At 40.2% G+C, this 72,089-nt stretch overlaps 1 protein-coding gene across 1 annotated transcript; it reads left to right on the forward strand.

Moving 5' to 3' along the window:
• Positions 1-906: 906 nt before the first annotated feature.
• Positions 907-34,617, forward strand: SDHAF4 (succinate dehydrogenase complex assembly factor 4). Its single transcript, XM_053710426.1, has 3 exons — positions 907-1,080; positions 8,165-8,317; positions 34,392-34,617. The coding sequence occupies exons 1-3, from the start codon at positions 1,002-1,004 to the stop codon at positions 34,499-34,501; spliced, it is 342 nt and encodes a 113-aa protein (XP_053566401.1). The 5' UTR covers positions 907-1,001; the 3' UTR covers positions 34,502-34,617.
• Positions 34,618-72,089: the final 37,472 nt, after the last annotated feature.

Raw genomic sequence — 72,089 nt, forward strand, 5'->3', positions numbered from 1 at the left:
AGAGTGCTTTTGGAGTGGCAGATTATGGAGAAATTAATTTTAAAAGGTGAGTCAATTACAGGTGGCCCTCGGTTTACAACGGTTCAATTTGCACCGTTTCAGAATAACAACCTTTTTTTTCCAGTCATGTGACTGCTATTGAAAAGCATTGAGAAGCAGTGCATTGATTAAAATAGCTAGTAGGTGGAGCTGTCAGCTTGTGTTGCAGCAAAGATATGCAAGCCAAGCAAGCTGAAATTAATCAGTTTTTTCCAGACCTGAGCTATCAAGCAGCTTGCAAAGGAACAAGATCTTCCTGTCTATAAAGCAGTCCAGATTGGAATGCATAGAAAGAACTGTTTGCATAAAAATGCAAGTAAAGTCTGTGTTGTGTGATTATTTTATTAGGTTTATAATGCTGTTTAGCAAATGTTTTTGTTCATTTAACTTAGTTTAATTATATATTCTGTGTTGTGTGATTATTTTATTAGGTTTATAATGCTGTTTAGCATTTAAAGTCTTCATTTCAAAGCTTTAAAAATAATGAATTAGGTGTTACTTATGCCAATTTTGAGAGGGGCCTGGAACCTTACTCCCTCACTTCCCATTGACTTACATTATAAACTGGGTTTCAATTTACAACGGTTTCGATTTACAACCATTCCTTCTGGAACCTAACCCCGGCGTAAACTGAGGGCTACCTGTATTGTGTTATCAATTGCGTACATAATGCAAACACAAAATGACGATACATTGACTAAGACTGTGTAGCCGCTCTGCATCCTAAACAAATCTTATAACGCTTATAATTTAAAGTGAGCAATAGATGGCGCTGCCCTCTCTGTGTTTTTTTTACAGATACTTTAATCAGCCAATGAAAGAAGAGTTCATCGTGACCAGCAGGATGCGGTAGGAGGTTGTCTGTTCAGAACAAGATTATCCTTAGCTGCACCAGGAAGCGGTTGTTTTTGCTGCTGTAGTTAAGGTCATTGGTTATAAAAGAGCGTATTTCCTGCAGGAGGATGAACAGCCTGAACCTTCTGGTTTCATGTGCAGGGAGCAGAGCCGCAGCAGGTTCTCTGATCTCCGAGCAGCTAAAAAGTGAGTCCCTTTCTATGTGCCTGATTATAGGCTGCTCCGTGACTGCATTGTATCGAGAGTGGTTCCCCCATGAGGAACTGTTTGTTTGCGAAAGGAACTTTTACAGATCATAACTAAAGTCTAATACGTACCGTGTTTATTATTAGCTGACAGTAAAATGTTATGTCCAGCAGAAATACACAAAATCGTAATCGGGGCGTTTTGCTTGTGGGGAACCGACTACAATGATGTGTAACTTGGTACCTCAATCCCATGCACACATTTAAAGCAAAGATTCTGTAAACAAAGCTCGCTGCTTACTGTGTGTGTGAACAGTAGAGGTGCTTTCAGAAGTTTCGTTGAGATTGTCGCTCCTTATAAGCTAGCACACGGATCATCACAATATAAAAATGATCACAGTACAAAACTTCATGTGTTATCACTGAAGTTCCTAAGTGCACATTTGTGATCCTGTTTCTATCACATTAAAAAGCGTAACATGTTAACTAAATGTTTAAATAACTCCCTCATAAGTAGATTTATTAAAATGTATCTATCTTCTGTAAAATAACAATATTTAATAGAAGCAGATCATTTTTAAAATGCTAAAGAAATTATATTTATGAAGCATACATCAGTAGACTTGAATCAAAACTCAAGTTACAATGTTAAGTTTCCTTTTGAAATTTATGAGTTAAAATGATGGTAAATACAAGCGTTTAAAAAACGCTAGGATTTATCCTCACTAAAAATAACATTGAGTTTCAGTGATTATTAAAAAAAAAAGGCTGCTAAACTCACCCTGTCGGTGCCACAGAGCTCACTAAAGTCAAAGACTCTGGCCCCCCACGGCACATCACTCTTCTACCAATGAGGTACAGTGTTCTGTATGCTAGCAGACTATTGGTTTAGAGATGGAAACGTCACCTCATTGGTAGAAGAGCGCTGTGCTGTGGGCCGGCTGCAGACTCTGCCTTTAGTGAGCTGCCGCTGCACAGACAGGGTGAGTTGTTTTTTTTTAAACACTTGGATTCACTGTCACTTTAATAGGAAAATTAAGCAGCCATAGCGTTTTGCCGTGGGCTGCCTGAGGAGCTCAGTGTGGCGAACGCTTCAGACAAATAAAGGAGCTTTCAGCATATTTTATACTTCATGACTGAAAGTCCCTGTTATTTGTTCCACTGGTAAATCCTAGCGTTTCACAAACACTAGGATTTGCTATCCCTTTAAATGGACATGAAAATTAAAGGGACAGTAAACACTTTGCAATTACAAGACTTTTCTGTTGTGCTGCTACAGAATAACACATCAGCCAAGTCTTAACGTTTTTAAACAAAGTAACATTGTTTTTACTGCAATTATTTATCAATAGGCAAATGCCACCCGCCATTTGTATTATTTGGAGGAGCCAATTGTGTAGGGATAAGTAGCAGAGTTAGCCTTGAGAAGTGAGCAGGGAGCAGGTTTAATTCTGAGAATTAGAAAGTACTCAATTTTCACTGCTAATTCACACAAAAGGGGGCAAAATAATTCATGAAAGTATATTGCAAAGTTGTTTCATTATGCATAACATTTTATTTACAAATCTCAAGGTGCGTACTGTCCCTTTAAATTTCATTATTCAGATAGAGCCTGTTATATTAAGTCTTTTTAATTGACTTCCATTATCAGATTTACTTGATTTGTATTTTTTGTTGCATATACTCATGAGGAGCTTTGTACTGCTAGTTTGTGATTTGTCTCTTGTCATTGGCTCATCAGGTGTGTTCCATTAGGTCTCAGTAGTGCATTGCTGCTCTGCACACAGAATATTTAAATGGACAGTAAACACCAGAATTGATGTTGTTTAAAAGGTAGATAATCCCTTTATTACCCATTCCCCAGTTTTGCATCTTCAACACAGTTCTAGAAATACACCTTTTTTGCCTTATACATGCCCTATTTAAATCATGAAATGTTTTTTTTTTTTTACTTGACTGTCCCTTTAATTATTGCACTGTTACTTGCGTATAACATATTCAAGCATTTCCAGTTCTGCACATTGTGCAACAGTGTTTAGTCCACTGAGTGTTCCTGGTAATCAAGGTAAAATCACTGCAGCCATTGTTCTAGTAGGGTAGACATTTCACACACTGGCTTGTGGCATCCTGTGACAATGTCATTTAAAGTCACTGAGCTCTGTAGTACGACCATATGTACTGGCTATGTTTGTGTATGGAGATTTCATAGCTATGTGCTGTATTGTATGTACCTGTTGGCAATGTGTGTGAAACACCTGAACTCAATAATTAGTAGTGTCCACAAACTCTCAGCCTACTGTCCCATTCCCCAGTTCTGCATAACCAACACAGTTATATTAATATACTTTTTACTTCTGTGATTACCTTGTATCTAAGCCTCTTCAGAATGACCTCTTATCTAAGTGAATTGTATTAGCTTGCTAGGGCTTAGAAATAGGCAGACATTTAGAGGTTTAGAAGTTATAAAGTATTTTAATATAACAATATTGGTTGTGCAAAGCTGGAAAATGGAATAAAGGCATTATCTATCTTTTTAAACAATAAATATTTTCAAGTAGACTGTCCCTTTAAGCCAGTTAGGTACAGTTATGTAGCAGGGTTTAAAGAGATAAACTACATGAAAAGGGGCAAAAATAATAATAGTTGGAAAGTTGGAAAATTCATTTTGCTATGCATAAATAAACATTTTATAGTGAAATCACAAGCTCTTTACTGTCTCTTAAATAATGTATGGTTTTTTTTTTTTTTTAATCAGTGTTCTCCACAGAAAATGTTGCCAGGCAGGGGACATTATGAAGTAGTTGGGTGGGGGCTGTGTAATACTTTGCAATGTTATAACATTTTCTATTTAAAAATATTAATCAAGCGATCCAAAGCACAGATTTGCAACAAACATTGAAATAATTTGATATTAGCTTATGTTTACTTAAAGGGTCATGAAACCCAAAAATTTTCTTTCATGATTCAGATAGAGAATACAATTTTAAATAACTTTCCAATTTACTTCTATTATTTATTTCTTTTACAAGATATGCCAAGTCCACGGGTTTCATCCTTACTTGTGGGATTTATCCTCCTGCTAACAGGAAGTGGCAAAGAGCACCATAGCGGAGCTGTTACATAGCTCCTCCCCCCAGTCATTCTCTTTGCCTATGCTAGTTATAGGAAGGGTAAAGTGATAGTGGTGATAAAATGATAGTTTTATTTTCTTCAATCAAATAAGAATATTAATCAGGAAATTGTTGTTCGTTCCTTGTGTCCTAATCCTTCTTCTAAGAAGGAACGTCTATTACATAACTTGGATGTGGTCCGTGCTTTGAAGTTTTACTTACAAGCGACCAAGGATTTCAGACAAACATCCTCTCTTTTTGTTGTTTATTCTGGAAAGCATAGGGGTCAAAAAGCTATGGCTACCTCTCTCTCTTTTTGGCTGAAAAGCATCATCCGCCTGGCATATGAGACTGCTGGACAGCAGCCTCCTGAAAAAATTACGTCTCATTCTACTAGAGCTGTGGCTTCCACATGGGCTTTCAAAAACGATGCTTCTGTTGAACAGATTTGTAAGGCTGCGACTTGGTCCTCCCTTCATACTTTTTCCAAATTTTCCAAATTTGATACTTTTTTTTCTTCTAGGCTATTTTTGGGAGAAAGGTTCTTCAAGCAGTGGTGCCTTCCGTTTAGGCTCCTGTCTTGTCCCTCCCTTTCATCCTAAAACTTTGGTATTTGTATCCCACAAGTAAGGATGAAACCCGTGGACTCGGCATATCTTGTAAAAGAAAAGGAAATTTATGCTTACCTGATAAATTGATTTCTTTTACGATATGCCGAGTCCACGGCCCGTCCTGTTATTTTAAGACAGGATTTATTTTATTTTTTCAAAACTTCAGTCACCTCTGCACCTTTTAGCTTTTCCTTTCTCTTCCTATACCTTCGGTCGAATGACTGGGGGGAGGAGCTATGTAACAGCTCTACTGTGGTGCTCTTTGCCACTTCCTGTTAGCAGGAGGATAAATCCCACAAGTAAGGATGAAACCCATGGACTCGGCATATCGTAAAAGAAATCAATTTATCAGGTAAGCATAAATTTCCTCTTTGCTTTCTTCTCTTGTTATCCTTTGCTGAAAGGTTTATCTAGGTAAGCTCAGGAGTAGAAAAGAACCCAGGTTCTCATTGATGATTGGTGACTGCATATATATACTGATTGACATTGACTCACCCATGTGTTCAGTTAGAAACCAGTAGTGCATTGCTGCTCCTTCAACAAATGATACCAAGAGAATGAAACAAATTAGATAATAGAAGTAAATTAGAAAGTTGTTTAAAATTGTGTTCTCTATCTGAATCATGAAAGAAAATGTTTGGGTTTCATGTCCCTTTTAATATTGTCTTCAGTTTTAGCTGACTGGTCATTCAAATTAGCCATTTGGTGCCCCCATTAAGGGCTAGATTACAAGTGGAGGGCTATTTATCGCTCCAGCTTGCAAGCTAACTCTGCTAGAAGTAAGGTTTTTTTAAGCTTGTCAGGCAACACACGTATTACAAGTCAAAAGTAAAATGTTTTCGCTTGCGCGCTAAGCCGGCACACGCAAAAAGCAGAAATTAGAATATTGCACCCGCATTAACGTATTCCTCCATATACTTCAATGGAGAGCGAAAAGGGTAAAAAACACGCCACAAACCTGATCGCATTTTGTCAAGTGCGATAACCCGATAAGAAAATATGAATATTTTATATTTCGATGTTCTTCACATAGCAGAATATGTTCTATTGATTCATAAATACTTATTTCTTTATATATCTGATGGTATTTTGGTACTATCTATCATCTATCTCTCATTGGAATGTGAAATATTTACAGTAAATACACAGTTAAACACTTTATTAAATATGAATATTGCATAAATATAATTTTAAATGTTTTCATCTACATGACTGCTAAAGGCTCCAATACTTTTCTATATATGCCTATATATGTATACATATGTGTTTATATGTGTATATATGTCTGTAAATACAGTTGTACACACATATATACATACAGTGTTCTCCCCAGGACCTTTTTATCGGGTGTACCACCCGGCTGACTTTACTGACCATCCGGCTAAAATTTTAGCTGTTATTAAGTTAAATTAGCCTGTATTAAAAATGTAAAATTTTTATTGCACAGATTATCATTAAATACATATATTTTAAATGACAATAAATTAGTGCTTTGGATAGTTGGAAATGATATATTAGAAAATATTACACTACCCCCATCGGGCTACTTTATAATGCAACTCAGCTGGCAACATTTTCTGTGGAGAACACTGACATAAATATGTATATGCTCCCTAAAGGCTCTACTGTTCAGGGATACATACAACCTACGCTAACCTTTCTTTATACCAGTTCCTCTCCTCCATTGCTATCCCCTGAACCCCCTTAGCATGTAAGCCTAAGAGTCCAGCTGTTTGTAGATCACCTTCTTAAGAGCTGCTACAACAGTGCGACTCTTGGCAGAGCCCTCTACCCATTTGATCCCTATATTTGTTTTATTGTACTCCATCTTTGTTTATAGCGCTGCGGAATCTGTTGGTACTCTACAAATAACCAATAATAAATAATAATAATAATAATAATGAATGTATCTCTGTGAAAGCCCCCCAACACCTGAGACCTCATATCTTTGAGCCCTTATGCAATTTAAAAAAATATATTTGTTATTAGACAGTTTTATTATGAGTGTATTATGAGTGTAACTGTAGTTTTAAATTTTTTTTGTTTTGTGACACTTTTTTGTCGAGTGTAACAGTTAACTAGAGCTTTGAAACTTTTAACCTATAATACGCGCCCTCCTACTGATGCTCGCGCAGCAGTTAGAGCGCCACTCGTAACCTATACCTTAATAGGCCTTGGGGAGAACACTGCATTTTAGTGGTGATTACAAAAAATGCACTATGAAACTTACTTCCCCCTTGAGGAATGTGCATATGTTGCACATGACAAGCCATTAAATAGTTAACTCATATTTAAGTGCAAGTGTACCTAGAAGAATTGATGCTATTTTGAAGGCAAAGGGTGTTCAAATATAGATTTAATTTAGATTTTTCTTCTGTTCACTCACTTTGCATTTTCTTAATTGATTTAAATAAAATATTAGCATTTCTATTTTTGAAAGCTTTCTTACTTTTACAGAATTTTTTTTCACACCTGCCTAAAACTTTTGCACAGTACTGTACATAATTACAGCGCGAGTTTATCTGGTGTCATGGAGCCAAATGATGAACACAAAATGATAAACACATCTCTAGCACACTGGTTTTCAAACCTGTACTTCCCTACCAAACAGGCCAGATTTTCAGTAAAAATTCCAATAAAAGTAGAGACAGCTGCACTCTCAAAGAAGATATAGGGGCCGAATTGTTAAGCTCCGAATGGAGCTTGATATTCCTGTTTCCTTGCGAGCCTTTAGGCTCACCGGAAACGGCAGTTATGAAGCAGCGGTCTAAAGACCGCTGCTCCATAACTCGTCCAAATGCTCTGAGGCTGCGAACATCAATCCGCCTGATCCTATATGATCGGGCTGGATGACACCCTCTGCTAGCTGCTGATTGGCCGCGAATCTGCAGGGGGCGGGATTGCACAAGCAGTTCACAAGCGTATGCTGTTGGCATTTATCGATATGCGGCGCGGACATGATACACTACATTGTATCATGTCTGCTCGCACTTTCATAAATCGGCCCAATAAACTCCTTTATTAGCAAAACATAGCAATGTTTCAGGGCACCTGCCCCTTTTTTTTTTTGTATCTTTCAAGTGAACTTGGGGAGGCATATTAGAAGTACATATAAGAGTGCTGGTATATAAGCTTGCCTATATATGCCAGATTTTCAGGTTTACCTTGGATGAGAGCAGGTAAAATAACAGTTTACTAATCAACTAATTATTTCACCTGTACTCTAGTTCAGATATCCTCAAAATCTGCCCTGTTAGGGAGGCCAAGGACAGGTTTGAAAACCAGTGCACTAGAATAATCTATATTTTGTAAGACTTTTCTATTAAAAAGCTTTTGTGTGTTTTGTTTTCTTTCCTTTTTGAAGGATGCGTTGGCATTTTCAGCTCAGTACGAACAGTTAGCAATGGTTCACAAGAGAATGCTGGTGCCTCAAAACAACCTCTTAAGAAGCCTAAGACACCCCAAGGACGGTTGGATGAAACAGAACAGGTGAATGAAGAGAAAGGACCCCTGGAACGTAAGGCGCAGATTCATATTTTTTTTAGCATAACTATAAAATGCACTTTATAAAATCTAAACGTCAATCTCTTTTTCTATATCTAATATGGCCACTGTGTTTTTAACATGTACAGAATATTAATAGCCATGAAATGATGCAAGAGACCACTGCTTAAATGAGGGGGAAAAGAGATAAACAAGGAAGCAACTAGGTCTGTCCCAATTCAAAAGAAATCCCACAGTATCCAGAACAGTTGGGGCTGTTCATATTATCAGTGTACTTTGATAAACTTCCCAATGCTTATCAACATTTCTTTTGCATACTGACTTGTTAATAAAAGTGCACTTATTCTGGAGCTTTGTTAGGCAAAGACCCCGGGGTGCAAGGTTTTATGTAACTATAAAAGAAATAAAAATGGTGCAACACTGGTGTATTATTCTTGAGGTTTGATATTAAATGAAGGTAAAACAAGACTAGGTACCTAGTAATCCGCGCTTGATGCACGCTAAGTGCGGGGTGTCACACACTTGGATAAGAATATTACAACGTTTGGATACGAACACTGCAATTATCGGACCCCTTCTGGCAGGCTCCACGCACCGGAACTGTGTGTCCCGATTTAGAAACAGAAGCCGTCAGTGTTAAGAAGAGGGGTGAGTGAGACTGCTCTTATTGTCCCCTGAAGGCGAGCACTGATTTCTATTACAGCAGGAGCAAACTCTGAGAGAACCCCGATCAGGTGGGCTGCTCACAATTTGTCTTATAAGGACATGATTACATTGCCTGAGTAACTTATTACTACTAGGAAGAATTGACACATTTTCATACAGTTTATCACTGTTACTATGTGGCCACAGTAAAATTTTTGGTGACTATTATATTGTCTACATTGTGTCAGACTTTTATATCTGAAACCAAGAACATTGTGTTATTGTCTCCGTTACCAGAGCAAAATACGGCATTTTTTTTTTACAAATTATTTTTTATGAAGTATTTTTATAAGGTGGTACATAGTAAATTCACTTTTTATTGCATTTATTTGCTAGCATCGTTTATTTTAACATTTATATTGTACTTCATTTGTATGGGTTTTTAGGGAGACGTCCCTCGTTCTTATATTATCTGATTAGCTATTCTTTTATGAGGAATTCATTATCCTTTAATATTTTTATAGGTATTTGACTAGATGTCCACAGAATAAATGTGTTTGTTACTTCCAGCTTTTTAGCGCCCTCTCTCATTTTCTTGTTTTATTGTTCATACTGTGTCCACTTTTAGGGAGGTGGTCTGGGAGTGGCAGGTTGTAACTTTTAGGCCTAGCGCTGTATTTATATCTGTCTGTTTGCATAATTAAATGAAGGTAGCAGAGGGGAACTACTGGGCAGCAGCCATGATATGCTGTGATACCGAGGACTCTGCTAAACTTGAATAATATCTCAGGAATAGCTTTTTATCTTCTTGACATCCATCCATTGCATATCTAAGGGCTTTGATTCTCTTAAAGTAATGTTAAATTCTAGCATTTCAAAAACGCTAGGATTTACTATCACTAAAAATAAATGGGGCTTTCAGTCATCGCTTTATAAAAAAAAGTGTGCTAAACTTACCCTTTCTCACTCTGAGATGACATTTCCAACTCTAAACTAATAGCCTTACTAGCATACAGAACAGTGCCATATGACTAGCACGACTATTGGTTTAGAGGTGGAAACGTCACCTCAGTGTGAGAGGGTAAGTTTAGCACTCTTTTTTTTTTTTATAAAGCGATGACTGAAAGCCCTATTTATTTTTTAGTGATGGTAAACCCTAAGATTTACCATCACTTTAAATTTGCAGCATATGATACCTTGCTGACAGCAATGAAACAATTACTTGTATACGGTCTGTTCTATTGCTTGTAGAACCTTAGACCAGTGTGTTAACTGCAAGTTTGTATTTTTATAATGAATTTAATTTTACAATATGATATAAAGGGGATACTTAATTAATACACGTTACATTATTCATAGAATGATGAATGTTCCTATGTATATAGAACCATTCACAAGCTTTACCTCGTTTATTTAAGTGTATTATTGCAATTGCGGTATTTGCAAGAGAAACCACAAAGTAATACTCTGAACACAATTAGAAAATGTCAGAGTATATTAATGGGTGGGGGGCAGAAACTTGATGAGCCAGCCTGTTAGCGTGGATATTAAACTTAGTATCTCACAGTTGTTATCGGTTTGGGCAATATCAAGAACTACCGGTTTGAGCAAGTGATCAGCCCTAGGGAAGAAGTATAAAGAAATTTAATTGTTCAATTGGGAGGCCCTAAGATATTAAACCTATGGTTAGATTTCTAAAACTATAATTACACATACAGTATATCTGTGATACCACTTGTTGTTATATGAACTATTACCATTGTTTCGGCTCAAACTAAAACATCTAGATAATATATCAAGCCATAATATATAAAGAAAAAGGAAGTAAAGCCTGAAATATTGCAACCAGTGAGGCATATATCTTATAGAGAAATAAGCTAGAGATCACCGTCATTAGATTCTTAAGAAACATTTTAAGGGTGCCATTATTATCTTTAAACTAGCAAGTCCTTGCAGTCATTTAAGTATTAACATAGAGTGTATAAGGGTATATAAAGTGTCTCTCTATTGTACATGTAAATATCTATTAAAGAGTCAATATAATTAGAACGGTAGTAGCATGAGAATAACTGGGGTATCTTAAGTTTTATAAAACTACTAATCTTTAAGCTAAGATCTCCTTTAACATCTAGTATGAAAAATAATTGAATATGCCCTGCTGTCTCGGCCGCTGACAGCATGGGCAGAAATGCAGGAGACTAACATAAATATAGAGATACTCAGATAACTGAATAATATTTATAAACTGAAAATAATCCCAAAGTTGTTAAACTCAATAAGACTGTATACACTTGTATACCACAAAAGTATGTAAGTAAGGCACCCAATTAAGCCGATTAATTACCACCACGTTATCTACATCAAGATATAAGGCTTTCTAGAGACAGAAGACGATTCAGTACTATGTAAAATGTTAACCTTTAAAGCATAAACTTAGATATACAGTGTACTGTGAGAAAAAAAAAAACGCCAATCTTTAGCGTTAACCATATTAAGCATATATATCATGATATGTTTTGAGTCCAGATTGCAGTGTCCGTGGCTTAACAAACTAGCCAACTCCATATCTTCTATTCCATTGTACTGGAACCATAAGATGTTGCGTTGGGGATGGAGTACCTTGGGACCACAATGCAGGATCGTAATCCCCTAACAGTTCCATGAGTGAGCTGGTAATCATAAGTGTATGGGGATAAAGGTTAATGTTCTCGAAGAACTGTACTGCGTCACTTACAGAATAGGCGAACTGCCCCCATAAAACTTTCTCACCCCTAAGATTATCATACCAGGTGTGAGCCCATTCCTTCTGCAGCAGTAAAGTACCTTTCTTAGCAGGGTCACCCCGTGTCTCTTTTTTTCCTGGGAGAATACTGTAAGCAGTATGGCGCCTCCTCGTTGCCAAGGGTTGGATCGTCCGTTTGTGGAAAGGAAAAAATATGTTTGCACCCGCTCTGGGTAATAGGTGTATCCGCATGGCCGCCTTTGTATACAGTATGCTCAATGCTTCTGGAACAAAAACTTGTATGCATATTGTCCATGTGCGTGTGGGCATCGTTGCATAATGTCTTGTCTGCAAGGGCCTTACTTAATATCTGCGTTAGGCTGCAAAAGTGTTCATGAAGAAGCCAAGTCATCTCGGACTTCCACACATCCAAGGCCTCCTTCATGATCATACCTCCGTCCAAATCACTTCACTAGTAATAACCGCTCAATCTTCTGAGCTTTCCTGAAGCACATCCAAGTGCAATAGGGATCTGTTTCCACTATATGTGGGGTATTTATATATAAAAATCTTCCTTTAGTCACGTTAGAGCCGGGAGCTCTTCACAAACACTTCCTATGTCTTTAGCAGCTGGCTCCGCCCCCCCCCCCCCCCCATTTAATTATTTGTTGTGCATAATGGCACAGTTGAAGGTAAAGATGGAATTTCAGATTTATACTTGGAATCATTAAATTATATACATTTTGTTGTTTGGTATATCCATTAAATGAAGAATGTGATTATTAAATACCATGTAGGGAAATTAATTTAGGATTACCTTTTAATGGGAATACATTTGGTATGTTTTTAAAAAAAAAAAATACTATATATATATATATATATATATATTTACCTATTTTCCAGAAGATTATGATTATTAACCTGCTGTGTTAATTCTGAAGAAGATTTGTTCATCTAACTCCCATGTAGCATAGGTATCCTGGCTTAATCTCTATTCATATCCAAATCTGATTGAAAAGCCAAATTTATAGTATTGTATATTTATAGTATTGTATATTCTATACCACCTTTATTATATTTTGCATATAATTTGTACAATTTGATTCTAGGTTTCTTACCATTCCATATATTATTATTATTATTATTATTATTATTATTATTATTATTATTAGTTATTTGTAGAGGGCCAACAGATTCCGCAGCACTATAAACATAGGCGGTATAAAAGGTAAGATTTATAGGGATTAAATGGGTAGAGGGCCCTGCCGAGAGTTTCACTTTTGTAGTTAGCTCTTATGAAGGGGATCTGCAAACAGCTGGGCTCTTAGGCTTGCATGCTAAGGGGGTTCAAGGGAATAGCAAAGGAGGAGAGGAACTGGGGTTAGGAAAGGTTAGTGTAGGTTGTATGCATCCCTGAACAGTAGAGTTTTTAGGGAGAGCTTGAAGTTTTCAAAACTAGGGGAGAATCTTGTGAAGCGAGGTAGAGAGTTCCACAAGATTGGAGCCAGTCTGGAGAAGTCCTGTAGATGAGAATGTGAGTAGGTAACGAGAGTAGGAGGTCATGAGCAGAGTGAAGGGGACGGGAGGGAGAGAATATGGAGACAAGCTCTGAGATATAGGGGGGAGCAGTGCAGTTCAGGTCCTTGAATGTCAGTGAGAATTTTGTGTTTAATCCTAGAGGCAAGAGGAATCCAGTGAAGGGATTGGCAGAGAGGTGCAGCAGATGAAGAGCGACGTGTAAGAAAGATGAGTCTGGCGGAGGCATTCATTATGGATTGTAAAGGAGCTAGGCAGCAGCTAGGGAGACCAGAGAGGATGGAACTGCTGTAGTCGAGGAAATCCTCTATTATATTTAACTATTTCAAATCTCTTTTTTTTTTACAGAAAGCAACTGCATCAGATAAATTACTCTGGAATTTGTTTCCAATGATCCATTTTACCTGCTGGAGTGTATTCAATTCTTTACAAATAGCTAATTTAACTTTATTTTGGCATTCTGATTTTGCCTATGGCAGGGCTTGACAAACCCAGGAGCCTGGGAGCCACTGTCTCCTAGAATTTTACTCCTGGCTCCTAACTTTTTGGGTTATTTTCCATATATATTTATATTCACATCCCACTATCTGGCTCCTTAAAATATGTCTGACTCCTAAATATTCTTATTGGCTCCTTATTTTTAAACAGATTTGTCAAGCACTGGACTATGGTATCCCACCTACACTGAAAGTTTCTATACTTAAAGGGACATGAAGTACAACATTTTTCAATTTACTTGTTTTATATAATTTGATGATTTCAATAATTTTACCTATATTTTACCTATAATTAAAGGGTTAATTGTGCAAATAAAAAGTATTGAAACTTCTTAACAAGATGATTCAGAGATAAAATAAAAAACAAACCGGTAGATACAAAGTTGTAGAGTGCTAGTCTATAGGAGAAATAACATTAATACCCCTGCCAAGACCTGCTAAAACAATACAAATTGGATGTGGCAGAGAGTAAATACGTGCAGTATCATCTATTCATATTTATTAAGTCACTCCTAAATCATATAAGAAAATGCTAATACAAGAAGATAAGAATTTTGTTATATGTTTTAGGAGTGACTTAATAAATTTGTATTGATGATAATGCACATATTAGCTATCTGCCACATCTGATTTGTATTGTTTTAGCAGGTCTTGGCAGGGGTATTATTGTTATTTCCCCTATAGACTAGCGCTCTGCAACTCTGTATCTACCTATATATAAATATACCTGGTGCTGTATACACTTTTTCTTTTTTTTATGATATATTCCAAGAAGAAAAGACAAATCTATGCATTGCATTAATGAGGTAATTGCATTCAACCCTGTCGAAGGCCTTCTCAGCATCTATTGAAAACATGAAGGCCTCCAACAGTCTAATCCAGACCGCTACTTTTAATTGAAGCATATTTTTGTATAATAAGTATTTTTTCTAAATTCTTTGAAACCTTATTTGGTCCTCCATAGTATCACATAAATATATTATGTAATGGTGTTACTATTTTAGGAAGTAAATCTTTATAGAATTCTGCTAGAAAGACTATCCAGTCCAGCTGCTTTGATTGGTTTAATATTTTTACATGTTCTTTTAAATGTGGGATTTTTAAGTTTTTGCCAAAAATGTAAGATTTTAATCTTATATATTCACATATTTCTTTTGATATTTATAATAGTTTGCTCTTAGAAAGTGCATCATTATTACAGGACATATAAGTATAGTCCTTTCCTGTCAGGAGTCAAACCAAACCAAAAAGTATTAATTCCTTGCAAACGTATTGAAAGAAATTATTTGATTCTTTATGTACTACATTAGATTTGGAGGATATGTGGCATATAAATACTTTATAATTTGTCATAGTATTCTTCTTTTTTTTTTTTTTTTTTTTTTTTTAATCCAGTAATGGATTTGGTGTAAAATTAAAGTCCCCTGCTATAATTATTTTCATATTTGAAATCTAGAATTCCCTGGAGTTTCATCCAAAAATTTAAATTATGCAAATTTTGCCTATTTATTACATAGTATGAACCTATACTCTTACTGAAACCTCCAAAATGTCACCACCTTCACTTTGTATATCTAAAACCTGTTGCTCTATTTTATAGTGTACATTTTTGTTTAAAAGAATTGCTACTCCTCTCAAAGATTTAGTGTAAGATACAAAACACTTCATTGACCCACCAAGTTTTTAATTTTTTTTTTTTTCTTAAGTATTTTTCTTGCAGACACCCTATGCCTGCATTTAGTTTGTGCAACGGATTAACTACTGATTTACATTTTATGGGAGTGTGTGACCCATCAACATTACAAGTTATTATATTAACCATGTTTAAAGTGCTAAATGATTAAAATTGTGTAACATGGGGGGGAAGAAAAACCTTAAAAAGTTTTCTCAAAGCCAACATAGAAATAATTTCTTCACATATTAAAGTAGACTTACAGATTTAATGATTTCCCCCCCGCGTATCAAACATGAAATGAGTATAAAAATTGGTTTAATCTTTATAGTATACACTTTATACTAATTTCCCTTCCCCCCTCTTCTAAAAAGAAGTCCATCTTTTACTGAAAATGTAATAATTAATGGACGTGGTTTTTGCAGGTTTTTTTTTTGGTTCCTTGCTTCTGATCCAATTATGTGGGTGCTTTTAACATAAAAATTTCTTGTATTGGACTGCAAAACCAATATTTAAGGGAGTGTTTTTTATGCAAAATGGATTAAATTTGAGAAGTTTATTGTTTTGGTTAATCCTACCACTCTTAAGTTACGTCTAGTGTGATTTTCTAGGTCCTCAACCTTATTAGTTAAAGGAACAGTCAAGTCAAAATTAAGTTTTCATGATATAGATAGAACATGCAATTATAGACAACTTTCCAATTTATTTTTTTCATCAAATTTGCTTTGTTCTTTTGGTATTCTTTGTTGAAAGCTAAGCCTACGTAAGCTCATAAACTGATTTCTAACCCATTGAAGGCTGCCTCTTCAAGAACGTAAGGGCAAAATAAATATATACTTAAAGGGACAGTCTAGTATAAATTAAACTTTCATTATTCAGATAGGACTTTTAATTTTAATCAACTTTCCAATTTACTTTTATCATCAAATTTGCTTTTTTCTCTTGGTATTCTTAGTTTAAACTAAACATAGGTAGACTCATATGCTAATTTCTAAGCCTTTGAGGGCTGCCTCTTATCACAGGCTTTTTAAATCTCTTTTCAACACAAAGAGACAAAGTACACATGGGCCATATAGATAACACTGTGTTCAGGCACAGAGGGTTATTTAAGATTTAGCACAAAACAATGCTAAATTTAAGACAATCCTATATAATAAAAGGCCAAGTGTGTTTGTCCGAAGCTGTCATGCGCAGTAGAGACTGCGTGCGAAGACAAACACACCTGGCCTTAGAGTCCCTACCTGAAAGGCCGGTGCGGGCGAAAGTGGGCGTGGCCGGCATGACAGTACGTGGCCAGGCATGGTCGGGCGCGAGGGATAGAAGGGGAGAGAGAGAGCGCAAAAGAGAGGGGGAGAGAGAGAGCGCAAAAGAGAGGGGGAGAGAGAGAGCGCAAAAGAGAGGGGGAGAGAGAGAGCGCAAAAGAGAGGGGGAGAGAGAGAGCGCAAAAGAGAGGGGGAGAGAGAGAGCGCAAAAGAGAGGGGGAGAGAGAGAGCGCAAAAGAGAGGGGGAGAGAGAGAGCGCAAAAGAGAGGGGGAGAGAGAGAGCGCAAAAGAGAGGGGGAGAGAGAGAGCGCAAAAGAGAGGGGGAGAGAGAGAGCGCAAAAGAGAGGGGGAGAGAGAGAGCGCAAAAGAGAGGGGGAGAGAGAGAGCGCAAAAGAGAGGGGGAGAGAGAGGGGGAGAGAGAGAGCGCAAAAGAGAGGGGGGAGAGAGAGCGCAAAAGAGAGGGGGGAGAGAGAGCGCAAAAGAGAGGGGGGAGAGAGAGCGCAAAAGAGAGGGGGGAGAGAGAGCGCAAAAGAGAGGGGGAGAGAGAGAGCGCAAAAGAGAGGGGGAGAGAGAGAGCGCAAAAGAGAGGGGGGAGAGAGACAGTGCAAAAGAGAGGGGAGAGGGAGGGGGGAGAGAGACAGTGCAAAAGAGAGGGGAGAGGGAGGGGGGAGAGAGACAGTGCAAAAGAGAGGGGGGAGAGAGCGCAAAAGAGAAGGGGAGAGACCGGGAGAGAGGGGGGGGGGAGAGAGTGCAAAAGAGAGGGGGGAGAGAGTGCAAAAGAGAGGGGGGGAGAGTGGGAGAGAGAGGGGGGAGGGAGAGAGTGCAAAAGAGAGGGGGAGAGAGCGCAAAAGAGAGGGGGGAGAGAGAGAGTTCAAAAGAGAAAGGGAGAGAGTGCAAAAGAGAAAGGGAGAGGGTAGAGAGAGTGCAAAAGAGAGAGGGTAGAGAGAGAGCGCAAAAGAGAGGGGGGAGAGAGTGCAAAGAGAAGGGGAGAGAAGGGGAGAGAGAGAGCGCAAAAGAGAATGGGGATAGAGAGAGCACAAAAGAGAGGGATGGAGAGAGAGAGAGCAAAAGAGAGGTGCGGAAAGAGAGCGCAAAAGAGAGGGGGAGAGAGAGAGTGCAAAAGAGAGGGGGAGAGAGAGAGCGCAAAAGAGAGGGGAGAGAGAGAGCGCAAAAGAGAGGGGGAGAGAGAGAGCGCAAAAGAGAGGGGGAGAGAGAGAGCGCAAAAGAGATGGGGAGAGAGAGAGCGCAAAAGAGAGGGGGAGAGAGAGAGCGCAAAAGAGATGGGGAGAGAGAGAGCGCAAAAGAGAGGGAGAGAGAGAGTGCAAAAGAGAGGGGGAGAGAGAGAGTGCAAAAGAGAGGGGGAGAGAGAGAGTGCAAAAGAGAGGGGGAGAGAGAGAGTGCAAAAGAGAGGGGGAGAGAGAGAGTGCAAAAGAGAGGGGGAGAGAGAGAGTGCAAAAGAGAGGGGGAGAGAGAGAGCGCAAAAGAGAGGGGGAGAGAGAGCGCGCAAAAGAGAGAGAGAGAGAGCGCAAAAGAGAGAGAGAGAGCGCAAAAGAGAGAGAGAGAGCGCAAAAGAGAGAGAGAGAGAGCGCAAAAGAGAGAGAGAGAGCGCAAAAGAGAGAGAGAGCGCAAAAGAGAGAGAGAGAGAGAGCGCAAAAGAGAGAGAGAGCGCAAAAGAGAGAGAGAGCGCAAAAGAGAGAGAGAGCGCAAAAGAGAGAGAGTGCAAAAGAGAGGGGGGGAGAGAGAGCGCAAAAGAGAAGGGGGAGAGAGAGCGCAAAAGAGAAGGGGGAGAGAGAGCACAAAAGAGAAGGGGGAGAGAGCGCAAAAGAGAGGGGGGAGAGAGAGAGAGGGGGGAGAGAGACAGTGCAAAAGAGAGGGGGGGGTAGAGAGAGCGCAAAAGAGAGGGTGGAGAGAGTGCAAAAGAGAAGGGGAGAGAGAGGGGGGGGGGGAGCGCAAAAGAGAGGGGGAGGGAGAGAGTGCAAAAGAGAGGGGGAGAGAGCGCAAAAGAGAGGGGGGAGAGAGAGAGAGTGCAAAAGAGAAAGGGAGAGAGAGGGGGGAGAGAGTGCAAAAGAGAAAGGGAGAGAGCGGGAGAGAGAGGGGGAGAGAGAGTGCAAAAGAGAGAGGGTAGAGAGAGAGCGCAAAAGAGAGGGGGGAGAGAGTGCAAAGAGAAGGGGAGAGAGAGAGAGCGCAAAAGAGAATGGGGATAGAGAGAGCACAAAAGAGAGGGTGGGGAGAGAGCGCAAAAGAGAGGGGAGAGAGAGCAAAAGAGGGGGGAGAGAGAGAGCACAAAAGAGGGGGAAGAGAGAGAGAGAGCGCAAAAGAGGGGGAAGAGAGAGCAAAAGAGAGGGGGGGGGAGAGAGAGCTCACAAAAGAAAGGGGGAAGAGAGAGTGCAAAAGAGAGGGGGAGAGAGCAAAAGAGAGGGGGGAGAGAGGTAGCAAAAAGAGAGGGGAAAGAGCAAAAGAGAGGGGAGAGAGAGCAAGAGAGAGGAGGGATAGAGAGGGGATGGAGCGAGAGAGCACAAAAACATAATTTATGTAAGAACTTACCTGATAAATTCATTTCTTTCATATTAGCAAGAGTCCATGAGCTAGTGACGTATGGGATATACATTCCTACCAGGAGGGGCAAAGTTTCCCAAACCTCAAAATGCCTATAAATACACCCCTCACCACACCCACAAATCAGTTTAACGCATAGCCAAGAAGTGGGGTGATAAGACAAAAGTGCGAAAGCATAAAAAAATAAGGAATTGGAATAATTGTGCTTTATACAAAAAAATCATAACCACCACAAAAAAGGGTGGGCCTCATGGCGCAAAAGAGAGAGGGGGAGAGAGAGAGCGCAAAAGAGAGGGGGAGAGAGAGAGCGCAAAAGAGAGGGGGAGAGAGAGAGCGCAAAAGAGAGGGGGAGAGAGAGAGCGCAAAAGAGAGGGGGAGAGAGAGAGCGCAAAAGAGAGGGGGAGAGAGAGAGCGCAAAAGAGAGGGGGAGAGAGAGAGCGCAAAAGAGAGGGGGAGAGAGAGAGCGCAAAAGAGAGGGGGAGAGAGAGAGCGCAAAAGAGAGGGGGAGAGAGAGAGCGCAAAAGAGAGGGGGAGAGAGAGAGCGCAAAAGAGAGGGGGAGAGAGAGAGCGCAAAAGAGAGGGGGGGAGAGAGACAGTGCAAAAGAGAGGGGAGAGGGAGGGGGGAGAGAGACAGTGCAAAAGAGAGGGGAGAGGGAGGGGGGAGAGAGACAGTGCAAAAGAGAAGGGGAGAGAGGGGGGGGGGGAGAGAGTGCAAAAGAGAGGGGGGGAGAGAGTGCAAAAGAGAGGGGGGGGGAGAGGGGGGAGGGAGAGAGTGCAAAAGAGAGGGGGAGAGAGCGCAAAAGAGAGGGGGGAGAGAGAGAGTTCAAAAGAGAGGGGGAGAGAGCGCAAAAGAGAGGGGGGAGAGAGAGAGTTCAAAAGAGAAAGGGAGAAAGTGCAAAAGAGAAAGGGAGAGGGTAGAGAGAGTGCAAAAGAGAGAGGGTAGAGAGAGAGCGCAAAAGAGAGGGGGGAGAGAGTGCAAAGAGAAGGGGAGAGAAGGGGAGAGAGAGAGCGCAAAAGAGAATGGGGATAGAGAGAGCACAAAAGAGAGGGATGGAGAGAGAGAGCAAAAGAGAGGTGCGGAAAGAGAGCGCAAAAGAGAGGGGGAGAGAGAGAGTGCAAAAGAGAGGGGGAGAGAGAGAGCGCAAAAGAGAGGGGAGAGAGAGAGCACAAAAGAGAGGGGGAGAGAGAGAGCGCAAAAGAGGGGGAGAGAGAGAGAGCGCAAAAGAGATGGGGAGAGAGAGAGTGCAAAAGAGAGGGAGAGAGAGAGTGCAAAAGAGAGGGAGAGAGAGAGTGCAAAAGAGAAGGGGAGAGAGAGAGTGCAAAAGAGAGGGGGAGAGAGAGAGTGCAAAAGAGAGGGGGAGAGAGAGAGTGCAAAAGAGAGGGGGAGAGAGAGAGCGCAAAAGAGAGGGGGAGAGAGAGAGCGCAAAAGAGAGGGGGGAGAGAGAGAGCGCAAAAGAGAGGGGGGGAGAGAGCGCAAAAGAGAGAGAGCGCAAAAGAGAGAGAGAGAGAGCGCAAAAGAGAGAGAGAGAGAGCGCAAAAGAGAGAGAGAGAGAGCGCAAAAGAGAGAGAGAGAGAGCGCAAAAGAGAGAGAGAGAGCGCAAAAGAGAGAGAGAGAGAGCGCAAAAGAGAGAGAGAGAGCGCAAAAGAGAGAGAGAGAGAGCGCAAAAGAGAGAGAGAGAGAGCGCAAAAGAGAGAGAGAGAGAGAGAGCGCAAGAGAGAGAGAGAGCGCAAAAGAGAGAGAGAGAGAGCGCAAAAGAGAGAGAGAGAGAGCGCAAAAGAGAGGGGGGGGAGAGAGAGCGCAAAAGAGAAGGGGGAGAGAGAGCACAAAAGAGAAGGGGGAGAGAGAGCACAAAAGAGAAGGGGGAGAGAGCGCAAAAGAGAGGGGGGAGAGAGAGAGGGGGGAGAGAGACAGTGCAAAAGAGAGGGGGGGGGAGAGAGCGCAAAAGAGAGGGTGGAGAGAGTGCAAAAGAGAAGGGGAGAGAGTGGGGGGGAGAGAGTGCAAAAGAGAGGGGGGGAGAGAGCGCAAAAGAGAGGGGGAGGGAGAGAGTGCAAAAGAGAGGGGGAGAGAGCGCAAAAGAGAGGGGGGGAGAGAGAGAGTGCAAAAGAGAAAGGGAGAGAGAGGGGGGAGAGAGTGCAAAAGAGAAAGGGAGAGAGCGGGAGAGAGAGGGGGAGAGAGAGTGCAAAAGAGAGAGGGTAGAGAGAGAGCGCAAAAGAGAGGGGGGAGAGAGTGCAAAGAGAAGGGGAGAGAGAGAGAGAGCGCAAAAGAGAATGGGGATAGAGAGAGCACAAAAGAGAGGGTGGGGAGAGAGCGCAAAAGAGAGGGGAGAGAGAGCAAAAGAGAGGGGGGAGAGAGAGAGCACAAAAGAGGGGGAAGAGAGAGAGAGAGCGCAAAAGAGAGGGGGGGAGAGAGAGAGCTCACAAAAGAAAGGGGGAAGAGAGAGTGCAAAAGAGAGGGGGAGAGAGCAAAAGAGAGGGGGGAGAGAGGTAGCAAAAAGAGAGGGGAAAGAGCAAAAGAGAGGGGAGAGAGAGCAAAAGAGAGGAGGGATAGAGAGGGGATGGAGCGAGAGAGCACAAAAACATAATTTATGTAAGAACTTACCTGATAAATTCATTTCTTTCATATTAGCAAGAGTCCATGAGCTAGTGACGTATGGGATATACATTCCTACCAGGAGGGGCAAAGTTTCCCAAACCTCAAAATGCCTATAAATACACCCCTCACCACACCCACAAATCAGTTTAACGCATAGCCAAGAAGTGGGGTGATAAGACAAAAGTGCGAAAGCATAAAAAAATAAAGAATTGGAATAATTGTGCTTTATACAAAAAAATCATAACCACCACAAAAAAGGGTGGGCCTCATGGACTCTTGCTAATATGAAAGAAATGAATTTATCAGGTAAGTTCTTACATAAATTATGTTTTCTTTCATGCAATTAGCAAGAGTCCATGAGCTAGTGACGTATGGGATAATGAATACCCAAGATGTGGATCTTCCACGCAAGAGTCACTAGAGAGGGAGGGATAAAATAAAGACAGCCAATTCCGCTGAAAATAATCCACACCCAAAATAAAGTTTAAATCTTATAATGAAAAAAACTGAAATTATAAGCAGAAGAATCAAACTGAAACAGCTGCCTGAAGTACTTTTCTACCAAAAACTGCTTCAGAAGAAGAAAACGCATCAAAATGGTAGAATTTAGTAAAAGAATGCAAAGAAGACCAAGTTGCTGCTTTGCAAATATGATCAACCGAAGCTTCATTCCTAAACGCCCATGAAGTAGAAACTGACCTTTTAGAATGAGCTGTAATCCTTTGAGGCGGGGTTTTACCCGACTCGACATAAGCATGATGAATCAAAGACTTTAACCAAGACGCCAAAGAAATGGCAGAGGCCTTCTGACCTTTCCTAGAACCGGAAAAGATAACAAATAGACTAGAAGTCTTTCGGAAAGTTTTAGTAGCTTCAACATAATATTTCAAAGCTCTAACTACATCCAAAGAATGCAACGATCTTTCCTTAGAATTCTTAGGATTAGGACACAATGAAGGAACCACAATTTCTCTACTAATGTTGTAAGAATTCACAACCTTAGGTAAAAATTGAAAAGAAGTTCGCAACACCGCCTTATCCTGATGAAAAATCAGAAAAGGAGACAAGAAAGAGCAGATAATTCAGAAACTCTTCTAGCAGAAGAGATGGCCAAAAGAAACAAAACTTTCCAAGAAAGTAATTTAATGTCCAGCGAATGCATAGGTTCAAACGGAGGAGCTTGAAGAGCCCCCAGAACCAAATTCAAACTCCAAGGAGGAGAAATTGACTTAATAACAGGTTTTATACGAACCAAAGCTTGTACAAAACAATGAATATCAGGAAGACTAGCAATCTTTCTGTGAAAAAGAACAGAAAGAGCAGAGATTTGTCCTTTCAAGGAACTTGCAGACAAACCTTTATCCAAACCATCCTGAAGAAACTGTAAAATTCTAGGAATTCTAAAAGAATGCCAAGAAAAATGATGAGAAAGACACCAAGAAATGTAAATCTTCCAGACTCGATAATATATCTTCCTAGATACAGATTTACGAGCCTGTAACATAGTATTAATCACAGAGTCAGAGAAACCTCTATGTCTGAGAATCAAGCGTTCAATCTCCATACCTTCAAATTTAAGGATTTGAGATCCTGATGGAAAAAAGGACCTTGCGATAGGTCTGGTCTTAACGAAAGAGTCCACGGTTGGCAAAGAGGCCATCCGGACAAGATCCGCATACCAAAACCTGTGAGGCCATGCTGGAGCCACCAGCAGAACAAACGAGCACTCCTTTAGAATCTTGGAAATTACTCTTGGAAGAAGAACTAGAGGCGGAAAGATATAGGCAGGATGATACTTCCAAGGAATTGACAATGCATCCACTGCCTCCGCCTGAGGATCCCTGGATCTGGACAGATACCTGGGAAGTTTCTTGTTTAGATGAGAAGCCATCAGATCTATTTCTGGAAGTCCCCACATTTGAACAATCTGAAGAAATACCTCTGGGTGAAGAGACCATTCGCCCGGATGTAACGTTTGGCGACTGAGATAATCCGCTTCCCAATTGTCTATACCTGGGATATGAACCGCAGAAATTAGACAGGAGCTGGATTCCGCCCATACCAGTATTCGAGATACTTCTTTCATAGCCAGAGGACTGTGAGTCCCTCCTTGATGATTGACATATGCCACAGTTGTGACATTGTCCGTCTGAAAACAAATGAACGACTCTCTCTTTAGAAGAGGCCATGACTGAAGAGCTCTGAAAATTGCACAGAGTTCCAAAATATTGATCGGTAATCTCACCTCCTGAGATTCCCAAACCCCTTGTGCTGTCAGAGACCCCCAGACAGCTCCCCAACCTGTCAGACTTGCATCTGTTGAAATCACAGTCCAGGTTGGAAGAACAAAAGAAGCCCCCTGAACTAAACGATGGTGGTCTGTCCACCACGTCAGAGAGTGTCGTACAATCGGTTTTAAAGATATTAATTGAGATATCTTTGTATAATCCCTGCACCACTGGTTCAGCATACAAAGCTGAAGAGGTCGCATGTGAAAACGAGCAAAGGGGATCGCGTCCAATGCAGCAGTCATAAGACCTAGAATTTCCATGCATAAGGCTACCGAAGGGAATGATTGAGACTGAAGGTTTCGACAAGCTGAAACCAATTTTAGACGTCTCTTGTCTGTCAGAGACAGAGTCATGGACACTGAATCTATCTGGATACCTAAAAAGGTTACCCTTGTCTGAGGAATCAATGAACTTTTTGGTAAATTGATCCTCCAACCATGATCTTGAAGAAACAACACAAGTCGATTCGTATGAGATTCTGCTAAATGTGAAGACTGAGCAAGTACCAAGATATCGTCCAAATAAGGAAATACCACAATACCCTGTTCTCTGATTACAGACAGAAGGGCACCGAGAAACTTTGTAAAAATCCTTGGAGCTGTTGCTAGGCAGAGCCACAAACTGGTAATGCTTGTCTAGGAAAGAGAATCTCAGAAACTGATAGTGATCTGGATGAATCGGAATATGCAGATATGCATCCTGTAAATCTATTGTGGACATATAATGCCCTTGCTGAACAAAAGGCAGAATAGTCCTTATAGTTACCATTTTGAATGTTGGTATTCTTACAAAACGATTCAATATTTTTAGATCCAGAACTGGTCTGAAGGAATTCTCCTTCTTTGGTACAATGAAGAGATTTGAGTAAAACCCCAGCCCCTGTTCTGGAACTGGCATAATTACTCCAGCCAACTCTAGATCTGAAACACATTTCAGAAATGCTTGAGCCTTCACTGGATTTACTGGGACACGGGAAAGAAAAAATCTTCTTGCAGGAGGCCTTATCTTGAAGCCTAGTCTGTACCCTTCTGAAACAATGTTCTGAATCCAAAGATTGTGAATCGAATTGATCCAAATTTCTTTGAAAAATCGTAATCTGCCCCCTACCAGCTGGGCTGGAATGAGGGCCGCACCTTCATGTTGACTTGGGAGCTGGCTTTGGCTTTCTAAAAGGCTTGGATTTATTCCAGGCTGGAGATGGTTTCCAAACTGATACCGCTCCTGTAGGGGAAGGATCAGGCTTTTGTTCCTTATTGTGACGAAAGGAACGAAAACGATTATTAGACCTAAATTTACCTTTAGATTTTTTATCCTGTGGTAAAAAAGTTCCTTTCCCCCCAGTAACAGTTGAAATAATAGAATCCAACTGTGAACCAAATAATTTATTACCCTGGAAAGAAAGGGAAAGCAAAGTTGACTTAGAAGACATATCAGCATTCCAAGTTTTAAGCCATAAAGCTCTTCTAGCTAAAATAGCTAGAGACATATACCTGACATCAACCCTAATGATATCAAAGATGGCATCACAAATAAAATTATTAGCATGTTGAAGAAGATTAACAATGCTATGAGAATTATGATCTGTTACTAGTTGCGCTAAAGCTTCTAACCAAAAAGTTGAAGCTGCAGCAACATCCGCTAAAGATATAGCAGGTCTAAGAAGATTACCTGAACATAAGTAAGCTTTTCTTAGAAAGGATTCAATCTTCCTATCTAAAGGATCCTTAAAGGAAGTACTATCTGCCGTAGGAATAGTAGTACGTTTAGCAAGAGTAGAGAGAGCCCCATCAACTTTAGGGATTTTGTCCCAAAACTCTAATCTGTCAGATGGCACAGGATATAATTGCTTAAAACGTTTAGAAGGAGTAAATGAATTACCCAAATTATTCCATTCCCTGGAAATTACTTCAGAAATAGCGTCAGGGACAGGCAAGACTTCTGGAATAACTACAGGAGATTTAAAAACCTTATTTAAACGTTTAGATTTAGTATCAAGAGGACCAGAATCCTCTATTTCTAATGCAATCAAAACTTATTTAAGTAAAGAACGAATAAATTCCATTTTGAATAAATATGAAGATTTATCAGCATCGACCTCTGAAACAGAATCCTCTGAACCAGAGGAAACATAATCAGAATGATGATGTTCATTTAAAAATTCATCTGAAAAATGAGAAGTTTTAAAAAACCTTTTACGTTTACTAGAAGGAGGAATAACAGACATAGCCTTCTTAATGGATTTAGAAACAAAATCTCTTATGTTAACAGGAACACTCTGAGTATTAGATGTTGATGGAACAGCAACAGGTAATGTAACATTACTAAAGGAAATATTATCTGCATTAACAAGTTTGTCATGACATTCATTACAAACAACAGCTGGAGGAACAGATACCACAAGTTTACAGCAAATACACTTAACTTTGGTAGGTCCAGCATCAGGCAGCGATTTTCCAGAAGTATCTTCTGATTCAGGGTCAATCTGAGACATCTTGCAATATGTAATAGAAAAAACAACATATAAAGCAAAATTGATCAAATTCCTTAAATGACAGTTTCAGGAATGGGAAAAAATGCCAGTGAACAAGCTTCTAGCAACCAGAAGCAAATAAACAATGAGACTTAAATAATGAGGAGACAATAATGACACCCATATTTTTTAGCGCCAAAAAAAGACGCCTACATTATTTGGCGCCTAAATGCTTTTAGCGCCAAAAATGACGCCACATCCGGTAACGCCGACATTTTTGGTGCAAAAACGTCAAAAAATGACGCAACTTCCGGTGACAAGTATGACGCCGGAAATAACAAAGAAAATTTGTTGCGCCAAGAATGACGCAATAAAATGAAGCATTTTCAGCCCCCGCGAGCCTAACAGCCCACAGGGAAAAAGTCAAATTTTAAGGTAAGAAAAAAATGATTATTCAAATGCATTATCCCAAATAATGAAACTGACTGTCTGAAATAAGGAATATTGAACATCCTGAATCAAGGCAAATAAATGTTTAAACACAAATATTTAGAACTTTATATAAAAGTGCCCAACCATAGCTTAGAGTGTCACAAAAAATAAGACTTAGTTACCCCAGGACAGTCATCTACATGTAGTAGAAAGCCAAACCAGTACTGAAACGAGAATCAGTAGAGGTAATGGTATATATAAGAGTATATCGTCGATCTGAAAAGGGAGGTAAGAGATGAATCTCTACGACCGATAACAGAGAACCTATGAAATAGACCCCGTAGAAGGAGATCATTGGATTCAAATAGGCAATACTCTCTTCACATCCCTCTGACATTCACTGCACGCTTAGAGGAAAACCGGGCTCCAACCTGTTGCAGAGCGCATATCAACGTAGAATCTAGCACAAACTTACTTCACCACCTCCACAGGAGGCAAAGTTTGTAAAACTGATTTGTGGGTGTGGTGAGGGGTGTATTTATAGGCATTTTGAGGTTTGGGAAACTTTGCCCCTCCTGGTAGGAATGTATATCCCATACGTCACTAGCTCATGGACTCTTGCTAATTACATGAAAGAAAGAGGGGGGGGAGAGAGCAAAAGAGAGGGGGGGGGAGAGAGCAAAAGAGAGGGGGAGGGAGAGAGCGCAAGGGGTGGGACCGCTGCACTGTAAAAAATGGCCTGTGTGAACGGTCTTTAGGACTAGTAGATAATAAACAGTCACAGTCATGTGATCAGGGGGCTGGAAGTAGGTTCCTAGATACAAGGTAAAAAGTATATTAATATAACTGTTGGTTTTGCAAAACTGGGGAATGGGTAATAAAGGGATTATCTATCTTTTAAAACAAAAACAGTTCTATGGTAGACTGTCCCTTTAAGTCAAAATTACATGTGATGTAGAAACATATATAAAATACATAATAGTACATACAAAATTATTGACCTCATTTTTTGTCCCTGTAGACATTGAATTGGGACCTTGATCGAAGCATATAACAAAGTGCAGGGATTATATAAACGTATAGTCCTATTATGGACTTTTTGTTAGTCAAAATGCAAGCCTAACAAAGCAAAAATAGAATTGTATAAACAGAACAATGTGACGTTTAACAGAATAAAGGCCAGATCTAGACAAACAGTTAAAATTCTAGTATATTATCAGCACCTGGTAAGTAAAGCCTTCTTTATAAGGAGTAGCAGTGTCTTAAAAAAAAAGAGAAAAAATGATCAAGGTGAGTGATATGTAATATTTTGTGAATTAGGGGTGAAAATAATGTGACAGAATTTTCTGTTGTGATAGTATGGCCATCTAGTGGCAGTCTATTTAAATTGTTAGACTGGAAGATAAGAAATAATAGTTTCTGAGAAAAATTATGTTAAAATGCCAGAAGAGACTATTCTAAAGGGGATCTATAAATGGACTATTTCCAGTATATTTAAAGGGACATAAAACAAGTTGGGATAGAGACAAAATAATATAATATGTACTTTAATTAATTTACCTGCAAATGTATACTGCTGTGCCTCACCATTAACCCTTTCTTTTTAGTATCTAAATTGTAAAGCTCTAACTCCCCCACACATTTCCTTTTATGACTCACTGTATCTATGTTTATTGTTCTTTTGTTAAAATGCAAAAGTGAATAGGGATTATCTGCTGGAGCATGCCTAGAATCTGTGAACTCAGTTGAAATACAATGCCTGTGTCTAAACACTGATAAGAGGGGTGGAGTTAGCTGCTTCAGGCATTTAGATTTGTAATTCATATTGCTTATTTTTGAAAATTATTTTAAAATACTTGCCAGCAATTTTTAAACATTTTTTTTTTTTTTATGCAAACTATTTTAAATTAATTAGCCCTTTTAGGATATGCACAGATCTCGGCCTGTTTATGGCACTTTAAGCAAATAGTAGCAAGATATACATGATGAGGAGTATTCTGACCCCCTCACGGCCTAAAGGACCAAAACTTGAGTTAAATATATAAGCCACTTCAGCTATCAATTGTATCATAAAGTTCAGGAGAACAGTGAGTCCTATTAAATTATCTTTAGAGGTTAATTTATATGTTGACAGGAAAACATATTAATAATGGATTCATATTTCTCCCAATGCCCCTATGTAAAATCTAAGATTGATGACCAAGAAAACGGCAAGCTATAGCATTAGAAAAAACAGCTACAATATCTTTCAGAAAACATTTCTTAATATATAACTTGAATAATGTCTATGTAAAAAAATATTAAATTTAAGTAATCCAGTTTCTAAATTACTTTTCTAGATTCCTATATATTGACAAATGTATGCAATAATATAATCAGATATCCCTTAATAAATCTAAACAGAATTCTAAATTGCATTCTAAGATAGAACTGTGTTGTCAATTAATACTGAACAATACCTGGTACAACAGATATAAAACCTGTTTCAAATGATAACTGTGGTAGGATATGAGGAGTACAACCTGCAGAAAAAAATAAAACCACAAACAAAAGAACAATCAGGAAACTGAGTTAGTTTGCGTTCCTATACATAGATGTAAACAGTAATATATACTGTAGAGCATAATAATAAGTGAGTATAGATCAACCCCCTACTCCTGGAATCTCATGCACCTCGTAAATGTAAACACAAATCAAATAAGACTCAAAAGGTATGAGAAGGTATCAATGTTGCCCTTATTTTGATTTCTGCATTAAACGTCAGCAACCCATGATGTGGGTAGGGAGAGTTTTATGTTTGCTTCACATGAGGACAAGTTAAGAAAAATCAGGTCCCATTTAGAAGCAGCACTGCTGTTTGTGTCAATAATCTGCTTATTGTAAAAAGTGAGAGTCCTCTCCAGGCATATACCAAGGCATTTTCTGAGAAGTACCCAGCTGCCCGGTAGGTTCTTGGGTCTATAGTGTCAGAGCAAGAGGTGTGTAGGCCTCCTGATCCATAGGCTTATTGGCTTGGATGGGTATGTGATTCAGATTTAAGTATCTGGGTTGACGTGTTATGCTGTATTCCTCGTGGTAAAGTTAAGATCTTATACTGTGAACAGCATGAAGGGCCACAGCAGCAGAAGTCTTTGCTCATGTTTATAGCATTGCTAGGTAAATGCTTGGTATCTGACGACTCGGTAAATACATCAGGCTCCATGTGTTCTGCATTATAGAGACTTAGCATATATTCTGATGGCGCTTTTACAATTAGAGAATGCATGAGTTTTTCCAATTTTGTAAAATTTTGATCAAGTCGCTGTGATAAGCTCTCACCCCAGGCATTTGCCATTTCTAATGCTATCTATGAAGAATCTAAGGCTTTTGAAGTAAATCTGTAGTAGTATAAGGTCCTGTAATGTTTATTTAATGCTAATTAACGCGTAGTACCGGGGGGGAGTCACTGCCTTTGTAGTAAGCTGCCACTTAGGCCTTTATCGTCTGATCCTTAACCCCAAATTCATGCATACAGCAAATAAAGCTATAATTGGAGCCACACAATGTGAATTTTGAAATATTGAATAAATCTAATGTTGATGCTTTAGATTACCCTTTATAATAGGTGGATTATTAACTGTTCGTTAGGAGCATGCGCCCACCTCCAAATTCTAGTCTATTTTTGTAATTTATCAATCTTTGTAGTTAAATTGCTCAGCTGCATAGAAATAAATTGTGGTTTATTCATTAATTCATTCTGATGTTGTACCATTAAGAGATGTAATTGAATAAGATTTAATATTTTGTTTGCTGCCGGTATTATTTTCTAATCCGTTCCACTCCCTTTCATATTATTTTGGTAGGAGCAAGAAAAAATAAGCAATTGTATAATTAATTTTGCCTGCTGTTATATTGTGTTAGCAGAAATGATTGCTTTATATTATAAGCATGATCTTAGTCCACAAACATTATCCATATATTAAAGAGAAACATAAATCAATTTACCTCTGTGCCAGAGGAAAAAATGAAAATCTGACAATAATATTTGGCCATCCATCCAATACCGAACCATGGGATGCTTATATGATAGTGTTCAATCCTATTATGGAATAGCGATGCTCTTTATTTGGCCAGCTTCTTATTCGAATGCTGAAGTTAGATCCTTATTTGACCAGCTTCATTTTGAAGTTAGCTTTCTTTTCACAGTGTCTTATTCAGGTTTTGTTTCTTATTCATCCAGCTTCTTTTTCATGAAAGAAATTATTTACTAAACAGGATTCTGCTAAGTTGATATAATTAGAATGATATAAACAGAATATGCCTCATAGGGTAGACCAGCTGGACACAGGTAGAAACAGAGTAGCAGATATAGGTCCTACACACATGCAGGAGAGCACTCCACAGTGCACAACAGGCAACCTGGATTCTCTGAGTCGCCTGGCAGATTCACTTCCAGCACAGGAACGTGGTACACCTTGGATGGAGACAAAAAAAGCCTTTGGATACCAGAGGGGACGAACCCACTAACTTCAGTATTCAGGATATGCAGGCAGGGCACCATCCACTCGCAGGAGAGAAAGGAAGTAGCAGAAGTTTAATAAAATCTGTTTATTAAAACAATATAGCAACGTGTTTCTCTGTGTCCCAGCACAGTTTTATCAGGCTATAATCCTGTACAAACTCTGCTGCTTATTTGAAAAAACCTACTAACCAATCTTAAGTTGAAGGCAATGAAAGTCAATGCCCACAATTACAAACAAAAAAATGATTGAGCCAAGGTGGTTTTTAATGGAGTAAAAGCTTGGTTCTTTATTCAGAATTTCCCATTGAAATGCATGGAAGTTAGGGTGCCATGTTTGGTGCCATATTTTATGATCAATATAATTTTGGCTTAGTCTAGATGGAACTTTTTCCTATAGAGGGGATACCTAATTAGTAGAATACAAGCCAAATCTGGTTGAGCCAAGATAGTTTTATGTAGGAAAACTTGGTTCCTTATTCACAATTTTCCATTGAAATGCATGCATGCTAGGGTGCCAAATGTAGTGCCATATTGTATGATTAATATAATTTGGCTCAGTGTAAATGTAATCTTTTCCTGTAGAGGGATACCCAATTAATTGGAAACAAGCCAAATCTGGGTGAACCAAATTGGTTTTCATAGAGGAAATGCTTGGTTTCTTATTCAGAATTACCCATTGAAATGCAAAGTAGTTGGGGTTTTGGTGACATATTTTATGATCAACATAATTTGGCTGAGGCTAGATTGAACTTTTTCTTATAAAGGGATGCCCAATTAGTAGAAAACAAACCGAATTTGGGTGAGCCAAGCCTTGTACGTCCTTGGTCATTAAGGGGTTAATATAATTTTGTTTAGGATAGATTGAAATTTTTCCATTAGCAAGATTACCAATTAGTAGAAAACAAGCAAAATTTGGGTGATCCAAGATGGTTTTCATCAAGGAAATGCTTGTTTCCTTATATAGAAATCCCCATTAAAATTCATAGTCATTAGGGTGCCAAGTTTGGTGACATATTTTATTATAAATGTAATTTAGCTCAGGCTAGATTGAACATTTTTATATAGAAGGATGCCCAATTTAGTTAAAAAAACAAGCCAAATTTGAGTGAGGATATGTTCGGTTCTTTCTTCATAATTTCCAATTGAAATACATGGATGTTAGGGTGCCATGTTTGGTGCCATATTGTATTATCTATACAGTGGTGTATTTAGGTTTTGTGCTGCCCCCTACACCACCCCACACACACATAGACACATACACACACATGCTCACAGCCGTGCACACACAGATACCAACATCTATCGCTGCAATATATATAAAAAAAATTTAAAAAAACTAGGATTTCTAGAAAGAATGCTTCCTCAAGCACAATACTAAGTGCTGAAAGCCAACAGAACTGAAGTCTATATCTATCTTGGTAAAAAAAATGTTTAGAGATACCTCTAAACTGTAAGTTTCAAAGGTAGTCTCTTATTATAGTCCCCTAGAATGTAAGCTATTTGGGCAAAATCTCCTATAATATACCTGTATAATACTTTTAAAATAACTTTAAGCCTCTATAGCCACACAAATGTGCTGCCCCCTCCCAATCTGCAGCCATAGGCAAGTGCCTTGTCTTCTGAGGCTGAAATACACCCCTGGATCAATATCATTTGGCTCAAATTACATTGACCTTTAAGTATAAAACAAGCCAAATTTGTGTGAGCCAAAATGGTTTTCTTAGAGGAAATGTTTGGCCCCTTATTTAGAATTTCACATTGAAATGCCTGGATGTTAGGGCTCTAGGTTTGGTGCCATATTTTATGATCAATATAATTTGGCTCAGGTTAGATTTAACTTTTTTCTAAAGAGGGATGCCCAGTTAGTATAAAGCAAGCCACATTTGGGTGAGCCAAGATAGTTTCATAGAGGAAAAGCTTGGTTCGTTATGCAGATTTTGCCATTGCAGTGCATTGATATTAGGGTGCCAGGTTTGGTGCCAAATTTCATGATTTAATATATCAACTTTGCAGATTGTTGTTTAGTAAATAATCACTTTCATGAAAAAGAAGCTGGATGTACAAGATTCCAACCTGAAGACACTGAGTGAATAGGAAGCTAACTTCAACCTTTGAATAAGAAGCTGGCTGAATAAGGAGCTAACTACAGGATTCGAATAAGAAGGTGGCCGAATAAGGAGTTAACTTCAGCATCATTATGGAATAGCAGTAATGTACCCCACATCAACCCGGCCTTGGACCCCAGAGATCGTCTTCCTGGGGAATTTCACAGTGGAGACAGCTACTAAGCGAACCCCAGCTTCTAGGGACTGCATCCTTTTGCAGGCTGATGTAAGCCTTCCAGTGATTCCAGGGCTGGTGTGCAGAGGGCCTTAAAAACTACAGAAGCAGACAGGGGTTCCCTTGTCTTTCTTCAACCCTTCCAAAACTGTGAGGAGGATCCAGGAGGCGAAACTGCAAGGGTCCAATAACTGGGGCAAAGCAGGACTGTTAGTGCGCCTTACACACGCTGACACTTAAGTGTGCCTTGAGAAACCCCTCCCAACCAGAAATCTCCCCCAAAATATACAACGCCTATATACTTCTTTATTACAATAGTTTAGTGTGTGTGTGTGTATATATATGTATGTGTATATATATATATATATATATATATATATATATATATATATTCTACACACAAGCATACTGCAGTGCATTGTGCTCAATAAGGGGGATTATTTTTTATGACTATATTAAACTAACTATCTTGTGTAAAAAAAAAAAAAAAAATAGTATTACATTGTACTTTCAAAGAATTACCTATTCAGCATTGGTATGCATGTACTTCAAACGAAACCTTTTCTTCTGACTAAATTTCAGATTTTTTTAATTACATTTTTTTAAATCTTTCTATCTTTCTTTCTTTAGGATTCCCTGGTGACATAAATCCAGTGACAAAAGAGAAAGGAGGGCCCAGAGGACCTGAGCCCACTCGCTATGGAGACTGGGAGCGGAAAGGACGCTGTATAGACTTTTAGCACATTGTACAGATAAATTCATATATACTGTTGGTGTATTTAATGGAAGGATGTAATTTGAGCCAACACTCGGAGCTAAATAAAGATGTCATTTATATGAGCTATTTGAATACAAAGGAATGTGTACTTATTTGCATTGAATCAATAAAATGCACCTACAATGTACAAAAATAACATGGATAATATTTTAGAATGTATTCCAAACAATAATAAAGAATGTACTTAACTGCTTTGAGGGGAAAAATGTGTGTATGTATATATGTGTATGTATATAGTGTGTGTGTGTATGTGTATATATATATATATGTATGTATATGTATATATATATATATATATATGTATGTATGTATATGTATGTATATATATATATATATATATATATATATATATTATATATATATATATATATATATATATATATATATGTGTGTGTGTGTGTATTAGGGCTGCACAATTAATCACGGATGAGGTTTTAAAACCGCAAGAGTACGCAATTAAAAAATAATAATCTTCAGATGAGTCTGTACTGCATTGATTTGTATGTGATTTATTGCAAACCAGCTCCATCTAGTGGTTGCTTTTAGCACACATTTGTAAAATGGCTGTTTTACTTTTACTTTCTGTTTGTGATCTCAGTAGCAGCTGATCAATCTATAGAAGTCTAAAAGCAGAGCCCTTGCAGGAGATGTGAAGAGGAAGTAAAGCCACTTACTTATATTTCCCCCTAGGGACGTCTACAGTCTGACACTTAGGGTATGTAATCATGGAACCTCCCACACATTCTCCTGCTCTCTGAGAAATGGCTCAAATACATAGCAGATGCAGTTAACCCCATGGCCCCAAAAAGACTAAAACTGCAGTCCCCTCTGCTAGCTAGCTGCTGGGTTAACTGCATCTACAATGTATTTGATATCAGCAAGGCACAGCATTTCTGAAAGGAGCAGCACCCCACTCCTACTGCTATATGCCTGTTTTGGATTCCTGGACAGGAGCAGGGCTCATTTTCAGTCAAGATAAAATGTTTAAAAAAATAAGAAAAAAAGAATTTTTTATATATATATATATATATATATATATATATATATATATATATATATATATACACGTGTGTGTGTAACTGTGTATGTGATTGTGTGTGTTTATATATATATATATATATATATATATGTATGTATATATATATATATATATATATATATTATTTTTATGCTCCCCATAGTGTATTGGATATTGAGAAACATGTACATTAAGATTCTGTAGTGTTAAACATTATATTGAAAAATTAAGGTGTTATAGTAATTTTTAAGAAAATCGCTATTAAATCGCAATCACATTTAACCCCCATATCGCCCAGCCCTAGTGTGTGTGTGTATGTATATGTGTGTGTGTGTAAATATGTAATCATCCTGTGTCTAATTTGGAACTATATAATTAAAAGGGAATGTAGCACATTAAATTTATTCTGTTTCCTCGTTTTTACCATTCACAAAAATGTATGGAACTTCCACAAAGGAACTAGCATTCATTTTGTCATATAAGAATTATTGTATATCCTGTGTGGCTCAGACAAAAGAAATACATAAGCTATATGAAATCCTAGGCATATGCTACATTCATTTAAAAAGAACATTCAAGTCCAAGCGTGTTTTTGCCTAAAAACAGGGGGGAAAAATTAAGTCTACATTTGCACTATTTGAAAAGCAGATAACACAACAATGTATATGGGATTATTACAGTAAAAACTTGAAAAAGACTGATTGCCCTGTGGCTGTTGAATGAAGGCAGAATTTATGTACAACAATCATGGTAAATGAAGCACATCTATTATTTTTTAATTTATTGGAAGCTCAGACCTGACTTTAGACCCTATTCCCCTCTTTCAGTTTCACTAAAAGATTAGAATGGATGAGTGAAACGGGTTGAGAATTACCTCTTATGGCATTGTCCGTACCCTCGCGGGTAAATCTCTTAGCCATAACTGCCGTTTGGCATCGCAGGGACCTCAGCCTCCACCAAATGGGTTACCGGTATATCCGTTCATATCCTCTGCATTATATTTACTTGCATTGGATGGGCTCTCCACTGCATCAGCGTTCAGTGAGGGAAAAAGGCCTCAGCAAGCTGGTAAGTCAAGGTAAGTGGCTCAGACACCACATATAGCCCATTCACTATCACTGGTATCCGATTCCATAGATACCATATAGTTTGGGGGTTTCCAGCCCTTTCACTTGGTACTTTACCTATGTGGTTAACACCTAAAATTGAAAAATTTGGGCTCCAAATTCTCCAGTATCATTATCTACACTCCCCTTAGCAGCTCTCATGTTTCTTTCCATATTTCTTTTAATGTTTCTCTTTAAAAGAACAGTTGGTTACGCTATGCAGTTAGCGGTTCTCTTCCTTTTCATAGCGGTTTGGATGGGGGGAGCATTTACCAACTATTTGGAGAAAGTGTTTTTTTAAAAAAAAAAAAATTTAAAATACTGTTTTTACTTTTACTTCAGGCTGCTATCTGTGCATCATATTGGTGGCGCCCTTTCTCCTCATCTGCTCCGCTTTGAAAATAGCATCATTTTTCTTTAGGGCACCCTTCAGACTTTTTTTATCTAATTGCCTGGATTTTAACGCTTCCTAGCCCAGAAGGTCATGAGCACCCTCATAAGAGCTGCTAAGTTGATGGAAACCGTTCATATATATTTTTCATGTGTCTAAACATTTTGGGGCCTTAATTTCTACCTTATTTAGGTTTAATATGTGTAATTAAGGGCTGTTACTTGTATTATTTTAATTAGTACAATTGCTTTCTGTATTGTACATGTATCTGTACTTCAGTATATCAAAGTTTTGCCTGTATATACACCCTCAATTTGTTTGTCTGACCCATTAGAGGGAACCTCCAGGGATTTTAACAACTGCTGCTTATTTTCCCTTTTAGGTTTGCAAGACTGTTCCAGTGGACCAGATTAATCAACTATTTGTTAACTGTGTCCCACGTTTCCATGCTATAATTCTTAGTTTGCCTGGCAGACACCTACCGCCCATGCCTGTCTATATAACTAAAGGAAATAACACTGATTTTTCACCTGAGTTTAAAAATACCTTACAAACAGACTATGACAAAGCTGTTAGTGGCTATTCCCAGACCAAGGAAACGCAAAAATAAATCTGGAAGTTTGCCTCATCCTCTTTGTCACTCTCAGGAAAATGAGCATTTAGGTCTGTTACCACCTAGTTTACAGTCCTCTGACTCTGAGGAGTCCTTTTCTGAATCTTCTACGGGGGAAATCTCAGATGACCCTGAACCAGTAATTTAAAAAGAGCCTTTATTCCACTTTCAGATTAAGAGCAGATCATATCAGTTTCCTTCTACAGGGAGTTCTGAACACCCTAGAAATGTTTGAACAGAATCCGGAAATATCAAAATCTGTAAATAAGTTAAATCAGGTTTTCAAAACTCCCCAGGTGCTTAAAGCTCCAGACTGGGTGACGGACTACATTGCTAAGGAATGGAAGAAATCTTGCATTCCTTTTACTCCTAACAGATTCAAGAGGATGTACCTTCTTTCAGAAAATAATCTGTCTGGGAGGTGGTGCCTAAGGTGGACAGATCTATCTTCACTCTAGCAAAACTCAAACTATACCCATGGAGGATAGTTCCTCGTTTTAAAGATCCAATGGACCGAAAATCCTTTACTAAGAAAATTATTTTCCCAATTAGCTCTGCAGCATAGACCAGCTATTACAGTCACTTGTGTGACTGCTGTAGCAAACTTTTGGTGGGATTCTCTTTCTCAGATGCTTCCTGAACAGTCATCTGAAGATATTCATAACTGCATTAACCCTTTGAGTGCTAAGCACTTTCCTACCTGGGTGCTAAGCTTTTTTAAAAAAAAAATCAGATCCCCAAGACTTACACTGTTGGAAAGGTTACCTTTCCAACAGTGGGTCTTGGGGGTCTGTAGCTGCTTAGATGCCTGAGATACAGGCTTCTAAGCAGCATGCCCCCTGCTCCTATACTTAACATTGTTAAAGGGACAGTACACTTGTGATGGATACCCCGGCTACCCCGACTGGGTAGCTCCGCCAAATGGGTCCTGCTTCCTCTCTGCCGACTGCAGTTATGTAGCTGGCAAGTGACCACAGCCTGTAGCCACCCCTGATGCCTGACAGCCTAAGTACTCAGGGTCCCACCCTGTGGCAGACTCCGGCTACCCAGACTATGTAGCTCTGCCAGAGGGTCCTTCCTCTGCCTGGAACAGGCTGCTATGTAGCCCAGGAAAGTGATTTTAGTAGGAGCCCACCCAAATAACTAGACATACTAGCATTCAGGTGAAACAGGAACTGATTTTATTGAAAACACACACTCCTTTTATACAGACTGCTCATCTTGATAAGACCCTGGACAATCCCACTATTTTCTCACCATTCCCGCCCTTCCAGACAACACGGCACCTCTATAGGAGCCACAGCCCCACATAATCCCAATACCTAGGGGTGGCGGTTTCAGAGTGATCCCGGTGGAGCGGCGGCACTTCCAGGGTGTCATTTTAAAGCTCTCGGTCCCCAGATGCCACAGTCCAAAAAGCATGAGTCGTTACTGGGAACCGGAGTTACAGTCTGTTGAAGTTATGGGGTTAGGGGTGTCAAAAACCCCCGGTTCCCAAAGGAGCTCCCCTCTGATAATTGCCACAGCTCTTGTCCTCCCAAGGGGCTACCAATCCCCCAAAAGAGCGGAGCTCTGGGGCACAGGGCTGCTGGAGCGACCAGGGGTAAAGTTAGCGGGTGTCCTGCTGTCCTGTGGCTGACCGGGAGTTCCAGGAGCCCGGCCAGCCTGAGATGAGTTAGGCGGGTGTCCGTTGTGAGGCGACCGACCGGGAGTTCCAGGAGCCCGGCCAGCCTAGGAGGGTTTTCCTGGTCATACACCAGCTCTTCACAAAACAAGCAAACAAAAGCTTCCAGAGATTGTGGTTGCTCTGAGGAGCCCAAAACCACAGATAAACAACAGGGGTGAGGTTGTAGGTGGGGTTGGGGGTAGCCTTAGCTGTCTGGTATCCCTGACATCTCCCCCCCTCCAGTTCGGCAGACCCGGCTAGACCCTTAACGGGTCGGCTTTGGGCTGTCCGACGGTGGCCCTCCACTTCTCAGTTGCTGGGAGAGGTTATCCCATCTCTCCTGAGCTTGGGGCATCCTGGGGGGTTCCTGCTGGCGTTTATACCCTGTGCCCTGGGCGCAGGGATAGTCACATAATGCAAAGTCCCAAACAAGTTTGCTAAGGCCGGCTCACAAACAATTGCTGTTCCACAAGTTCAAGTGTCCTTAAGTTCCATGGCCAATCTGTCTCCCTCTGTGACACTCTGTTGAGTACTGGCTGACCCACCCACAAACAAAGCCAGTACCGGTTTCCCGGCTGTATCCCCACCCCAGACTGTAGGGGTGGGCAGGATCTCTACCCTTTTCTTGTCCCGGAGTATTTCTCACAGGGGGCAGGCCAGGGGGGTACCCGCTCATGCAGTTGGTGCCACAAGTTTAGGCACCCGAGTTTTGCCTGCCCCACCAAGGAGCAACTTCCACCAACAGCCTGGAAACCGGCAATGGCTTTGTTGGATACCTGCCCTTGCATTTGGTGCCACCAGTTTGGGCACCCGAGTCTTGCCTGCCCCCTGTAAGAAATACTCCGGGACAAGAAAAGGGTAGAGATCCTGCCAAGCTACTGACGGAAGAGACAGTCTGTCTCTTCTCCCGAGAAGATCTACCACTGGGGAGGGAGGTCTGCAACCTCCGCTCCATGGGAAAATGCTCTGCTGCTGGGGAGAAAGACCGACTGTCTCCTTTCCCAGGAATGGGTTCTGCTTACGGGGAGGGAGGACGACTACCTCCGTTCCCAGGGGATGGCTCTGCTGCTGGGGAGAGAGACTGACTGTCTCCCTGCTCCTGGCTCTGCTGCTGGGGAGAGAGACCGACTGTCTCCTCTCCCAGGAAGGGGTTCTGCGTAAGGGGAGGGAGGACGACTACCTCCGCTCCCAGGGGATGGCTCTGCTGCTGGGGAGAGAGACTGACTGTCTCCTCTCCCTGCTCCTGGCTCTGCTGCTGGGGAGAGAGACCAACTGTCTCCTCTCCCAGGAAGGGGTTCTGCTTACGGGGAGGGAGGAAGACTACCTCCGCTCCCAGGGGATGGCTTTGCCACTGGGGAGAGAGACAGACTGTCTTCTCTCCCTGCTCCTGGGACTGCCGCTGGGGAGAGAGACCGACTGTCTCCTCTCCCAAGAAGGGGTTCTGCGCAAGGGGAGGGAGGATGACTGTCTCCTCTCCCGGGAAGGGGTTCTGCCACTGGGGAGAGTTATCGACATCTGTCTCTCCCTGCTTTACCAGAGCTGCTGCAGGGGCTGGGCAGAGGCCGGCGGCTGTCTGCCCTGTTGCCAGCGCTTCTGCTAGGGTGGCCACCGGGTCCATTGACCATAAACTCGGAGCCAGACTGCTGATCGGGATCCAGCAGCCATGGTTCCCTTTTTCTTTTTTGCCACTCCTCCACGGTCGAGCCCCATGAATCCCAGAGGGCTCCACCCCAGATCTGTATACCCTTGGCACGTGCTTAACGAGATCTAGCAGCCTCTTGTATTCCTTGACCAGTGCCTCTTCCTGGTCAATTATAAAATCCAGATCATCTAGTAGCCAGGATTCCTCCAAGAGATCCAGCAGATCTTTTTGGAGCCCAGAGATATCTTTCAGACCCTGGTCCGTCTCGCTCCCAAACTGTGGGCCCTCTGTCCTTTTTGTAAATAGCAATCCAGGGCCGCCAAAGCCCTCTTTGGGGGAGCCATCTTCCAGCCATGGCTGCGCTTGCATAGCGAGCCATCGGAGGGCTCGATAGCCGTCCTCCACCCACATCTCTTGCTGGATTAGTCTATGTAGAACAGATAGCCATTCCTTCTTTGGCTGTTTTCCCAGGAAAGAAGAGGGTTGAATCATTTCCAGCCTCTACAGAAAACCTATATCTGGCAACTCCTTGCTACATGAAAGGAGATGCCACCCTAAACATGTGCCATATGCGATCGCCAAAGGCCAACTCATCAGGGCTAAAAGGAATTGCACTGATGTGCAGAGGGTCAAATTCAGAGGAAGGAAGTTAATAAACGCCTATTGCAGAGAGGTTATCCACGCAGAGTTGTAAATTAGGCATATGATGAGGTTTCCAAACTACATAGATCTCATTTATTGCAAGATAAACAAAGGACCTCAGAGACACATAAAGGTGTCACCTTTGTAACTGATTTTAGTTCACAATATGAAGATGGATGTAGGATTGTAAAACATCATTTTAAAATGCTCATTGCTGACGATAGATTGGTAGGTTGCATCCAAGAAGTGTGAGATGTTCCTATCGTAGGAACTGCACATTGGGCAATATATTGTCTCCCATGGTCCTTAAAAAACCGTCATCACAGGCCAGTTCTTGGCTCACCAGTAAGGGATCCTACAGATGTGGAAGCTCCAGATGTGGAGCGTGTGAGTATTTGACCATATCTAAAACCTTTAGTTCTTCTGTTACACGGAGAACGTATGATATTAACTTCTGTCTAAATTGTATCTCTACGTATGTCGTATACTGCATTACGTGCACCCAATGCAGAAAGCAATACGTGGGACTTACGACTAGGGATGTCAGATCGAGAATGAGAGAACACCTCTCTACCATACGAGTTGGGAAGGCGAGTACACCTCTGGTGCATCATTTTGCACAAGTGCATAAGAAAGACCTTTCCTGCTTTTCCTGGCAACCAATAGATATGATTCCTTACCCTAAGAGAGGAGGGGATAGGGATTTAATTCTGGGGAAGAGGGAGATGCTGTGGATTTTTAAACTAGAGACCAGGGTCCCTTATGGACTCAACTCCGAATTTGATCTTATCAATTATTGGGAGTAATGGTTGGATGTTCTAACTGGTGGTCTCCACAGCGTCTCTCTCTTCTCCTCTCCCTCCTCTCTTCATTACCTGCGATTATATGTGATATATTGATTATATTTCACATATATACATAAATATATATATATTTTTTGCATGTATGGTTCCTAATATGCTGTTTCTTTTGACATTCTGTTAGTTATCAATAATGGCATCTTACTGTAGGTGTTCTTAGTTAGCACCTTTATTAATAATATTATTACTATTATTAATTTTGTTAGTATTGGTTCCTCAATGTTGTTCTGCTTTCTATCTTGGATGACACTATAAGGTGTTGGCTCGTAGATAGAGTCTGTCTAGATATTAATTATTTCAAGGTAGATGTAACACTTCATGCATTTGTGCAATTTTGTAAATTTATATTACAGAATAGCCTGGGGCCTGAGATTGTCATCTTTCAATATATGGATTTGGGAATGTGTAGGTGAATACTTAACTTTTGTTCCCCTCCCACCTCTGCATGTATTCTACAGTAAACGCCACTATTGTTTACTATTTAGTATGTATGTGCATATATCCATTGGCTCTAGTATATATACCTGTAGATAGTGTATTTTTAGTGTTAACTAGAATAATATCTAACGTGTTTGTTAATATTTCACAACAGTTCACTCATGTTTATTTTGCACTATTTACAATGTATCATCTTTACCATTTTTCATTAATTTGTATATATGTATTTTTATATTGTAATCACAATTTGATTGTTTAGTTCCAAGCCACCGTTGGTTACAGGCACTGATATATACAGCACCTTATGGGAGTGACTTGATTTTAACTTTCTATTAGTGACGTCACTGTAATTTGTGTGTATAAAAGGTGCACCTGGAATAGGCTCCCCTATGCTATGATTACGGCGTAAAGCTGAAACGCGTAAGCTGGCTTATCCCTAGGTGCTTGTGTGTGCGCTCTGATTTTTACACTTATTGACCATCTGTTTATTAATATTTTTTTAAATAAAGGACATTTTTTATCATTTATCCAGCCGTCCGCTTCTTGCTCTCTTTTTTGGTAAGGTATACTTAGCCTGTTGGAGCGGAACGGCACCCTGCCATTCACTTGTTTGGAACAGCTCCTGGATCGAGGGGCTGTTTGCATTCTCCAATTACAATTACAATATTGTCTACAACTTTTATTTGAACTTTCCACAGTTCTCTCTATGCTGTCAACATCGCAGTGTGCTTCACACAGTGGATTGTACTATTAACTGAATCATATGTGCTCTCATTATTCAATATCCCTTGCTGTGGATTCTTGGAATATACCTTCGTAGTGGTACATGTCGATTGGGTCGACAGCGTGTATGTGACATGCCGCCTGCCATGTGGATTGGCTTTCTGGATACAGCAACAGGAGAGGCCGGTCAGTGACGTAATTGGTGTCAGCGTGTATGTGACATGCCTCCAGACCGGAATTGGGAGCTGACGGAGTACGGCACATCAACGCAGCCTGGTTCTGCGGTAAGGCATATGGAGATGGGATACAACGTGGAACAAGCCATCCGGAGTTACATGTAAGTTACACGGACTCTCTACCTGGTGGTGAGACACCTACCTTTCGTTACTTACATGTGTGTATGAGGTATTATTATAAGTGAGTCCTCACTGAATACCCAGTCCTGATGTGAGCCGTACTTGATGGACTTGTTCCTTTCTTTGGCTCTGTATTTGTGAGTGTTACCCCTCCCTCCAACTATCAAATTGGACATACGTATATACACAGTTTTGTTCCTTGGAGCTGGGACTGTATTTGACATTTTGTGAACTCTCCCCACATTCTCTTTGTTGGTTGGAGCCATGCCATGGCTGCGCTTGCATAGCGAGCCATTGGAGGGCTCGATAGCCGTCCTCCACCCACATCTCTTGCTGGATTAGTCTATGTAGAACAGATAGCCATTCCTTCTTTGGCTGTTTTCCAAGGAAAGGCACTCTCACGGTCCGCCGAACCCGGAACCTTGTGTCATTCGTGGGGAGGACCTTTCCATTGTCTTGCTCCTGTTGAAGAGCCTCCCACCAGAGGTCCCGGCGGATCAGGTCCCTCTGTTCCAGCACATCCTGTTGTTAAATAGGACCGTCCAGCTAGGCCAGCGACTCCTGTACTCTCCTTAGAAATTCAACTTCCATAGTTACCGGCTACTTTGGCCCTTCTCCTCTGTCAGCAGGAATCGTGTGGAAGAAGCGGATCCCACCGCTGCCGGCCAATGTGACGGATACCCTGGCTATCCCGACTGGGTAGCTCCGCCAAAGGGGTCCTGCTTCCTCCCTGCCGACTGGGAGTTCCAGGAGCCTGGCCAGCCTAAGATGAGTTAGGCGGGTGTCCATTGTGAGGCAGCCAACCGGGAGTTCCAGGAGCCCGGCCAGCCTAGGAGGGTTTTCCTGGTCATACACCAGCTCTTCACAAAACAAGCAAACAAAAGCTTCCAGAAATTGTGGTTGCTCTGAGGAGCCCAAAACCACTGAGAAACAACAGGGGTGAAGTTGTAGGCAGGGGAGGGGGGGAGCCTTAGCTGTCTGGTATCCGTGACAAAATTTTTTTTTATATGAATGTATTTTCAACGACTTGTTATACCAGTTACAGAGTATAAAATGTATGAGAAATTGCATTTTTTGGTTTATTTGTGTATATGAAGTAGCTGGTTTTGTGCATTTAAACCACAGCCTATTACAATGTGTTGAGCTTCAGGTAATATCAGATCTCATTATGTTATCACTTTAATGTACACAGACTTGCTTACTTATCTTATATTTGTCTAGAAAACCAAAGCTTAATACTTAGAGAGAACAATGGAAAATTATTTTAATACTTAACTTATCATGACCCCCACTGAGAGTATAATCTCTTCTGCTAGCTGTGTTTACTTAGGCTATTCAATAGAACATACTCCAGTATAGAAACTTTCAGTATAGGTTGGGATACCACAGGCTAAATCAGCTATTTCAAATGCCAAATTATGGGTAAAGAAGCTACTTGTAAACAATTTAAAACACTCCAGCAGGTAAAATGAATCATTGGGAACAATTTAAAGGGGAGACATTTTTTGGGTGAACTGTTCCTTTAAGTATAAATAAAGTTGCGCGGGGACGTCACCGCGCATAACGTGAAACCCCCGGCGATCGGGCCTGCATAGTGACAGGAGTGGGTGTGAGCCCTCAGATCTCCCTTAAGGTGGGAGAGTGCTTGCGACGGCTCTGAGCAGTTGTTAGCACCAGAGTGGGAAACTGAGACGGATCAGAGCCATCGTTAGCACTCAAGGGGTTAAAATTATTAAGATGTCTAATGATTTTATATTCAATGCAGTTTTTTTACATAATTAAAATTGATGTTAAAAACCTGTCCATTGCTACTCTGTTAAGGAGAGTCTTATGACTTAAATCCTGGTCAGCTGATATGGTCTCTAAGAATAGACTTTTGTCAATTCCCTTTGAGGGTAAATTGCTTTTTGGATCAGAATTAGACTCTATCATTAAGACTGTTACTGGAGGTAAATGAGTCTTCCTTCCTCAGAACAAGAAGTCTAAAGGAAGATACAAACTAATTTATTGTTTTCATTCCTTTCGCTCTGCCAGAGATCAGAAGTCCTCTTCCAATCAAAGGTCTAACTCTTCAAATACTTCCTGGTCCAAGAGTAAGAAATAAAAAAAAAAAACAACTCTAATCAGATGTCGGCATGAAGGGACAGCCCCCTTTCCAGAGGATTCTTTAGTAGGGGTCAGATTGATTACATTTCAGGAAGCCTGGCGCAAATCAGTTCAGGATCCCTGAGTTCTCAACATTATTTCCCAGGGTTACTGCATAGGATTTCACACCAGGCCTTCATGGGAATAGTTTCATTTGTCTCACATTCCGAAGGAGTTCTCAAAAGGCAGCTGCCTTTATTCAGTGTGTTCAGGATTTAGCGAATTTTGGAGTAAAACAACCAGTCCCAGTATCTCATCAGTGAAGAGGGTTTCCATCTTAATGGGAGGAGAGTCCACTGCTTCATTCATTACTTGTGGGAATTTTCTAGATTGTAAGTTCCCACAGGAATAGGGCCCTCAATCCCTCTTGTGAATTTGTAAATTTTGTCCTGTCTCTTACAAGGCTTATATTGTTTTATTTAAATGAATTGTATCCATGGACAGCGCTGCAGAATATGTTGGCACTTCATAAATAAAATATAATAATAATAATTAAGAACCTGGCCACCAAGAGGAGGCAAAGACACCTCAGCAAAAGGCTTAAATACCTACCCCACTCCCCTCATCCCCCAGTTATTCTTTACCTTTCGTCACAGGAGGTTGGCAGAGAAGTGTCAGAAGTACTGTTCAAATGGGACTGGAGTTTTAAGTAGTCCTGTCAATCTCTCAGTGAGAGCATGGGTGAATGTTAGAGTCCGGAGATGCAGGGAGAGTCTTTCTGCGAACCCATCCCGACTAAGTTTAACAGCTCCATTAGCAATCAGTGTTGACGAGTTTCGCTGCCTGCTTTTCTTCTCTCAAGTCCATGTCAGGAGCGATGCTACTACCCTGTCACACTTGAGGGGCTGTGTTCCTGTTCCACGGCGTTGATTCTGGTAAGATCATTTAATTTATATATATATTTGATAACGCAAGAGGACAGGATCACAGTGTGGCTCTTTTATCTTTATAGAATCTAGGGTAATACCCTTGGAAGGGGGTTATTGGACAGGGTGGATTGTATTACATAATATTGTTTATTGTGTTTCTACTGCATTTGTGTGAGATGAGGCTCTGTCAGTGTGGAACGGTCAGTTCATTAGCGAGAGATTGAGGCAGGCTTTTTTGGCGCGTCTCTCTCTCAAGTGCAGGGGTGGTCCTGCATGGCACTCCATGTGACCGGGTGTGGTCTCTGTAATTTCCTCTCGACCTGCGTTTGGAGGAGACGAAAGCTTTTCTTGTAATCCGGGTCATAGGAGGTGGCGAGTGGCCCGGTCATTGGAATATAAAGATGCCATTTATTTTTTGATCAAGTCTGTAATAAAGGCACAAGCTGTGGAGGACTCTGATATATTAGAGGATACTCCCTCTTCATCTAAACCTATTAACTGTGTATATTGTGAGGAGGTTCCAGTCGAACCGCCTACGCAACTCTGTTCCACATGCTTTGACAATATTGCTATATCCAAAAAGAATATAAAGTATTTAATACGACTGAGCTGTCCACATCTGAGGATTCTCCGTCCCCCCCCCGAGGTGCGTTGCCTACAATCATCTCTGTTTACACAAGCAGTTCCCCAGGGCACTACTAATGGAGGTTGGGAGTTAATGGGCTCCAATTTGTGTTGTTTTAAACTTAGCAGGAACTTAACTTAAAAACAATAGAAACGTATTTGACCCAGACTGCATACAGCTTGTAGCGTTACTATGCAGACGTCAAAAGCAGCGTTAAGGGGTCCTAACAATGCTTTTTACCTCCCGCTGGTATTTAGAATCAACCAGGAAAGGGTCTAACGCTCACTTTCCAGCCGCGACTTTTCCATACCGCAGATCCCCTTACGCCAATTGCGTATCCTATCTTTTCAATGGGATCTTCCTAACGCCGGTATTTAGAGTCTTGGCTGAAGTGAGCATTAGACCCTCTACTGACAAGACTCCAGCCGCAGAAAAAAGTCAGTAGTTAAGAGCTTTCTGGGCTAATGCCGGTTTATAAAGCTCTTAACTACTGTGCTATAAAGTACACTAACACCCATAAACTACCTATGTACCCCTAAAACGAGGCCCCCCCCACATCGCTGCCACTATAATAAATATTTTTAACCCCTAATCTGCCGACCGCACACCGCCGCCACCTACATTATCCCTATGAACCCCTAATATGCTGCCCCTAACATCGCCGACACCTACATATTTATTAACCCCTAATCTGCCCCCCCAACGTCGCCGCTACCTACCTACACTTATTAACCCCTAATCTGCTGACTGGACCTTGCCGCTACTCTAATAAATGTATTAACCCCTAAACTGCCGCACTCCCGCCTCGCAAACCCTATAATAAATAGTATTAACCCCTAATCTGCCCTCCCTAACATCGCCGCCACCTAACTTCAAGTATTAACCCCTAATCTGCCGACCGGACCTCGCCGCTACTATAATAAATGTATTAACCCCTAAAGCTAAGTCTAACCCTAACCCTAACACCCCCTAAATTAAATATAATTTTAATCTAACGAAATAAATTAACTCTTATTAAATAAAGTATTCCTATTTAAAACTAAATACTTACCTGTAAAATAAACTCTAATATAGCTACAATATAATGAATAATTATATTGTAGCTATTTTAGGATTTATATTTATTTTACAGGCAACTTTGTATTTATTTTAACTAGGTACAATAGCTATTAATATTTATTTACTATTTAATAGCTACCTAGTTTAAATAATTACAAAATTACCTGTAAAATAAATCCTAACCTAAGTCACAATTAAACCTAACACTACACTATAATTAAATAAATTACCTACAATTACCTACAATTAAATAAACTAAACTAAATTACAAAAAATAAAAAAAGATTACAAGAATTTTAAGCTAATTACACCTACTCTAATCCCCCTAATAAAATAACAAATAAAAAAAATTCCCTACCCTAATCTAAATTAAAAAAGTTAACAGCTCTATTACTTTACCAGCCCTTAAAAGGGCTTTTTGCGGGGCATGCCCCAAAGAAATCAGCTCTTTTGCCTGTAAAAAAAACACAATACCAACCCCCAACATTACAAGCCACCACCCACATACCCCTACTCTAATCCAAACCCCCTTTAAATAAACCTAACACTACCCCCCTGAAGATCTCCCTACCTTGAGTCGTCGTCACCCAACCAGGCACAGATGGACCAAAAGAAGACATCAGGAGCGGCAGAAGTCTTCATCCTATCCGGGCAGAAGAGGACATCCGGACCGGCAGACATCTTCATCCAAGCGGCATCTTCTATCTTCATCCATCCGACGAGGAGCGGTTCCATCTTCAAGACCTCCGGCGCAGAACATCCTCCTTCCCCGACCACTACCCGACGAATGAAGGTTCCTTTAAGTGACGTCATCCAAGATCAGCCGATAGAATGCGAGCTCAATCTGATGAGCTGATTGGATCAGCCAATCCGATTGAACTTGAATCTTATTGGCTGATTCAATCAGCCAATCAGATTTTTCCTACCTTAATTCCGATTGGCTGATAGAATCCTATCAGCCAATCGTAATTCGAGGGCTGCCATCTTGGATGACGTCACTTAAAGGAACCTTCATTCGACTTCTGCCGCTCCGGATGTCTTCTTTTGGTCCACTACACCCCTGAAGATCTACCTACCTTGAGTTATCTTCACCCAATCATTGGTAGATCTTCAGGGGGGTAGTGTTAGGTTTATTTAAGGGGGGTTTGGGTTAGAGTAGGGGTATGTGGGTGGTGGGTTGTAATGTTGGGGGGTGGTATTGTGTTTTATTTTACAGGCAAAAGAGCTGATTTCTTTGGGGCATGCCCCGCAAAAAGCCCTTTTAAGGGCTGGTAAGGTAATAGAGCTGTTAACTTTTTTTAATTTAGATTAGGGTAGGGAATTTTTTTATTTTGGGGGCTATGTTATTTTATTAGGGGGCTTAGAGTAGGTGTAATTAGCTTAAAATTCTTGTAATCTTTTTTTATTTTTTGTAATTTAGTTTATTTAATTGTAGGTAATTGTAGGTAATTTATTTAATTTAATTATAGTGTAGTGTTAGGTTTAATTGTGACTTAGGTTAGGATTTATTTTACAGGTAATTTTGTAATTATTTTAACTAGGTAGCTATTAAATAGTAAATAACTATTAATAGCTATTGTACCTAGTTAAAATAAATAAAAAGTTGCCTGTAAAATAAATATAAATCCTAAAATAGCTACAATATAATTATTTGTTATATTGTAGCTATATTAGGGTTTATTTTACAGGTAAGTATTTAGTTTTAAATAGGAATACTTTATTTAATAAGAGTAATTTTATTTTGTTAGATTAAAATTATATTTAATTTAGGGGGGGTTAGGGTTAGACTTAGCTTTAGGGGTTAACACATTTATTATAGTAGCGGCGAGGTCCGGTCGGCAGATTAGGGGTTAATACTTGAAGTTAGGTGGCGGCGATGTTACGGAGGGCAGGTTAGGGGTTAATACTATTTATTATAGGGTTTGCGAGGCGGGAGTGCGGCGGTTTAGGGGTTGATAACTTTATTAGAGTGGCGGCGAGGTCCGGTCGTCAGAGTAGGGGTTAATAAGTGTAGGTAAGGTAGCGGCGACGTGGGGGATTAGATTAGGGGTTAATAAATATTATGTAGGTGTCGGCGATGTTGGGGGCAGCAGATTAGGGGTTCATAGGTATAATGTAGGTTGCGGCGGTGTCCGGAGCGGCAGATTAGGGGTTAATAGTGTAATGCAGGGGTCAGCGATAGCGGGGCGGCAGATTAGGGGTTAATAAGTGTAAGGTTAGGGATGTTTAGACTCGGGGTTCATGTTCATGTAGGAAACAATGGGGCTGCGTTAGGAGCTTAACGCTGCTTTTTTTGCAGGTGTTAGGTTTTTTTTCATCCCAAACTGCCCCATTGTTTCCTATGGGGGAATCGTGCACGAGCACGTTTTTCCAGCTAGCCGCTACCGTAAGCAACGCTGGTATTGAGAGTTGAAGTGGCGGTAAATTATGCTCTACGCTTCCTTTTTGGAGCCTAACGCAGCCCTTCAGAGAACTCTCAATACCAGCGTTGTTTAGAAGCAGCGCAAGAAAAAAAAGACGCGTAGCTAACGCACCCCTTTGGCCGCAAAACTCTAAATCTAGGTGCAAGTTTGGCTAATACAGGAACAGGCAGCCATTACAAGTTATTTAAAAAAGTAGAAAAAAACTTCTTTATTTATTATAGAATCCGGGAACAATATGGTTTGAATATGGTCAGACACGAGTTAGATAACTCCATGTGTATTTAAATAGAATTTATTAGCAGATTACCTTTAACTGGTTTTACCGGTGTACTAAACACGCACTGAACATGTAATTTATACTATGTATATATTTTGATACCAAAGTTCAACCGATTTACATAGGGTGTACATATTTGGCACATCCGTTAATAGAGATATATAGTAATATCGTAGAAGAACTTTTTGTATGATTAATATTACTCCATACAGTGATTAGTACCGTACCTAGTTATCAGATTAAAAATACTTTAGTAATACAACTGTTATTTAAGTTACTTCTTTTATATTTTACCACAGCTGATAACTAGGCGGCAACCTACTTTATTCCATACGTATGACAATATCTAATATCTACTTAGGATATTAATTGATGCTAAGTCATGTCACCTTAAGGGCTTGTAGCATCATAGTATCAATGAATGTCAGTGTTTATATAGTGCAACATAAAAGTATATCTGCCATCAAAAATTCATACTCACTTGATCAACATATATAGGAGGAATCTTAAATGTCCAATGTATATTATTTACATCTGAAATAATACAGGACGTGTGGAAAGTATTATAATGTTAAAACACTTATAAAAAATTGAAACTATATTCCTTATATAGAAATACACAACCCTGGCTATACGTACATGGTATATCACAATATGCCATAATCACCTTATTATTGTGTTTTAATATGCTATGCATTTTTGTATTGAATCTGACCTATACTCTCCATTAAGATTCTCCTGGATCCATCAATAAGATTCAATTATTACTAGAGAGGCTGAGGACTATGGATTAATATGACATCCTAGGTCTATGCTATTAAGACTAACTAATAATAAATAATATTTTTTTTTTTTCATCTTGAATATTTATCATTGAACAACTCCAGTTTTTGCTGCTCTAATCCTGAATTAAGTTATTATTCGTTCCTGTAATTTTAAATGTATTGTCTTTCCATTATTTTACCTGTCTTATCTACTGACGTGACCACACAGAGGTAGGAATAGTACGTATCCAAAAAGTAGGCAAATTCTCCTACCTCTGTGTGGTCACGTCAGTAGATAGGACAGGTACATTGAGCAGTCATGAAAATACATTCTGAGCTGTCTCTGTATGTGTAATTCCTGTCCCAGGACCTACTGTTACGGACCCACCCTTTGTGACATATCTATATTCTGTTTACCTGTTTAATGCAAAGCCTTTTAAAATTCAATTGGAAATGAAAGGATTCACTCCTGAACTCTAACCCGGATCTGTTACTAACACAGAGAGGATTACTGCTTTAACCGCCTGAGTGGATTGCTGACACCAACACAGAGAGTTTCACTATCCTAACCGCTTGCGGGGAACGCTAAACAGCCATTCAAACTGCTGGACAAAGCCTAAAAGACGCAGATTCATGGAAAGGACATCACCTTTTCAAATCAGGTTTTATCTGCCACTTTTATTCACAGAAAACATCCAAACTGTGAAAAGACACTGTTGCGATATTAAAAGGACACAGGTTCCCAATACACAAGATACGGTATCTGTTTGATATAACTGTTGGGTACTTTGTTTATAATATCAGTTACATTTTAGCCTAATTTTATATGCACTTTTTTACATTGTTATATTATGCTTATTATTTAATATCTGGTTTTTATTTTGATGCCGGCATCCCCTTTTTTTTTATCTTACATCAGTTTATTTCTACTACTTTGAATATTCTTATCTATTTAATTAATTGTCATTTAATAAATTCAATGTGTTTGATACTTTATACCTCCTTGTAATATATACGCTTCACTGGTAATATGCACGCTTCACTGGCCTTATTGGTTGTTTAACGGTGTTGATCACCTATCAATGCTAAGAGCACTTGAATATATTCGTTGACTTATATGTCCCCAGTTATATTTGGGCCTTTCTTATCGCTCATGTGAATTACCTTATTCATTTTATTTCCATCATCTAGTATAAATTGTTCATTCCATCAATTCAATATATTTCATTAATTTCCTTTTGTATATTTTTTATATATTTATTTAGCGTTCATTTATTTACACTATATAGTGAATTATTTATTTTTGCCCCCTTTCATCTCTACGCTAGTCATAGCGCTATCCCAACTCCCTCTTTTTTCTGTTAAGAAAATGAGCCTAACCTGGTACAATGGAGTCAGGATTATACTAGTGAGGACCTGATCACTAGTCAAAGAGAAGACCCCATTATAGGTATTTTCTATAAACATATAGAAAATCCTGAAAATAACCTCATCTCAAAAGAGGGCTGTATTGGTAAGGAAGATCTTAGGATCTTAATGAAGTCCAAATTACAATTCAAATTACAGGATGGTTTGTTAATTAGAACCTCCAAAACAGGTATCCAATAATGGGTGGTACCTACCCAGTTTAGAGGTCTCATGCTTCAACATGCCCATGATGCTCCCACATCTGGCCATCGTGGTGCCAAATTAATATATGATACATTACGTGACTAGGCTTTTTGGCCGCATATGTTGAAGGATGTTCAAACCTACTATCAAGGTTGTTTAATCTGTCCACAGTTCCAACCAACTGCGCCAATGCATAGAGCGCCATTGCGGAAAAGGGGGATGGTAATGCCATTGTCAGATATACAAATTGATTTTATTGGTCCAGTAACTAGGTCATCAAGAGGTAACAGATACATGTTAACAGTAACATGCCTATTCACCAAATGGGTAGAGTGCATCAGTTCACCTAATAATAGTCCTGAAATATGGGCAGCATTGCTCATCAACCACGTGTTTTCCAGATTTGGTTTACCCCAGAGAATCAAATCTGATTGGGGGACCCACTTCACTAGCGAAGTGATGACAAAAATGTGGAAAATACTAGGGGTTAAAAGAAAGCTCCATATAGCATATAGAGCTGCCTCTAGTGGTGGTGTAGAGCATTACAACTAGTCCATTGTGAAAATACTCAAAAGTGATACAGGTAAGGACTGGGATGTAAAATTAACTCTAGTCCTAATGGCATTAAGAGCAACACCAAGTAGTGCTACTAAGATGTCACCTTTTGAATTGATGACTGGTAGAAGAATGGTTCTACCTCAACATTTACCATACCGTACATCAGACCAGAACTTAATAAATGCTGCTACTACACATCAATATGTGGAAAACTTAAGGAAGCATCTGCAATATGCTTTTGCATTTGCTCAAAGGAACATAGAGACGGCCACAACTGCTGCTAAAACTTATTATGACCTCAAGACTTCCAAAAAGGAATATGAAATCAATGATAAAGTTTATCTTTATAACTTTGGAAGAGATAAAGTCATGGAGAGGAAGTTTCTTTCCTCATGGAAAGGTCCTTTTGTCATTTCTGACAAAATATCTCCAGTTGCCTATAAAATTAGGATCCCTTAAAATGATACTTTTATGGATAAATTGGTCCATATTAATCAGCTGTGAGCGTGCCATCCTAGGTCCCAACTCCAAATCATAGATGAGAATGAAATGTCTAAAGTATGACTAAGATCTAGCTAAAGAGCATAAATATGAGGATTCGAAAATAACAGACTCTCTTCTAGTAAGACTGTCTATAATGCATACTGTCAGTACACTCACCAATTAACACTGGATTTCAGTCCATTCCAATACATGTGTCCCACATATCTTAAAATGGAAAGGGAGATTTATGTCAGGGTATTGCTGAGTGACATTATATAAGATATATATATATGCATTATATAGATAAATAATAAATGTATCTTAAAATATTAACCCTGAGTACAAATGTTTTGAAATTGTAAAGTACAGGTCTATTCAAACAGGCCTGAAACTACATCACAGGCACAGACCTCCCCTAGCTATACTCAAATACAGATGGATGCCTCAAAGAACAAAAAGAAATAAACATTTGTCCCAAACTATAAGAGATAATGTCAATTCAAAGAAATTTTTGATCACTGCCTGGAATTGTGTAATAAGATTTCCTATTAGATCACCTGAACCCCTGTGATCAGAGAGACCGGAAGTCTGCAGTTTGAGATACATTTCCAGGATGGCCAGGAAATGTAAATATCTATTATCTAGGTGTTAATTGTCCCATACTGAGATAAATATACAAAGCCCTAGACTCTTATGTCAGCTTCAAATACCCTGGGTATTATAGGGGGAAATTAAAGGTTCATATACAATTTTAAAGTCTAAAATAAATTTTTAGATAACTTCCAGTTATTTTTTTGTACCTAACTATGGTATAAATGTAAATAAATGAGTCTAAGAGATTGTCTATGTTTATATAATATATTAAATATGAAGTGAACATGTATCTGTATTGAATTTAAAATGTTTGACAGTATTTCAAAATAAACAGCATTTGCTTTATTCCAGAATCTGATCCCAATGAGGTTTGGAAATAAATACATCTTCAATAAGTTGTCCAATGAATTATATCATATCTGTGTTTTCGTGCATTCAAAAAAATATTATCAAGAGATGTACTAAATATGGAGTATATTTCTATTAATAGGCAATGAGAATCCAATAAATATATCTGTATAATTAGTTACTACAGAGTTCACTTCCAATTACATATGATATAAGATGGTGACTGGGAAATGCAATATATACCAGTATATTAAATGAACTGATATATCAATTAATATCATACTGAAAGTATTAAATTAAAATCCTTTTAATTCCCCTCATAAAAGTGTGACTTTTAAATACATCTCTTAACATATTAAGTAGAACTGTATTGAGATACACACTGAATATATGTGTATTATACTGTATGTAAGCAGATATGCCATTAGAAATATGTCTAATATTAAATCAATATACTCATGTTAGGTATTGAAATTCACATGCTTAGCCAAACTAAATAATACCATATCAAATTGACCAAATAGTTTATTGAGCTATTATTGCCCTCCGGTGTCCGATATGGGAATTACAGCCAGAGAGATTAAATTTAAGGAAATTGAATGGCATTACCAATAACCTATGAGAGGTGAGCTCCGGCTCAAAGGGCGTCACCAGATCCTTTTGGAATGATTAGAGAATGAAGGAATGGCTTATGACTGGTATAGGATTTCACTCTATGCAAGGGGGAACAGATTTACTTTGTAAAAGAGAGATGCATATGTTTGAGGCCTACTTTTCTCTGAATCCTGGCTGGAAAACTGTCTTTGGACAAGAGAGATACTCTGTGACCTGTACCCTTGAAATATAGTGATACCTTCGCGTTTGACCATAAGAAATATCTTGACTATTGCACTCTCAAATATTGGTAACTGGTAATGTATTTTTTTTGTTTGTTTGTTTGCAAAGCTTTATTTGGAAAAATCAAAGTAACATCAAAATAACATTACAGGAGCCACAAACATCTGAGGCTGTATACAAGGACAGTATTACAGTTTTTAGGACAACACTCAAGAGTCTTTTTAGTGTTCTGTGAGGCCCCGTGTGGCCAAAGGGCTCCAGGAGCCTATTGTGATACAGCACTGTCCTCGTCTGACCGTATATAGGAATTGTCTCTAGATCAGATATCCAGGCTCCTGCAGTTTGTATCCATTTTGCAATATTTTAAATTTTTTCTTTTCATTTTGGAATTTGAACCTTTAACTTTGGATTAACAAATATAAACTTAACAATAATTACAGTCTGTTTCCTTTACAGACTGGGTATCCATGTTGGATGTAGAAAATTATCCATGGGAAGGGGATGGAGCTTAAAGAAGGGGGGAAGGAGGAGGTCAGGGTGAGGGTAAAAGGACTCATCTTAGTGGAGGATGGGGAGGGAAAAAGGGGTGTGTGTGGGGTAAGGGGGAGAAGGTGGAGGTGATACGGGGTAAAGGGAGGGGGGGATAAAGGAGTATCATGGACTGCCACGGGTGGAGGGGGCAAGAACATTGTGTTAGGGTAGAGGTCTCTGCGGTAGCTGTGGGCAAAATAGGCTGGGTGGGAGGATATGTTCAAAATGGAGTGCCTTTCCACGTTAGAGACATGTATTCATGTAGGTCAAGCCTCCCTATCTTGGTGTAGTGGTATCTTTCAAGTTGTAAATGTGCGGTGACTAGGTTTCCCCATTCTAGTATGGAAGGTATTGTCTGTGTCTTCCATTTCTTAGGTATCAGAGCTTTAGCTCCGTTAAGCATTGTGATAAATAGGGACCTGTCGTGTTGATGGTTGAATTTCGGGAGGTCTAGGTAGAGTAGGGTTGAGGCTGTTGGTTGGATGGAAAGATGAATTTTTTTGTTAATTTCAACAAACACCTCTCCCCAGAAGTCTCTTATTTTGGGGCAGTTCCACCATATGTGTAACATGGTGCCCTCTGCTCCACAGCCCCTCCAGCATTTTTCTGTTGTGTTGGGGTATATCTTTTTAATTCTATAGGGGGTTAAGTCCCATCTACTTAGAAATTTTTATTGGATTTCTTGAGCTCTGGCCGATATTGAGCATTTTTTTGTTATGTCAAAGGCTCTGTGCCATGTTTTAGGGTCATATTCCTGCCCCAACTCCTCGTGCCATCCCTGTGCATACATAGGGAGATCATGTTGACCGCCGCATTGCAATATTTCATAAAGTTGAGAGATCAGGTGGGGTTTAGGTGGGGTGGACAAAGTGCAGAGGTTCTCGAAGGGTGTAAGTGTTCTGAATAGTGATGTTTTATGTCTGTGTGTTGCTACATAGTGTGAGAGTTGGGCGCAGTGGAACCAGGATGCAAAAAGGCCATGATCCCTGTCTCTGAGATCTTGATGCGTTTTGATTTTATTATTGGATAGAGCATTATTTATCGACAACCTGTTTAGAGGTAGGCCACTCCCACCCTGTCTCGCAGAGGTTTGGATGTGTGTGGCTGGGTTGCCTCTAACCGGGGTAAGGGGGGGATGTCGGAGACAAAATGTGGGCTTGGGTGGCTGCTATTTTGTCCCATGCCATCATGGTCTCTTTAAGAAGCGGGTATAGCTGCAAGCGCGAGGGTCTGTGTTTCTGCGTGATCCACGCTAGGGATCCTACATTGGAGCATTGGAGAATATCTGAGTCTAACCTTATCCATGCCTTGTGAGTGAGATTCTGACTCCACTCTGTTATATGTTGTAATGAGATAGCCTGGCTGTATGTGTGTAGGTTAGGGAGACCTGTCCCTCCCTTTGATCGGGGTCTATACAAGGTATTTTTTATTTATTCTGGGTTTGATGCCTTGCCATACAAAATCTTCCATTGCATATTTATTCTGGGTTTGATGCCTTGCCATACAAAATCTTCCATTGCTTTCTGAATGTTATGGATGTGTGGGGTGGCTGGTGTCAAAGGAATGGTTTGTAGGATATATAGAATATGGGGTAAGATATTCATTTTAACAATGTTAATTCTACCTATCCATGAGAAGGATTTTTTCCGCCATCCAGAAAGATCTATAATTATTTCTTCTTTATTTTTTTTGTAATTAGCCTCTATGGTTTTGGACAGAGTCGGTCTGATAATAATCCCCATGTATAGGAGTTCCTTGTGTACTACTCTAAGAGGGCAGGTACTAGCTATGCGGTTGAAGTTTTCACTTGGTTCATTGATGTTAAGAAGTTCAGATTTATTGAGGTTTAGGTGGAAATTGCAAACAGTGCCGTACTGCTCCAACTCCCTCAACACTTCAGGTAGTGAGTGTAAGGTGTTTGTAAGTGTGAGTAGGATGTCGTCCGCGTACATAGCTAATTTGTATTCTGTGTTATGTACCTTAATTCCTGTGATAGAGGGGTTCGTCCTTATTTTGCTAGCTAGGGGCTCTATTGAAATAGCAAACAAAACATGGGAGAGTGGGCACCCCTGCCTGGTTCCATTCGTAATTGGGAATGAGTCTGACAGTACTCCATTCACATATACTTTGGCATTTGGGATGGAGTATAGTGAAGTGATCCACCTCACAAGGCCAGGGCCAAAGTTCATCTTCTGGAGTGTGGAAAGCATGAATGACCAGTTAACCCAGTCAAACGCCTTCTCCGCGTCTGTCAAGAGGAGGGTGAGGGGGGCAGACGTTATTTTAGCATGTGTGATCAGTTGGATGACTTTGAGTGTATTATCTCTTGCTTCTCTGTGCGGGATGAAACCTGTTTGGTCAGTTGAGATCAGTTGTGGTAGGAATTTATTGATTCTGTTTGCAATTAGTTTAGCCAGGATTTTGATATCGGAATTTAGCAAGGAGATTGGGCAGAAGTTTTCCGGTTTTATAGGGGGTTTACCGGGTTTAGGCAATACTACTATGTGAGCTTCTAGCATGGAACCAGGCAGAGATGCTGTGCCCTGAATTGCGTTAAATATTTCAAGTAAGTGGACTTCCGGTGGGCGGAGCTAGCGGCTGGCAGCAGGAGAGAAGAGCTCCGCAATTCAACTCTAAATATATCCCATTTTCTGCTGCCGGCTGCCTTATCCCACATTACCACCTTGTTGGGTAGATGTAATAAGACCCCAACCAGCTAGGATAAGATCGTGAAGGGCCGAAAATCGCCCTTGCCTCGGAAGGCATTTCTATCTGCGCCACGCTGCGCACCTAACGGACCTCGCGGGCGCCATCTTGGAGGATACCTCCATACCCGTCACAGCCCGGACGGAGCTGCAGAATCATACAGCCTAAGGAGTATATCGGCAACGCTATAGGATACCGATCAAGCTGGATTATCTGTCTTTGCGGCAGCTGAAAAGGGGACAATAATAAGCGGTACTCAGGTAACACGCACCCTGAAGGGACATTGTGGGCTAACTGATTAACTCAATTAGAAGCAATGCCGATAGTAATAGACTGCAATTAAGTAATCAGGCCTGCTTCACTTCACCTTGAGAAGGAGAACAAGCAAACACAAAAAAAAAAAAAAAGCAAACTTATATCAGGACACAAGTTGGTAGATAACTGGGGGCCTGGGATAGAGAGCTGCAGCGCTGGAGCTGTGAACAAACCCAGCAACCTCTGACCGCACAGGGGCTAGACACATAAAACATTCTACTCTATTACATAGCTGGTATAGCTAAAAAAAAAAATTCTTCTCAGGACTATATCTATGGTCTATATTTTCAGAGTGGGGCAGAGTTTTTCTTTTATTTGCTGCGTAGCTGGTATAGCTAAATTTTTACATCAGTCTTTTGTGATCTTGTGATTGCACTCGAGGCCTATAACTTCTAACTGAATAATCTGCCAGACACTTTACTGCTTCATAACTACCTCAGTGAACTTATCCTATTGCACTTGGGACTAACATTTCTAGTGTGAGACAAGAGGGGAGAGGAGCCTACGGGGAAAGAGGAAGGCTTTTGTGGTAAATACAGCCTACTTGTTTGTTTCTTACTCATCCTGCTTGTTCACAGCCTGAGGGGCCGCTGCATCTCACAGAATTTCAGTGTCACTTTGTGGTTTATGCATAACATTCCTGCAACATTAGTCCTCTTGTACAATTTATTCTATGAAAGTGGACGAGTATTTTCACAGGCTGCCTTCGCCTTCAAGTAGCACCATGAGTCAAAGATCAAAAAATCAGGACACGAGGCACAAAATCCTTATTGAATCACAGGCAAACACCTCACTTGCAGATATTGAAAATAATTCACCAGGTGATCACTCCTCACTCTTGCAAGAGCTTAAAGCATTTTTCTTACCAAAGATGGACAGTTTGCAGGCTGGTGTTGGTACTTTAACCAGTGAGGCGAGGCTTTTTTTCTACACGTATGTCTGCTGCAGAACAGAGAATTTCGGGGGTTGAGGATAGGCAGCAAGAATCAGATATTTCATTGAAGCACTTGCTGAAACAAAATCAACAGTTAATGGATAAAGTAGAAGATTTAGAAAACCGCAGTAGACGAAACAACCTGCGAATTGTAGGTGTTCCTGAATCTATCAAGGATAAAGATCTATTGGACTTTGCCGCCTCAACCCTTCCAAAGCTCCTAGGTATGCCTTCAGATTGCCTCCCACTGGATATCAAGAGATCACACCGCATTGGCCCTAACAGATATCTAGACAACTCCAGGGAAAAACCACGTCAAGTAATCTTTAAGTGTTTGAATTTCCAGGACAAGCTTGCCATTCTCAGAGCATATAGAACGGCTAAAGAAGTCATTTATGAAGACCACCGCCTCTTGTTATTTCAAGATTTTTCAGTGGAAGTCACTAAAAGACGCAGGGACTTTGCCTCACTCTGTTCCACCTTGCATGAACAGGGGCGTAAATTTGCTCTTATGTTTCCAGCTACCCTTAATATCCAGACCCTTTCAGGTCCAAAAACTTTCCACTCACCTGCAGCAGCGCAAGCATTTCTGTCCACAGAGCGAAGGCAGGATAATGGTTGATAAGACTCTAACAAGAATCAATGTTCTCAGTTTTTACATAAAATGTATCTCATGACATGTTTGGTCTCTCTCTTGCAGAGACCATGGTTGTGGTTAATAGTTCTCAGTTGGTGTGTGCGCCTGTGGGGCTTGGAGGGGGGGCACTTGGATGCTGAGTCCCCTTCTGCTATTGAGCACTTGCCTCTGTTTGAAATACTCTCTTACGTCATTGGCGTTTGCAGGTGTTGCAGTGTCTCCTCTCCGGCCCGCATAGGCAACATAGATTTCATAATAAGTATGGTTGTTCATATGGTTTGTTTTCCTAATACTCTCAATGTTTGCTCTAGTCCCAGCTCCTACACACCCCACTTTATTAAGGCTATGCAATACCCCCCACGTCGCATGACTCATGGTTCAGAAAGGTATGTTATCGGTGGAGTCCCTATTCATTCTAGGTTTCCCATTCCCTTTCCTGCATGTTTGGCCCTTGACCTGCATCTAGCACCTTTGGACGGTGATCCCCTGTCTGCCTTCCATCTCCTATGGTCCACTGCCGTTGGTGTTGCAGGGCTGCTTTGTTCCAGGGGTATTGTTCCTGAATGTATGCTATGTAATCTCCCACCTCAAACCTTGTCTGGCCATTGTTTGTTTGTTCCCTCTCTTCTGCCCTGCGCTACATCCCTTGAAGTAGAGCCACTCCTTGAAATGTTGAGTATGTTTTTCAATACAAATACAATCGTGATTGGTAATTGTTGGTCCCAATACAGAAAATCTAATCATTGTATATCTGACCCCATTGTCTTGCCCTATGCTAAACCTCTTGAGGTTATCTTACACTCTGCAATGTTGAAAATATCTTGTACTGTTTATACAGCTGTGGTTGGAAAACTTCGGCCTCAGCATAATACTAATGCCATTTTGTGTTCTCGCTTCCTCTATAGCTGCTGTGGAATCTATGCCTGGGGGCCTCTGACTCCCTCCCCTCCGCCACACCGCCAACTAACGAAGTCTCAACACTGTCATCATATAAACGTAAGTCAAAATACATAGCCTATACACGTATTACCATTATAAGCTTTAGATATGTCACCTCCCATTAAAGTTATTGCTTGGAATGTAGGGGGCATCACATCCCCGGCAAAGAGGAGCATGATTCTTCACCATTTAGACTCATTACGGGCTGACATAGCTTTACTCCAAGAGACGAAACTGACAGCTGAGGAACATGAGAAGTTAAAAATACATTGGGTCGGACAGGTTATAAGCTCCCCCACGGAGGGTAGGAAGAGGGGGGTTGCAGTCCTAGTGCGTAAAGGCTTAGCAGTTGTTTTTTCTAAGGTAGAGATAGACAAGAAGGGGAGATTAATAATTGCCTTAATTCAGATTGACACTTCCACATACACCCTATGTGTCATATCAGAGTTTGTTAGCAGTTGTTGTTAGAGTGGAATCATTGACAAGAGGCCACACCATAGGAAACTGCAATTTGATTTAACTATCAGTAGCAGTCAGAGTCTGAGAGAACAGACAAGACTGCTAGCAATAGTTGGTTAATTAAGGGTTAGCTGGCTAGCAGCTGATACTAATGTTGTGGGTAGATGAAAACATTATCTGAACACAGGGGCTGCCTTGAGATTAATGGAAAAATAAACAAACAATCTCTGTTTTAGATTAGTAGTTCATCAATAACAGTTAGAGACAAAGTTTGTTAATTGCAGTCCATTTAAGCAACAGGTTATAACAAGTTGATGATTAGTGTGTGTGCTGTTAGCAAAAAGAACTAGTAAGATTTGTTGTATTACATATTATAGCAAGCACAGACTTTGTGAGAGTTAATGAGCAGCACACATAAGCATAGATTGTAAGGGAAACAACTTATCTTATGGAAGGAATTCAGTCCTGTATAGGAGATCATAAGAGCAGTGATTGCCAGCAGTAATTCAGTAGTTAAGGTTAAAGGCTTTTCCAGACAGCAGGAGAGGAACAATGCAGCTTCAGTGTGGAGTGTCCTGCTGTTATAGAGAAACTGAAAGTGAATCCAGAAGCAGTGAAAAAGGCTGCAGCTCCTTTAAGTTAGCAGCTGATACAGACTGAGGAGCAACAGCAGTCTGTAGTTGATTGGCTTCAGTAAGTTGCACATGAAGGAAACTCTCTGCAATTGAAGATACCTAAGCAGAGTGTTAGAGGAAGTGCTGGCTTAAATAGGCTGAAGGAGGAGGGCCATACTTAAAGGGGCAGTAAGTTAGAGCATTACAGGACCCCCCCGAGTAAGGCAGACCTCAGGGCTGCGAGGGTTTGAGAGGGTAACGTTTGTGGAAGTCAGAACGAAGACGAGGGGCTCTCAGGTCAGAGACAGGAATCCAAGAATCTTCAGACGAGTCATCTTTACCATTGGCACTACCTGGACGGTAGGTAATTAGATAGTTAAACCTATCAAAAAAAAGACTCCACCTAACTTGTCTAGATGACAAAGTTTTGGTGGTTTTGAGGTATTCTAGGTTACGATGGTCAGTGTAAATTAAAATGGGCAAGTCAGTGCCTTCCAATAGGTGTCTCCAGTTCTCAAGAGCGACCTTAATAGCCAGCAACTCCTTTTCAGCGATAGGGTAGTTCATTTCGGCTGATGTGAGAGTTCTAGAGTGATAGGCGACGGGATGCACTGGAGTACTGATGGAAGTCCTTTGGGAAAGTATAGCACCAATTGCGTAATCAGAGGCATCTACCTCTAATATGTACTGTAGAGTAGGGTCAGGTAATTTAAGTATAGGCTCAGAGGTGAAGGCATTTTTAAGTTTGTCAAAGGCATGTTGGGCTTCAGAGTCCCATGTGAATCCTGTAGTGGTACCAGTGAGTCTTGTTAAAGGTTTAACAATGTGCGAGTAGTTCCTTATGAATTTTCTATAGAAATTTGAGAAACCAAGGAAACGTTGTAGTGATTTCTTATCAATAGGAGTAGGCCAGTTGAGTATGGATTTAATCTTATCATCCTCCATTCGGATCTCACCCGGTGTAAGCTTATAACCTAGGAAACTGATATTTTGAGAGTGGAATGTACATTTCTCTAGCTTTGCATACAGACGGTGTGTTTGAAGCCTGGCAAGGACCCATCGGACGTGTTTAATGTGTTCTTCTTCTGAAGATGAATAGATGAGGATATCATCTAAATAGATGACGACACAAATATCCAATAGGTCTCGAAAGATATCATTAACAAAAAACTGAAAAGTGGCGGGGGCATTGCAAAGCCCAAAAGGCATCACCAAGTACTCATAGAGGCCATATCTAGTGCGGAAGGCTGTTTTCCATTCATCACCACTCTTGATTCGCACTAAGTTGTAGGCACCCCGCAGATCAAGTTTTGTGAAAATTCTGGCCTTTTGTAACCTCTCCACTAGGTCAGGAATGAGTGGAAGAGGGTACCTATTTTTTATAGTTATTTTATTCAGAAGCCTGTAATCTATAATAGGGCGAATGGTGGCATCTTTATTTCTCACAAAAAACATACCAGCCCCAGCTGGAGAGGTAGACGGTCTTATAAATCCCTTGCGTAGATTATCATCTATGTAGGTCTTGAGTTGAGCGAGTTCTGGTTCGGACAAGGAGTAGACATGCCCGTAAGGAACACTAGAGCCGGGTAATAGGTCGATAGGGCAATCATAAGGACGATGGGGAGGCAGGCTTTCAGCTTCCTTTTTACTGAACACATCATGGAAATCTTGGTACTGTTCAGGTAATACATTAGTAGAAGGCTGTAGTAGTAGGTGGTGCTGTAGACAGGTTTTACTGCAGTAGTCCATTTAAGCAACAGGTTATAACAAGTTGATGATTAGTGTGTGTGCTGTTAGCAAAAAGAACTAGTAAGATTTGTTGTATTACATATTATAGCAAGCACAGACTTTGTGAGAGTTAATGAGCAGCACACATAAGCATAGATTGTAAGGGAAACAACTTATCTTATGGAAGGAATTCAGTCCTGTATAGGAGATCATAAGAGCAGTGATTGCCAGCAGTAATTCAGTAGTTAAGGTTAAAGGCTTTTCCAGACAGCAGGAGAGGAACAATGCAGCTTCAGTGTGGAGTGTCCTGCTGTTATAGAGAAACTGAAAGTGAATCCAGAAGCAGTGAAAAAGGCTGCAGCTCCTTTAAGTTAGCAGCTGATACAGACTGAGGAGCAACAGCAGTCTGTAGTTGATTGGCTTCAGTAAGTTGCACATGAAGGAAACTCTCTGCAATTGAAGATACCTAAGCAGAGTGTTAGAGGAAGTGCTGGCTTAAATAGGCTGAAGGAGGAGGGCCATACTTAAAGGGGCAGTAAGTTAGAGCATTACACTATGCAATGTTTATGGCCCTAACGCATATGACCCTGACTTTTGGACGAACCTTCTAGCCACATTGGCCACATATAACGCTCCTATAATTATGGGGGGTGATTTTAACTTGGCTCAGGCTCTTCCCCTAGATAAGTTTAGGGACCCTTCTGTCTCAAAAGCTTTGAAGATAAGTATGTCTAGATATAAGCGTGAGGTATCCCTTGTTGGCTCCTTTAAAGAAACTTTGAACCTGGTAGATGTGTGGAGAGCTAGAAACCCTGTTGAGAGAGATTTCACTTGCCTTTCTAAAACGCACCATACCATGTCACGTATTGACTATTTTCTGACTGCACCAAGTATCACGCCACAGATCTCGTTCATAGGTATAGGTCAAGTTACTATTTCAGACCATGCCCCAGTTACTCTAATCCTTCAGCCTCAGCTTCCTAAGCCTCCAAATAATACTTGGAGATTCCCTCTTCACCTCTATAACAATATTGAGTTTCGTCGCCATTTAAAGGCCTCCTGGACACACTACGCGTCGGACAATGCTTCCCACTCAAGTGCTCCAGATCTATTTTGGCATGCCTCCAAAGCGGTGATGAGGGGCCACATAACCTCTTTCACAGCACATCATAACAAGCAACTTAAGAGGGTGGATGGGGCTCTTCTTTCTCAACTCACTGAGGCCTATAACTATCTATCTACCCCTACATTGCTGACTAGGAAAACATACTATGACCTTAAACAAACTAGGGATACATACCTCGCTCAACAAGACAATAAAGTCAATATTCACAGGCAGGGGTGTTATTATCGGCATGGTAATAAGGCTGGCAGGTTACTCGCCAAATTGGTTCACTCTTATAAGCCTAAGTCCCAGATCCTAGCTATTAAATCCAAGGGTACTATAACTGTCGACTCTAAAGACATCATGGCCGAATTTGTAGACTATTATACTTCCCTATACTCTAAACAATTAATTCATTCAGAAGCAAAGCACAAGTTTTGGGATGCAGTGCAACTCCCTACTCTTACGGAGGACCAGACCTCCCTCTTGAACTCTAGGATACACCCTCAGGAGGTTCTTAAGGCCATTCGGCAGAACAAGCAGGGCAAAGCGGCAGGCCCTGACTGGCTACCCGCTGAATATTTTAAAATACTGGATGAAGAGCTAGCCCCTGTCCTATCTTCCCTATACTCTGCGTACCTGGCAGGCACTGAGCAAATAAATGACATTTGTCTTTTATTGAAACCCGATAGGGATCCCACTCTTACCTCCTCTTATCGCCCCATTTTATTGTTAAATGGAGACTATAAACTTTTGACGAAGATCTTGGCGGATAGATTGGCAACGGTTCTACCACATATAGTCCATGCCGACCAAACTGGTTTTGTAAAAGGAAGATCGTCAGTGTTGAACATCAGGAAAACTCTTGGTGTGGTGGCCCATTATTGGTACAACGCACATGCACAACCCCCCTCTCAACTGCCAGATGCTTGCCTATTGGCGCTTGACGCTGAAAAGGCGTTTGATCGAATTGAGTGGGACCATTTACACACGTCACTATCTCACTTCGGTATCCGGGGTAACTTTTCCAACTTTTTACAGCAATTGTACATGGCCCCCAAAGCTTCTCTCATAATAAACGGGGGGCTTTCTCCCTCTTTCACGTTGCAGAGGGGTACGAGACAGGGGTGTCCCCTTTCTCCTCTCCTCTTTGATCTGGCCATTGAGCCCCTAGCATCCTACATTAGACAGCACTGTGCGGGTTTAAACATACATGGCCGACGGCAGCATCTTTCTTTATATGCTGACGATCTGTTGCTCTTCGTAGGTGACCCTGGTGCCAATTTGCACCCTCTCTTGGATATTATTGAGGAGTTTGGCAAGTTTTCAGGATACAAGATTAATATCGACAAATCTGAAGTCACATGGTTACAGAACTCTTGTAACACAGATCTGGCGGGTACTGGTCTCACAATTACTGACGGCTGCTTTAAATACTTGGGCATCCGCATACATGTCAATCCTCATAAATTATATTCTCTTAATCTTAGTGGGATTGTAAAGGATATTAAACAAATGTTGCTGAGTTGGGTGAAGCTCCCCCTTTCTCTTTCAGGAAGGGTGCATCTTTTCAAGATGGTTGCTCTGCCTAAGCTTCTTTACCCCTTGCAGATGTTGCCCTTGCTTCTCACCCAGCAAGACATTGGGGCCTAGTTATCAAGCCGTCAACCTCAAATATGCTGGAATTCCGCATCGTATTTGTGGCGAGGCTGATACGCCTTAGTTATCAAAGGCTCGAGACCGGCAAAAGTAGAATTTTGTGACGTAAGCATCGATCCGCCGGACTCAGTCCGACACAGATCGATTCTTACGTCACTCCAGATGTTCCGCACACAAGTGCGGCACATTCTCACTACTTTTGCTAGTTATCAAAAAACTAGCAGGTACGCTCGGCACTTTTTCGGCCCAGCGTACCTGGTTTTCAATCCGCCACCCCTGGAGGCGGCGGATCCCATAGGAATCAATGAGAGTCTGACCATAGCGAAAGTACAAGTTCGCTGCTGACAGACATCCCATTGATTTCTATGGGAGCTGTCTACACCTAACACCCTAACATGTACCCTGAGTCTAAACACCACTAATCTGTCCCCCCTACACCGCCGCAACTAAATAAAGTTATTACCCCCTAAACCGCCACTCCCGGAGCCCACCGCAAGCTACTCTATACATATTAACCCCTAAACCGCCACTCCCGGAGCCCACCGCAACTATAATAAATGTATTAACCCCTAAACCGCCGCTCCCTGAACCCGCCGCAACCTATATTAAATGTATTAACCCCTATCCTGCCCCCCCTACACCGTCGCCACCTATAATAAATTTATTAACCCCTAATCTGCCCCCCCTACAACGTCGCCACCTATAATAAATTTATTAACCCCTATCCTGCCCCCCACTACGCCGCCGCCACTGTAATAAAATTATTAACCCCTAAACCTAAGTCTAACCCTAACCCTAACGCCCCCCTAACTTAAATATTAATTAAATAAATCTAAATAAATTAACTCTTATTAACTAAATGAATCCTATTTAAAACTAAATACTTACCTTTAAAATAAACCCTAATATAGCTACAATATAAATAATAATTATATTCTAGCTATCTTAGGATTTATATTTATTTTACAGGTACATTTCAACTTATTTTAACTAGGTACAATAGCTATTAAATAGTTATTAACTATTTAATAGCTTACCTAGCTAAAATAAAGAGAAATGTACCTGTTAAATAAATCCTAACCTAAGTTACAATTACACCTAACACTACACTATACTTTAATAAATTATTCCTATTTAAAAATAAATATTTACCTGTAAAATAAACCCGAAGATAGCTACAATATAATTAATAATTATATTATAGCTATCTTAGGATTTATATTTATTTTACAGGTAACTTTGTATTTATTTTAGCTAGTTAGAATAGTTATTAAATAGTTATTAACTATTTAATAACTACCTAGCTAAAAGAAATACAAAATTACCTGTAAAATAAATCCTAACTTAAGTTACAATTAAACCTAATACTACACTATCATTAAATTAATTAAATAAACTACCTACAAATAACTACAATTAAATACAATTACATAAACTAACTAAAGTACAAAAAATAAAAAAAGCTAAGTTACAAACATGTTAAAAATATTACAACAATTTTAAGCTACTTACACCTAATCTAAGCGCCCTAATAAAATAACAAACCCCCCCAAAATAAAAAAATGCCCTACCCTATTCTAAATTAAATAAATTTCAAAGCTCTTTTACCTTACCAGCCCTTAAAAGGGCCATTTGTGGGGGCATGCCCCAAAGAAAACAGCTCCTTTGCCTGTAAAAGAAAAATACAACCCCCCCCCAACATTAAAACCCACCACCCACATACCCCTAATCTAACCCAAACTCCCCTTACAAAAACCTAACACTAATCCCCTGAAGATCATCCTACCTTTAGTTGTCTTCACTCAGCCGAGCCACCGATGGAACTGAAGAGGACATCCGGAGCGGAATAAGTTAATCATCCAAGCGGCGCTGAAGAAATCTTCCATCCGATGAAGTCATCATCCAGGCGGTGCTGAAGAAAAGTCTTCGATCCGGCCGATGTCATCTTCAAAGAAGCGCTGAAGAGGTCTTCTATCCGGGCGAAGTCATCTTCCAAGCCGGGTCTTGAATCTTCCTTCCGCCGACGCGGAACCACCTTCTTCACCGACGGACTACGACGAATGACGGCTCCTTTAAGGGACGTCATCCAAGATGGCGTCCCCTCAATTCCGATTGGCTGATAGGATTCTATCAGCCAATCGGAATTAAGGTAGGAAAATTCTGATTGGCTGATGGAATCAGCCAATCAGATTCAAGTTCAATCCGATTGGCTGATCCAATCAGCCAATCAGATTGAGCTCGCATTCTATTGGCTGATCGGAACAGCCAATAGAATGCTAGCTCAATCTGATTGGCTGATTCCATCAGCCAATCAGATTTTTCCTACCTTAATTCCGATTGGCTGATAGAATCCTATCAGCCAATCGGAATTGAGGGGACGCCATCTTGGATGACGTCCCTTAAAGGAGCCGTCATTCGTCGTAGTCCGTCGGTGAAGAAGGTGGTTCCGCGTCGGCGGAAGGAAGATTCAAGACCCGGCTTGGAAGATGACTTCGCCCGGATAGAAGACCTCTTCAGTGCCTCTTTGAAGATGACATCGGCCGGATCGAAGACTTTTCTTCAGCGCCGCCTGGATGATGACTTCATCGGATGGAAGATTTCTTCAGCGCCGCTTGGAGGATTAACTTCTTCCGCTCCGGATGTCCTCTTCAGTTCCATCGGTGGCTCAGCTGAGTGAAGACAACTAAAGGTAGGATGATCTTCAGGGGATTAGTGTTAGGTTTTTGTAAGGGGGGTTTGGGTTAGATTAGGGGTATGTGGGTGGTGGGTTTTAATGTTGGGGGGGGTTGTATTTTTCTTTTACAGGCAAAAGAGCTGTTTTCTTTGGGGCATGCCCCCACAAATGGCCCTTTTGGGGCATGCCCCCACAAATGGCCCTTTTAAGGGCTGGTAAGGTAAAAGAGCTTTGAAATTTATTTAATTTAGAATAGGGTAGGGCATTTTTTTATTTTGGGGGGCTTTGTTATTTTATTAGGGGGCTTAGATTAGGTGTAAGTAGCTTAAAATTGTTGTAATATTTTTAACATGTTTGTAACTTATTTTTTTATTTTTTGTAACTTAGCTTTTTTTATTTTTTGTACTTTATTTAGTTTATGTAATTGTATTTAATTGTAGTTATTTGTAGGTAGTTTATTTAATTAATTTAATGATAGTTTAGTATTCGGTTTAATTGTAACTTAAGTTAGGATTTATTTTACAGGTAATTTTGTATTTATTTTAGCTAGGTAGTTATTAAATAGTTAATAACTATTTAATAACTATTCTAACTAGCTAAAATAAATACAAAGTTACCTGTAAAATAAATATAAATCCTAAGATAGCTACAATATAATTATTAATTATATTGTAGCTATCTTCGGGTTTATTTTACAGGTAAGTATTTATTTTTAAATAGGAATAATTTATTAAAGTATAGTGTAGTGTTAGGTGTAATTTTAACTTAGGTTAGGATTTATTTAACAGGTACATTTCTCTTTATTTTAGCTAGGTAAGCTATTAAATAGTTAATAACTATTTAATAGCTATTGTACCTGGTTAAAATAAATTGAAAGGTACCTGTAAAATAAAAATAAATCCTAAGATAGCTAGAATATAATTATTTATATTGTAGCTATATTAGGGTTTATTTTAAAGGTAAGTATTTAATTTTAAATAGGATTCATTTAGTTAATAAGAGTTAATTTATTTAGATTTATTTAATTAATATTTAAGTTAGGGGGCGTTAGGGTTAGACTTAGGTTTAGGGGTTAATAATTTTATTACAGTGGCGGCGGTGTAGTGGGGGGCAGATTAGGGGTTAATAAATTTATTATAGGTGGCGACGGTGTAGGGGGGGCAGGATAGGGGTTAATAGGTTTAATATAGGTTGCGGCGGG

Source organism: Bombina bombina, chromosome 4, assembly GCF_027579735.1.
Source record: "Bombina bombina isolate aBomBom1 chromosome 4, aBomBom1.pri, whole genome shotgun sequence".
In the NCBI taxonomy this organism is placed as follows: Eukaryota; Metazoa; Chordata; class Amphibia; order Anura; family Bombinatoridae; genus Bombina; species Bombina bombina.

What these genes read in the sequence shown, in the direction of transcription:
- SDHAF4 (XM_053710426.1), top strand. Translation starts at nt 1,002, where the DNA reads ATGAACAGCCTGAACCTTCTGGTTTCATGTGCAGGGAGCAGAGCCGCA. An exon ending in GATCTCCGAGCAGCTAAAAA is followed by an intron (nt 1,081 to 8,164) that starts GTGAGTCCCTTT and finishes TCCTTTTTGAAG; the next exon opens with GATGCGTTGGCATTTTCAGC. An exon ending in AGAGAAAGGACCCCTGGAAC is followed by an intron (nt 8,318 to 34,391) that starts GTAAGGCGCAGA and finishes TTCTTTCTTTAG; the next exon opens with GATTCCCTGGTGACATAAAT.